The sequence below is a fragment of the Phascolarctos cinereus genome, unplaced genomic scaffold (genome assembly GCF_003287225.1).
Source record: "Phascolarctos cinereus isolate Bilbo 61053 unplaced genomic scaffold, phaCin_HiC Scaffold_2;HRSCAF=192, whole genome shotgun sequence".
Lineage (NCBI taxonomy): Eukaryota > Metazoa > Chordata > Mammalia > Diprotodontia > Phascolarctidae > Phascolarctos > Phascolarctos cinereus.
Window position 1 is genome coordinate 234,496,766 of NW_027555625.1, and position 72,089 is coordinate 234,568,854.

The window sequence follows — 72,089 nt, forward strand, 5'->3', positions numbered from 1 at the left end:
AATGAGAGCTGTAATCTTTGTGGCTGATGCAAGAATTTCAATGCAGAATTAACAGGAAGTAAAGAGTTCTCATAATATTTATACCACTGCATGTAGAACATCTGCCTCTTCCTGTTAGCTCGTTGTATCATGAGACATCACAACCAGCCTCATCATTATATGATAGGATCTGGGTGGGGCAGCTGTTAGGGGTTTGGGGAGTAAGGAGCTGAGGGTAGGGGCCACTTCCTACTGGTGTGGAGCTCCTGAGATTACCACTTTTCAATCTAGCAAGCTTCTTTTACGCTGCCTTTTTCCTCATGCTTTCCTTTTTTTCACTCACCGTTACCTTTTGCTTCTGACCAGGGTATCTCTCTATCCATGGATGATCTTACATACAGTCCTTTCCAGGTTTTCTAAAGTCCATCCTCCTCTTCTCTAGTGCCACCCTCCCCACTCCCTCCATTAGTTAACTACAGGGAAATGAGTAGGGGGAAAGCCTCTCTTCTTCATTGAACAAATGGTGATATTCAAATGTAATAGAATATTATTGCATCCTAAGAAACGAGAACTGTGTCTTACTTTGAGAAACTTGAGACTTTTATGGAGTGAAGCAGAGTGAACAATTTACATGAGGACCACAATAACATAAAGGGAAATGATCTTGAAAGACTTCAGAGCCCTGGTCCATGCAGTGACTAATCATGACTTCAGAAGACCAGTGGGGCATGTTTCCCATCTCTTAGCAGACAGGTGGTGGCCCAGAGGTACAGGAGGATGGACTAAATGTTACAGACACAACCAATGTACTGACTTGTTTTGCTTAACTATACTTACTGGTTATAAGGCAGGGCTCGTGCTGGGGGGAAGAGATGGAATTCACAGGATTGCAGAATTAGAGCTGGGACCTTACCAAGTCCACCTTCCTCATTTTATGCACAAAGAAACCTGAGGAAGAGATTTGTTCAAGGTCCATCAATCAACCTATGTTGTGAAGTGCCTACCATGTGCCAGGGAGCATGCTGATTGATAACGTTGCAAAGGTAGTGAGTGGCAGGTAAAGAATTTAGACCCAAGCCATCTCTCTCTACATCTAACGCTTACTCCTCGACGTTATTGTTGTTCAGTCGTGTCTGACTCTTTGTGTCCTCATTTAAAGTTTTTTTCTTGGCAAAAACACTGGAGTGGTTTGCCATTTCCCTCTCCAGCACATTTTACAGGTGAGGAAACTGAGGCAAACAGGGTGAAGTGACTTGCCCAGGGTCACATTGCTAGTGCCCGAAGCCAGATTTGAACTCACAAAGATGAGTCTTCCTGACTCTGGGTCCATCGCTCTATCCACCTAGACGCCCATTCTCTAGGTTACTCAGGACCAGTTCATTCAATGGGTCCCTTTATGGGAGACTCTAGTCCCCTTCCCTTCTCGTCTGTCTCTCCCAGTTATGGTTCAGCTTGTCAATATCCTTCCTAAAAGGGGCCCAGAACTGAACAAACTATTCCAAATTAGGACAGCAAACAGCAGGTCTAGCACCAAATATTCCACAGACTTTTATGAAGTGCCTACCACGTGTAAGGCACTGTGCTACATTCTGGGAAGCCAACAACAAAACCAAACCACTTTTTTCCAGTTCTCAAGGTGTTTATGTTCTACGGGAGGATGGGGGGCAGGGAAGGTACAACAGATATGCAAATGTTCTCTTTTATAGGCTGGCACTGAATTAGTAGTGATAGTGAAGCAAAAAAAAAAGGAATGTCAATGAAATATTTAAATATACACAGAGGAGAGCAGAAAGAAGTTCAAAAGGGGACACAGAGAAGCAGGACGGTTTTGTTCCTGTTAAATTTAATAGCTATAAAAAAAAAGCTGTATATAACAGAATTCCAGGATTGAATACAATCTTCCTTTCTGTTCTTCGTATTTTGAAACATTCATGTTTGTTGATGACTAAGTTCACAAAAAAAAGATTTTTTAAAAAAAGGGCATAGTCTAATACCTTATTCAGTTCTAATGTTTATTTACATTTAAAATTTTTGTTTTCAAGGAAGTGAACTATATTAAATTTGGCATTACCAACTTAAATTAACTCATACAAAGTCTTTTGAATCAATTTAACATTTATATTTGATAAAATTAAAAAAAAACCCCTAAAGTATCAAAAAGTCTCCTTCCTTTTCTTAACTATAACCTTTCCCCTTGCCCCCATTTTCATTTAGACTCTGTAGGGAAAGACAGCTGCGGATAAGTTTAACGTTGATTCTTTGCACACAAGCACTCAAGTATATTTTCTTAGAGGAGCCGAGGCAGGTCAAGGTAGAGTGGGATGAAGCACGACTAGAAAAGGCAGCTGAGATGCTGCTGTGGGGTGGTGGGATAGGCACACATGAATATTCCCCATCTTATCCCTTCCTTCTCTCTGTAGATATCACCCTGGGGTGAGACAAAATTTCAGAGGCTTAAGGCCGAGTCTTTTATACAAGAAGGTCTAAAGTTGGGTTAAAAAGTAAGGAGGGGGGGTAAAGTGGAGGGGGATGTCCCAAGTAAAAGCTGGGGTAAGGTAAAATGCAAAGAAAGTCCCAAAGGGTATTGTCAGGGTAAGAAGACCATTAGTTGGATTAAGTGTATATATAACCTTTCGTGTGTCAGGGTCATATGTAAATCAGAAATGTATATAAACCAGGATTAGTAGGTCATGGACTGGCTAGATTTTAGAAAATGAGCTCTGGAAGAAAAATAAACAAACAATAGTTTGCTTCTTTTGAATGTGAATTTTGTGTTAAAAAGCCACATGAGACAGGAGGGAAAACAGTTTCTTCCCTGTACCTGGAACTTTATTGGAGTGCTGACCAATTCCAGACAGTGCTGGAAACAAGTCTGGCAACCAGGTAATGAAGGCATAAGGTACCTATATCATGGTAAGGAAAGACAAGAAAAGAAGCCAAAAATACTTGCATGTACTGTTGCTTGGAACACTTTAATTATTTTTCTTCCTCTGATCAGTAGCATCTTGGAAACATTGAGCATATAGTGGATATGATATGGCATTTCAGAAATGATCTGCTCTTAAGGTTTTGACAATGTGAAAAAATTATCATATATGACAGTATAAAATTATAATTTATTTTTCAAGAAGCCAACCTGGAAGTTTTTAAATCACCATGAGAAAACTTCACAGAATTCTACTGATGTGTTTTAAACAGGTGAAAGAGATTCTTTTGAAGGGAAGACATTTTTTTTAGAAAAGTTAATCCGGTATGGAATCTGCAGGGCAGAGCAAAGCTGAGTGGGCCCCACCCTGAATGATGGAATAAGTCTGTTTAGGTAGTTCTTGGTGGGAAGAAGAGGAAAAGATAGGAGGGGCAGTGGTGGATACAGTGATATTTTGGCCTCCGTCACTGACCACAGTCACTTCTGTTGCCCCCTCCTGAATCAAAGCGTTGAGGCCTTCCAAGTCGGAACAGCTAATGCCCGCGCTGGTGATGAAAGTCTGGTTGGCTGGGCCTTCGTGATTACTGCCCGACGGGGCAGGGATGAGAGTCTGGTGCAAAGCAGCCCCTTCGGTCTGATCGTGAGCGGTCAGCAGAACTGCCGACTGGCCCATTGGCCCGGCCTCGTTCTGACACACTGGCTGAGACGGGGCGATGAGGCTGACCTGGCGCAGAATCTGCAGGCGGTTATTGGCCGGGAGGTCTTCCTGACCTTGGCCCACTAGGGCCGGAGGTACGATGTTCACCGACGTTGCTTGGACGATGGCATTTGTCTGTGGTACTTGGTGGCCCACGATGATCTTGACCCTTCCTTCGCTGAACTGGGGGATCTGGCTTGGCTGGAGGGGTACCTGGAGGGGACTGACCGTGAGAGGTGTGCCCACCTGGCGGCCGGGCTCCATCTGAAGCTGCAGAACAGCCAGGTCAGCATTTTTATTGCCACTGTACTCACTGTGTTGTTTCCGGTGGCTCCGGAGAGAATCTTCCCGCACGAAGGAGGCTTCGCAAGCATCACACTGAAAAGCCTTCTTGGCGTCGAGCCTGGCCACTTGGCGGGAGCTGCCGGCTTTGGGCCGGTCGCTGCTGGCGCCGCCTCCGGCGCCCCCTCCCTCCCCACCTCCCTTTTTCTCCAGGCTCTGTTTCTTGCTCTTGACCTTGTCGCCGTGCACCTTCTTCACGTGTGTGGTCAGGTTGCTGCGCTGCTTGGTGTCGAAGCTGCAGAAGTCGCACTTGAAGGGCCGCTCCTCGCAGTGGATCCGCTCGTGGACCTTGAGCGCGGCTTTGTGCGCGCACGAGTAGCTGCACTCGGGGCACTTGACGGGCTGCTCGGGCTGGTGGCTCCGGGAGTGGTGGCGGAGGCTGGTCTTGTCGCTGCACTGGAAGTTGCACTCGGCGCACTTGAAGGTGTTCTCCGTGTTGTGCTTGATGCGGATGTGTGACTTGAGGTTTCCTTTCATGGCGCAGCGGACTTCGCAGAACTCACACTTGTAAGGCTTCTCCCCCGAGTGCACGCGCAGGTGTCTTTTTAGGTCCGAGTTGATTTTGAACTTGGCGCTGCACATCTGGCACTGGAAGGGAGCATCTCCTGTCAAGGGAAGGGGCGTGGCGGTTAGAAGAGGTGTAGACAAGTGTGCCCAGGTTAGAAAATCACTTCTGAGTCGCTCGAGTTGCTCCTGCTACAGCTGCAGCGCAGAGGGGGAAGGAGGGAATCTGCTTTTTCTTCCCCAAACTTAAGCTATCATCCTTTAGTTTGGCATTGCAACACAGAAGGGAAATGGGGCATTAAAAGGGGTATCTAGTTTTCCCAAATCAAAATATAATTTGCGAACGTACTCAGTGCATTCTTCCTCTTTAATAAGCACACAACCGTGCATATGGTTAATTTGCCCACTTTGCCAGTTAATGTTTCATAGTTGTATAATTTTGCACAATTTGTTGATTGAGTTACATATTATACTGATTTTGCTACATGTTTTTGTATCATGCTGTGCTAATCAGAGTATACTTTAAGAATGTTTGAAATGCCTAGCTAGTATTTTATGCAGATTTTTTTATTAATAAAGATGCATTGTTTACTGCTCTGATTTATTTATTGTACAATCCCAGCTGCATGCTCTGCTAGTGGAGTTATATAAAACCCAGCTATTTAGTTTCTTTAAAAAACCTATTTTACTGAAAGATGTCTTGACAGAGGAAAATGGTCCAGCAAACACTGATTTCAAATTCCAAATTCATTTGCTTGTGGCCTGGATAAATTCTTTCAGTTGCCTGTTTTAAGAAAAAAGCTACAGAAAATGGGGAAAGGATCTTCCTAATTTTTTCTAAACACCCAAAACATGCCATCAAATATAATGCTACTTTTATTAGGCTGCAAGATATTTTATATAATACTAAAAATAAAAGACGGAATAAGGATGGGGCAGGGCCTGTGATATCACTGGCATGGGGATCTCCCACATGAGGAACCACCCCCTGTTAATGCAGATCTGCACCTTCTCTGCAACTTAGTCTTAAGGAATTGCTTAAAAGCACTGAGAAGTTAGGTGATTTGTCCAGCCAGTATGGATCAGAGGAAGCTCTTGAACTCTGGTCTTCCTGGCTCCAAAGTCAGCTCTCTAGAATCACTAAAACCACTAAGAGCTAAACTACAGGGCTTTAAGGTTTGCATAGCATTTTGCTATGCTAGAAAGGGCAGTTAGGTGGCACAGTGGATAGAGTGCTGGGCCTGGAGTCAGGAAGACCTGAATTCAAATGCAATCTCAGACACATACTAGCTGTGTGATCCTGGACAAGTCACTTACTCCTGTTTGCCTCAGTTTCCTCATCTGTAAAATGAACTGGAGAAGGAAATGGCAAACTACTCCAGTATCTTTGCTAAGAAAACCCCAAATGAGGTCACAATTGAGACACAGCTGAAATGACTGAATAACAAAATTGTTATGCTGTATATACTCTACTATCTCATTTCTTTCTTACAACAAATGAGAGAAAGGGGAAGCAGGTGTTATTATTATCCCCATTTTACATCTGGGAAAACTGAGGCTGAGAAGTTAAGTGACATGCCCAGAACCACATAGCTAATAAGTGTCTGAAACAGGATTTGACCTTGTCTTCCTGACTTCAAATCTATTTTGCTATCCATTGTACCATGGAGCTGCTTCTACTGCCTAGCACAACACAGGTAAGTGTTATAGATGTAATGGTTTTATGAAGAACATGGAGAAATAAACTTTAAACATGAATAATCACCAAAGAAAAATACATACTGAAACCCTGAACTATAATCTCTGAGGTTCCCCTCTTATATGGCTTAATGCTATGATCTTATTTGGTCTTTTACTTGCTTTCTTGAAGATCCAAGCGGGGGGGAGGGGGGAGCAGGGGGGGAGAGGGGTGTGTGTGTGTGTAAACACACATAGAGAGACAAACAGAGAGAAAAACAGAGAGAGAGAGAGAGAGAGAGAGAGAGAGAGAGAGAGAGAGAGAGAGAGAGAGAGAGAGAGAGAGAGAACGCATTGAATCCTTTTTGTGGTAACTTACTATTAGGGATGTTGCAGAGCAGAAGTGTCACAACACCCAGCCCACAACACTCCCTGGTGTAGAAATATTTGACCATATAAATAAAAATACAATTAAAAAATAGATAATGCTGCAATGTGGTTTTCTAAGTCACTGTAGCCCGCAAGGATTCTTGCATGTGACACAGTGGACCCATTCCTATATGAATTTACACCGAAGTTGTAGAGGGCTTGAGCCAGGCAGGGTGTTGCAATGGATGACCTTTGCGGTACTACTGAACTTGAAGAATCTGCTTCTCTGTAAAAAAAATTTAGCCTGAGAAGGCTAAGTCCCAGGAAATTTAGACCTCTCATAGCTAAGCTGTAGAGCCTAAACTCTTTTTGAATAAAGGAAGAATTAAAGTTTAAATAAATCTCTTCTTTTGCCAGGGATTTATTTTTTTAATCAGTAAGAAATAAATCCTTCAGAGCGCAGGCAAACCAATATAAAGGGAACTTAGAGGTAATTCTCAAGTTCAGGTTTCCAACTAAGAGGAAGTCCTCATTAAGACTTCCCCTTGAAATTCATAATGAATCAAGATGGCAGAGGAAAAAAAATTAAATAATTTCATAGGTCAAAAGCTCAAGAGGGATAGCTAGAAAATGACATCATTTCCATTTCCTAGGCTAATTTTAAAATATCCCTATTCCATATGGCAAATTCTGTCTGATAATGCAGAATAATACAATAATAACAACTCACATTTCTAAAGCAGTTTTACGTTTGCAAAGTACTCTCCTTACAGAAACGCTAGGAGGTAGGGAGTATAAGTATTGTTCATATTTTACAGATGAAGAAATTAAGACAGGACACATGGAAAGAATTCAATACTCAAGGCCAGAAGAAACCTGGATTCTAATCTCGCCTCTGACATGTGACATCTGTGTGACTTTAGACAAGTCTCTTTATAAGCCTCAGTTTCTTCATCTGTAAAATGAGAATAATGCCAATTATGCCTAATAATAATGGAGCTGTTTGAGAATCAAATGAGGTAATGTGTGATAAATGCTTTGTAAACCTTAAAGCACCATAGGAAATTTGGTTATTATTATTACTAGTTGTGAATGGGACACATAACTACAGTCAGAAAAAAGATGAAAAGCTTGGTCCACTGGTTATTATTATTATAATTAACTTAATTGAAATTAAAAATAATAACTAGGACTTAGATACCACTTTAGAGTTTACAAAACACTTTATAGTTATTTTATCTTCACAACAACCCTGAGAGGTAGATGCTATTATTATTCCCATTTTATAGATGAGGAAAATGATGCAGAGAGAGGTTTAAGTGATTTGTTTAGGGTCACTCAGCTAGAAAGTATTTGAGGCTGGATTTGAACTCAAGTCATCATTGTTAGCTAGCATTTATGTAGTGCTTTAAGATTTGCAAAGTGTTTTACAAATATCACCTCATTTTATCCTCACAACAACCCTGGGAGGCAGGTGCTATTATACAAATAAGGAAACTAAGGCAAAAAGAGGTTAAGTGACTTGCCCAAGGTCACACAGCTAGTAAGCATCTGAGGCTGGATCTGAACTCAGGTCTTTCTCTCCAGGTTGAGGGCTCTATCCAATGTACCACCTAATCTGGTGATTTCTGTACTATTCTGTGCTGCCTTTTCACATACCCCATTTATCTAACCATACCAGTGATTTCTGCTTTTCTAACAGAGGTAAGAGAAGAATCAGAAAGACATTAATCCTTCTGCACCAGCTATACTAGGCCTCAGATTTCCAAAATACAAGTAAGGTATGTTGTATCTAGAGAGACAGTCTGAGAAGAGGTTTTCTGGCCAGGCCCCTCCTTACCAGTGTGGGATCGGAGGTGCACGGTCAGCTGGCTGGAGTTCCTGCTGGCATATGGGCAGATCTGGCATTTGAAAGGACGCTCGTTGGAGTGTATTCGCTGGTGTTTGTTCAGGCTGCTGCTGTCAGCTGCAGCATAGTCACAGCTCTTACACTTGTACGGCTTCACACCCGTGTGTGACCGCATGTGCATCTTCAGTTTATCTTTCCGGCTGAAGCACTTGCTACAGACCTCACACTTGTGGGGCTTGTCTCCTTCAAACAAAACAGACATCATTGGGTGGTCATGATTGGAAAAGAAGAAAAAGGTCATGGGCAGGGAGTCAGGTTGGGATGAGCTATTTTAAAGGGTGATGGCACATTTAATTTGTTTTGCGCCACTTCTGGGGTGAAGAATGAGCCCATGCAACCTGTGGATTCCCGAGTAGCAGCTAAGCACCCTGGGAATCTGCCCAGACTACTTTGTAGAGAGATACAAAATAAGGCATTTGTTGCCTCCTAGACATACATGAGTTTAAACATATGATGGCAAGTCTTAGACTAAAGACATTACACAGTTTACCAAACCTCACAGCAATTTTGCTTATAGAAATCTAGTTCATAAAGTTTATCTACTCTATTTCGGCTAATAATTCATAACAATGATCAACTGTTTGCATGCATTCATTCCTTTCTTCTGCAAACGTGTAAAATGCTGGCTGCACCTAAAGCTGAGGCAGATACAAAGATATATAAGACAGTCTCTGCTGTAGAGGAATCTATAATCTCATTCTAGAAGCATACCTGACTTCTTGAAAAAAGTGACCAATTTCAGATTTTTATAACTTTTAAAGGTGTGATTCATCTTATAATACAGCTTATATAAAAGCTGCAAAAGGAGTCACAAAGTTACACATTAAAACACGCTCTGGGAATACATGGAATAAAAAGAGAAGATCATGGACACTTACCTGTGTGGGTTCTTAAATGACGTTCCATATCTTTCATACCATATGCTGTCTTGAACTGGCAACCTAAAAATACCAACAACTTTTAAAAATTCTCCTAAGTTTTAGAACCAATCAGAACAGGGACATGAATTAAGGGCCTGAATTAAGGTAGTAGCTGTGTGAACAGAGAGAAGACTTTGGATTTGAGAGACACCGTGGATAAAGAAATGGGAAGAATTGGCAACTAACTGGATAGAAGAGGTGGACAAGGGTGAGGAGTCGAGGACAGCCACACAAAGTTACAAACCTGCGATACTGGAAGGATGGTAGCACCTTTGGCAGTCTGAAAGAAGAGTAGATTTTTTTGGGAAAGATAATGAGTTCACATGGAGTTTGAGATGTTTTTAGCCTATCCAGTTTGAAATGTCCAATAAGCAATTGGTGATGAGGTACTGAGATGTGGGAGTCATTTGCAGAGAAATGATGATTAAGTCTATAAGAGATGATGAATTATAGAGAGAGAGTAGAGAAAGAAGAGAAGAGGGCCTGGGACAAAACCTTGGGGAACACCAATGCTAAGAACTTTAGAAAGGGGCAAAACAAAGTGCTAAGTGAGGTCTGAGGAGAGAGATCCTTACTGATGGAGGTGGGAATCAGAGAAGGCTTTATGGAGGTGGCATCTTCATTGGGCTACAAAGGATGGGAAGGAATACAACAGATAAAGCAAGGAGGGATGGGGAAAGAGCCTGAGCAAAGGCACAGGGACAGTAAAGTACAGACTACTCAGGGAAAGAGATCGGTAGGGACAAATTCAGGAGATATTACAAAGGTAAAATAAATAGGACTCAGTAACTGAAAAGATAGGGGGCATGAAGGAAGAGGCAAACATAACCTAAAATTTCAAACACAGAAGTCAAAGATGCATGTGGGAGATAGAAATGGCCAAGTCAGAAGGAGGAAGGGATTTAAGACAATGTGGGTTTGGACACATCAAGTTTGATTGAGGATTCAGAATGGATTCATGGAGTCAGGCAGTTCCGGGCATTCAGGCAGCTGCAAATCTCAGGAGATCAGACCTGGGGACGTAGATCTGAGAGTCATTTGTACTGAAGTGCGAAGGAAGTGAATGCACTTACTAAAGCAGAGAGTGTGAAAAGAAGAGAAGCGAGACAAAGGCAGTACTTTGAGGGGCAGGTAAAAGGACAAGGAACCAAAGGAGACAGAGAAGGAGTAGTGAGAAAGGAAGGAGGAAAACCAAGTGAAGGAGATATCCAGAAGGAGCCGAGTCAGAGGTGTCAGATGTGGTAGAGAAGTCCAAGAGGATGAGGACTGAACAAAGGACACTGACTGAGCAGCTAGGAGTTAGGTGGTGACTTTAGGAGAGGTGGGGTGGGGGAAGCAAAATTGCAAGTGATTGAAGACTGGGTGTATGAGGAAGAAGGTATCACTTGATAACTAGATAACTTGATCACTAGATGATTTTTTTCAATAATCTCAGGAGTATAGAAGAGAAAGATAAGGTGTCATAGCAGGATAGGCTGGAAGGATTGAGAAAGCTTTTTTTTTTCTTTTTTAAAGGACCTAGAGGTTAGAGCAGGCTTGAAAGCAGACAGCAGGAAGCTAAAGGAGAGGGAAAGGCCAAAAATGCACATGAGAGACTATGACAGCTGGAGATATGGACGAATGAGATCAAGGGTAAAGGAAAGGAGATGAATTTTAGTGAAGAATAGGGATGTCTCTTCTTTTGTGAATAGAGGAAAGGAGACTGGGAAGTTTTGAGTAACAGAGTCAGTAAGCTTAATCTCTGTGAAATAGGAGGTTAAGTCATTTGTATTAAGTGTAGTGGTATGGTTTGAGACTTAAGAGTCTCAATGCCTCCTCTTCTCCCCACCCTCTCAGCTGAGAACCTTGCCTCATATTTTACTAGATAATTGAGACCAATAAAAAAATGGAGACCATTCACTGAGAGCTCCCTCTTCTCTCATCTTACATAATCCAGATGCCTTCTACCATCATCTCTTCCTTCACCCTTTCCTCATATATACACAAATGATCCCATTCTATCCATCTTCTCCAAGAGACTGCCTCCTCTATCACGCTCACTTTCTAACTTATCTTTGATCTCTCCCTGTGGATTGGCTGCTTTTCCACTACCTACAAATATGTATATATCTCCTCCATCCTCAAAACCCCTTCACTTCATCTTTCCACATCTGTCCTACCTTTTGTGGCTGAACACATTGAGAAGGTTGTCTTTAACGGGAATCTCTACCTCTCTTTCCACTCTGTTCTTAACTCTCTACAATTAAGCTTCCTACCTCATCATTCAACTTAAACTGCTCTCCAAAATTACTAATGATTTCTTAATTTCCAAATCCAATAGTGCTTTCGCAGTCCTCATTCTTCTTAACCTCTTTGCAGCCTATGACCCTCTTTATCACCCTCTCCTCCCTGATACTCTCTTCTCTCCAGGTTTTCATGACTCTTTTCTCTCCTGGTTTTCCTCCCCAGTCTTGCCATTTCTTAATTTCCTTTACTGGATTTGCATCCAGGTCATGTCCACTAATATGAGTGCCCTACAAGGCTTGCTTTGTCCTCGGCTATCTTCTCTTCTCTCTCTATACATTTTCACTTGGTGACCTCATTAGTGCTTATGGTTTCGATTGCCACCTCTACACTGATAACTCTCAAATCTACCTTATCTAGCCTTAACCTCTCTGCTGACCTCCAGTCTCTTATCCCTAACTGCATATCAGATATCTCAAACTGAATGTCCTACAGACATCTTAAACTCAAAATGTCCCAAATTGAGCTAATGACCTTTCCCCCAAACATTCCCCGCTTCCAAACTTTCCTGGAGGGATCACCATCCCCTCAGTTCCCTAGGATCACAATGGGGGTGTTATTCTTGACTCCTCACTCTTTTTTTGGGGGGGGCAGTTGGGGTTAAGTGACTTGCCCAAGGTCACACTGCTAGTGAGTGTTATGTAGCTGAGGCCGCATTTGAACTCGGGTCCTCCTGACTCCAGGGCCAGTGTTCGATCCACTATGCCACCTAGCTGCCCCCAGACTCCTCACTCTTTCTTACCCCCCATAACTAGTCTGTTGCCAAGGCCTGTTGATTTTGCCTTTGTAATGTTTCTCACATATGTCCTCTTCTCTCCTCTGACCCTGCCACCACTCTGGTGCAGGTCTTCATCACTTCATGCCTGGACTGGTCGACCACCTCAAGTTTCATCTGCCTCCAGCCCACCCTCCACTTAGCTGTCAAAATGATCTTTCTTAAGCACAAGTCTGGCCATGTCACCCTCCTACTCAATAAACTTCAGTAGCTCCTTATTAATTACCTCCAGGATCAAATATACAATCCTGTTTGGTTTTCAAAGTCCTTGATAACCTCCCCCTGAATTCCCTCTGTATTTCCAGTCTTCTTCTATCTTCTATCTCTTTCCTAACTCTTCAATCCAGTGACACTGGCCTCCTTGCCAACTGGACCCTTTAACAAGATACTCCATCTCCCAACTCTGGGCATTTTCACTGGCTGCCCCCCATTGATGGAATGCTCTTCTCATCTGTCTCTTGGCTTTGCTGGCTTCTTTTAAGTCCCAGCTAAAATCTCACCAACTACAGGAAGCCTTTCCTGATCCCTCTTAATGCTAGTGCCTTTTCTCTGTTGATTATTTCCCATTTACCTTGTATATAACTTGTTTGTACTTAGTTATTTGAATGCCGTCTCTCCCATTAGATTGTGAGCTCCTTCAGGGCAGGGACTGTCTTTTAACTTTCTTTATATCCCCAGTGCCTGGCGTGTAGTAGGTCCTTAATGTTTACTGGCTGATTAACTACAAGTTTATTGACTAACTGACTAAAAGACTAGTCACTATAGGGAGTGAGAAGAATTTGGTAAGAGTAGAGTCAGAGAACTGGTGAATAGTAGTGAGGACTCAGCTAGCATCATGCACCAAATGTGTCCAGTACATTTCTCCCAACTGCAAATGCTCTTCTCCTATCCTAATTAATTTGTATTTAACTACTCTGTATTTATTTTCTTTACAATTTATTCCATATATACTTATAAAGGTACTTATCTCCCCAGTTAGAATGTAAGCTCCTTGAGGGCAGAGATTGTTTCATTCTTTGTATTTGTATATACAACCCTCAGCTCAATGCCTGGCACATTCTACGTGTTAATAAATGAATGCTAATAGATAGTAAGATCATTTTAATTTTGCAACTTTTTCCAGTGATGCTCAGAAACCCAGGAAAACCAAAAAAGAAATAAGACTGTGGATGTGGTGACATAATGAAAAACATATATGCATATGTAAATGTTGTGTGTATATATACATACACCCTCATATGTGTATTTATACATACATATATATATACATACATATATATACATATATATACATATATATACATATGTGTATATATATACATATGTATATGTATGTATGTATATATATATATGTATGTATATATATGTATGTATATATATGTATGTATATATATATACATACATATATATATACATACGTATATATATACACATATATATACATATATATATGTATATATATGTATATATATGTATGTATATATATATATGTATGTATATATATATGTATGTATATATATATGTATGTATAAATACACATATGAGGGTGTATGTATATGTATATATATATATATATACATACATATATATATATATATGTATGTATAAATACACATATGAGGGTGTATGTATATGTATATATTATACCGAGAATGAGGGAATTTGTTTTGCTTGACTCTGAGTATTTATTACAAGGAATTTTCTCTCTCTCTTTTTTTAATGGGGTGGGGGAGGGTGAGAGAGAGAAAACAAATTTCTGTTCATCTAAAACCCCCCCAACAATTTAACAACATGGGGGAAGGTGCTCCACATGTGGAATGTTGGCTACACTTTCAGATGAGGTCACTGTAGTCTTAGCTTTGCTTACTTGTTTTATGTTGTTATAAGAGACCTCTTGGGGATAATCTGTGTTTGTAATATAAATATAAAACACATCAATAAAACTTTTAAAACCATGAAAAAGAGAAGAGGCTCCAGGGTAGTAGCTAATGAAGCACTGAGGTGTTTGATTGCAGGGTCGAGGCTGGATATGGAGGCCAGAGAGGCCAGAGCTGGAGGGATGCTCAGGAAGAACAGTGACCCACCAAGAGTCTCAGGGCCACCCCATGGATCAAGGGGAGTTTTTGTGTGAGTGACACAGAGGGGGCAGTGAAGTGATAGAGGTTGTAACTGGAGGGCAGGAATTTCAAGTTTCAGATCTTGGTGCAATTCTCAAGGAGTAAAATCTAAGTTGTGACCATGTCAGTATGGCTGAACTGAGCCAGTCTCAACTGAAGACTTGTATGGTCAGTTTGGGGTGCAGATTTGTAGCTCCTAAGGATAATGGCAGGGGTGTGTGTGGAGAGGAAGACCATGGCCTGTTGAGGTCACCTGGGAAGCTTGGGAGATGAGTGATTTCAGGCTCTGTAAGTAACAGTAACAAGGATAGAGAGAGAATGGTATACTGCATTATAGAGACTTCAGAAGGAAGCTGACAGAGATCCCGTGGCCCTGGCAAGTCACATACCAGGCTTAAAAACACTGTAGGACTCTTGAACTAAGTAAGCATCCAGTAGTGGTTGACAACAGAATGCTGGTTGTGCTGGTGAAGCTGGTACAGATTGGATGCCTTTAACAGGTAGCCCTGACTATCTGACATCTGACTCTGCAGAGTAAGAGAACAGGAAGCCAGAATTCCCCATTTTAACCCTGACTGTGTTGCTCTTGTACACAAGAAATAAAACACAATAATGTTTACCTGGATAGCAACAGTTAAGTTTCTTCTGTGCCGGTGAGGCTGTAGACTTTCGAGACCGTGACTTGGGAGGGACTGAGATAACTGTGGCTGTCTGGGTATCGCTGCTGTCTGAGGGCAGGTAGGTTTGGTAACCATGTTCAAAAACAAATTCTGGAGCTGAAACTAAAGATACGAAAAGGGTTACTGTCATATGAACATTTTTATAATCCTTAATGTAATCATACAGCATGGTTAACATTAAGCTGAACTATTCAAAAAATGTGAAAAATGATTTACAGTCCAACTAGTCTAATGAAAACATGTGAATATTTATTCCCATGCTAAAAAACACAACACTTCTCCAAAGAAGTTCTCTGGCTGTGTAAGAATTGTGCCATATTGAACACTGACAGGAATTAAAGCATCATTGTCAGTATCTCAGAAATATTTTTTTCTTTGTACCTAGATTTACATTGATGAGATCTGACTTTCAATAAAAAAGGTTAACAAAAAAATTACATACTTTTTCATTGCATAAGTTACTCAGTGTTAGGGGCTATCATATCACATTCTCCCATCTAGAGTTCAGATTGAGTATCGTTCTTTGTATGCTTAGATAAAGGCCATGTCCTTGGAATTATTTTGCCAGTTGTGGTGATGAATTTCCAGTGAGTCGTCCACACTCTCTGGGCTTGTGCCTATTGTCAGTAAAGGCATGCAGAAATCTAGGTTGGGATCTATGGACCACAGGTATAGCAACTACTCTGTTTTTCCGGACAGTGGTGTCTGTGTCTATGGCTATAGCTAAGCATCTGATAGGAGACAGAACTTATTACCCTGGCATCATGAGTACAGCATGCATTAATTTTTTCATTCATTCACATAAACAATGGGGAAGAAATCAATATAACGACATGGTGACTGACCTCAACGAGCTTAAAATCTAAAAAGGGGAAGGGATGACACAGAAACATACAAATATAAATTAGTATATGTTAAGTGCATAAGAGGAATGCAAAATGCTAGAACATCAGATGAAGAGTGGACCATAAAATCATATAATTTCCCTCTCATTTTACTGACATGGAAATTTGAGGCCCAGAGAGTCTAGATGACTGTCTGAGGTTACACACATCATAAACGGCAGAGCTGGAATGTGAATCCAAGTTTTTGGACTCTAGATCCAATTCTCCTTCCATGATTACTCAAGAAAGGCTTCACATAGGAGCTGGAGTTCACTGGTACTGAAGCTAAACCTGGATGGAATCTAGGAATTTTAGGAGTCAGAGGTGGGGAACCTGCAGCCTCGAGGCCAAGTGTGGCCCTTTAACTGAATCCAAACTCCACAGAACAAATCCTTTTATTAAGAGGATTTATGTATGTATACACACACACACACACGTATCTACACATATAAACACACACATATGTGTGTGTATACACATGTATACACACATATGTATACATACTTATATTAAAGGGATCCACAGTTTATGAAGTGCTGGACTAGATCATAATATAGTTAGATGGATTTGGAACTGGTTGAACGGAGAGCCCCAGAGACTAGTTAATTAACGGTCTGATGTCAACCTAGAAGGTCTCCAGTGATCTTTGCTTGGCCCTGTACTGTTGAACATTTTTTACCAATGACCTAGAAAAAGGCATGGACAGCATCCTTACCAAATTTGCAGATGACACAAAGCTAGTGGGGAGAGAGAACAGTCTGGATGACAGAATCAGTATCTAAAAATATCCTGACAGGCTGGAGAATAGGGCTGAATCTAAAAAGATGAACTCTAATAAGGATAAATGTTAAAGTCTTACATCCTGATTTGAGAAATTAACTAGAAATATAGCATCACGTGGCAGAAACTCAATTAGGCAGAAATTTGTGGGAATAGGATCTCAGGGCTTTAACAGAACAAAAGGACAATGAGTCAACAGTATGATATGGCAGTCATAAAAGCTAATATGATCTTGGACTGCATTATGAGAAGCACAGCTGCCAGGAATGAGAAGTTGATAATCTCAATTTATGTTGCCCCAGTCAGGCCACATGTGGAGCACTGTTCAGTTCTGGGCACTACATTTCAAGAAAGACTTTGATGAATTGGAACGTCCATAGGAGGGCAACCAAACTTGCAAAGGGCCTCAAATGTATTCCATCTGAGGACTGGTTGAAAGAACTGGGGACATTTAGCCTAGAGAAGAGATTTGGTGAGGACATTAGAGCTTTGCCACTTTCTAGCTATATGACCCTGGACAAGTCACTTAACTTTTCTGGGACTTGGTTTCTTTATCTGTACAAAGAGGGGGTTGGATTACAGGGTCTCTCAAGTCCCTTCCAGCTCTTAATCAATGACCCAATGTATTTGTAGGGTTGTTTTATGTAAAGGGATTAGACTCAGTTCTATTTGGTCCAAGAGGGAAGAAGTAGGAATAATAAGTAGAAATCAGAAAGAGGCACACTTTGGCTTGATATCAGGAAAAATTTCCTAACAATTGTTGTTCAGTTGTTTTTCATTTGTGTCCGATTCTTTGTGACCCTATTTTTTTGGGGGGGAGGTTTCTAGGGATACTGAAGTGGTTTGCCATTTCCTTCCCCAGCTCATTTTTTCTTTTTTTTTACAGATGAGAAAACTGAGGCAAACGGGTCACTTGCCCAGGGTTATACAGCTAGTGTCTGAGGCCAGATTTGAACTCAGGAAGATGAGTCTTTTTGACTCCAGATCCAGTACTTTATCCACTGTGCTACCTACTTTCCCCTTCCTACCAACTGGACCCATCCAAAAGTAGAATGAACTGTCTTGGGGATGCTGTATGGGGATTCTCTTCATTGGAACAAAGGCTAGAGGACTACTTGTCAGGTGGATGGTAGTAAAGGATTCTGTTTTGGGAATGAATTGGCCTAAGTGGCTGCTGAGGTCCTTCCCCAATACCGGAATTCTGTAATCCTCTGAAGGGAGAAGACAAAGAAGGAGGCTATTATAACAGGCCGAATTAGAGATGGTGGTGGGGGGGGGGGGGGCTCCGACCTAGGACAGTGACAGGAGAGAGAAGGGGACAGATGTAAGGTCTGCTGAGAAAGCGTGATCCCCAAGGTTTGGCAACTGATCTGATAGGGCAGGAGGGGGAAGGGGAGAATGGGACTCTGAGGTTGTGAATCTGGGTGACGCAGGATGGTGGAATGTTTAAGAGACACAGGGAAACACGGAGGAGGGAAGATATGGTGAATCTGAGACACGGATGGAAATTCAATAAATATTTGGGCTGAAGACAAAGATTTTGGAAAACTGTAGCCATGGAGAAAGATGAGATTACCAGGAAAGAATATAAAAAGAAGGGGGGGAAATAAGCATTTATTAAATGTCTGCTATGTGCAATGTGCTAAATGTTTTACAAATGTTTTATTTTTCCCTTTCAACAACCCTGTGAGATAGGTGCATTTATTATCCTCATTTTACAGGTGAAACTAAGGCAAACAGGTTTGCCCAGTTCAAATACCACTTCTATGCTGTGGAGCATTGATTTGGAGCGAGAGGTTTGAACTCAGGTTTTCCTGTCTCCAGGCCCAGGTCTCTAGCCCTGATCCACCTAGCTGCCTAGTGAGAGATGAGAAGAGAGCCTAGGACGGAGCGTCAGGGGACATCCCAACTTGGGATGATTTTCCTGAAAGCAGGCTGAGGTGTCTTCAGGCAGGTACTAGAAGAACCAGGAGAAGGGTGTTGCTGAAGTCAGAGAAGTAGAGAATATGCAAGAGGGGAAGGTGGTCAATAGGATCAAAAGCTGTAGAGAGGTCAGATGGCATGAAGACTGAGAGAAAGCCTTTACATTTAGCAGTTAAGTGATTACTGATAATTTTGAATAGAGCAATTTTAGTAAAGTGCTGGCAGAAGTCAAGTCAAGTCAGCAAGCATTTATTAAGTGCCTACTATATGCCAGGCACTGGGTTAAGCCCTGAGGATACAAAGAAAGGCAAAAGACAGTCCCTGGTCTCAAGGAGCTCACAATCTAAGGGGGGGATAACATGCAAACAACTATGTACAAACAAAATATATACAGGATAAATTGGAACTAATCCTAGGGGGAAAGCACTAAGACTAAGGAGGATTGGGAAAAGCTTTTTGCAGAAGACGGGTCTTTAGCTGAGACTTTAGGGAAGCCAGGAGGCAGAGATGAGGGGGGAGAGAGTTTGAGCCATGGGGGATAGCCAGAAAAAGCGCCTAGAGTTGAGAGAGAGTATCTTCTGCAAGGAATGGCAAGGAGGTCAGCGTCACTGTCATAGAGTACATGGAAGGTAGCAAGGTATAAGAGAAATAAAAAGGTAAGATGAGGCCAGGTTATAAAGGGCTTTAAAAACCAAACAGGATTTTATATTTGATCCCAGTGCTAACAGGGCAGCTCAGTGGCGCAGGGGATTGAATGCTTTGTCAGGAGTCAAGAAGACTCATTTTCCTGAGTTCAGATATGGCCTTAGACACTTCCTAGCTGTGTGACTCTGGGCAAGTCACTTAACCCTGTTTGCCTCAGTTTCCTCATCTGTAAAATGAGCTGGAGAAGGAAATGGTGAACCACCAGTGTCTCTGCCAAGAAAATCCCAATTTGGGGCATGAAGAGGCGGACATGACTGAAAAAACAACTGAACAAGTGCTAAGAGGAAGGCATTAGAGTTTATTGAATAGGAGGGTAAGGTGGCCATATTTATGCTTTAGAAGATCAGACTGACATTTGAACGTAGGATGGACTGGGCTGGGAAAAAATTTGAGTCAGGGAGACCAAGCAGAAGGCTACTATAGTAGCCTAGGTGTGAGGTCAAGAGGGTCTGCACCACAGTGGTAGCAGTATGAGAGGAGAGAAAGAGAAATGTTATCAAGGTAGAATTGATAGCACTTAGAAGCTGATTGGATATGGACGGTGAGAGAGAGTGAGAAGTCAAGGATGACATCTAGGTTTCAAGCCTAGAGGATTAGGAGAATGGTTAAGTTTGAAGTTTGGAAGGGGGAGAGTTCTTGGGGAAAGATAATGAGTTCAGTTTTGAGTTTTTGATGTTGAGCTTATAATGTCTATGGGATATCCAGTTTGAGATGTCCTATAGACTGTTGGAGATGTGGGACTGGAAGTCAGCAGAGAGGTTGGGACTAGACAAATATATCTAAGAATCATCTGCTTAAAGATGAGAATGGAATCTATGGGAATTGGTGAGATCACCAAGCGAAATAGTACAGAGGAAAAAGATGAGGGACCAGCACACAGCCTTGGGGACACCATGGAGAGCATGCACGATCTAGATGAAGATCTAACAAAGGAGACTGAGAAGGAACGGTCAGACAGGTAGGAAGAGAACCAGGAAAGAGCAGTCACAAAAACCTAGTGAGAAGACAGTATCCAGGAGAAGAGGGTGACTGACAGCGTGAAAGGCTGCAGAGAGGTCAAGAAGGAGGAAGACTGAGAAAAGGCCATGAGATCGGGCAAGGAAAAGATCACTGGTAACTTGGGAGAGAAAAGTTAAAAAATGAGATCAGAAGCCAGATTGCAGAAGATTTAGAATAGAGGAAGGGGAGTTGAGGCACTGATTTTAAATAGCTTTCTCAAGAAATTTATTCATGAAAGGGAGGAGAGACATAGGACAGTAGTTAGTAGAGACGGACAGACCAAATGGGTTTTTTTTGCGAATGGGGAGACATAGGCATATATACATGCAGTAGGGAAACAGCCATGAGAGAGAGACTGAGGATCAGTGAGAGGGAAAGGACAATGTCCTGGAGAAGATGAGATGGAATGGGATCTCCTGTGAATGTAGAGGGATTAATCTTGGTAAGGAGTAAGGCTATATCATCATGTGAGACAGCATGAGGGAGGAGATAGTAGCAGAAGGTATCTGAATGATGTAAGATCAGGATGAAGGGAGAAGAGGGAGCTCCTGGTGGATGGCCTCAATTTTTTCAGTGAGGTTCTCAGCTGAGAGGGGAGGAGAAAGGGGATCTGTGGGAGGTTTGAGGGAGGATGAAAAAGTTTAGAAGAGCTGTTGTGGAGAGTGGGTAATGAACTGATTAAGGAGATATAAAGAATTTCTTTAACACAGTGAGGACTGAGTTGAGATTATATAATACAAATTTGTAGTGGATCAATCAGTATGGTTTCATGATTTTCTCCACCTTTGATCAGCAGCATGTGAATGTAGGAGTGAAAGCAGTGGATGGTGAAATAATCCAGGGCAAGAACAGCAACAGAATAAGAGAACAAGTCCTTAAGAAGACAGAATACAGTTCAACTGGTTCACCAAATCATCAAGATATGGAAAGGAGGTGATTGTGCAGTGCAGGGGTGTTGGCCTAGGAAAGAACTGATGGTGGAGTAATGAGAGATCATGGTAAGGATGAAAAACAGGGTTCAAGATGTAACACAGAGGAAGAGGTGGAATGATAACAGATTAGAAGACAAGAATTTCAGACTTCATAAACAGCAGTAGGACACTTGAGGGTGAAGGCAAAATCAAGGTTATTACCATCTTTGTGTGTAGCTGAGGTGGGTAGAGGAGCAGCTCATAAGAAATGAACAAACTGAGGAATTCAGTTAGGACTTTTGAGGGAATACACACATATATATGTATATGTATATATATATATATATATACACATGTATGTATACACACATATACATACATGCACATATATACACACACATATATGTATAGATGTATGTATGGATATGTGTATTGAAGTCCCTCAATATGAGGGCAGGAGTTGGTGAGGAGATAAAAACTATGAGCCCTACACTGAACTCATTGAGGGAGGAAGGAGAGTATCCTGGAGATCTGTAGACAACAGCCACTGGAATCTCAATTATATAATAAATATGGATTAAATGAACCTCAAAGAAGGGGAGACTGCTTAGTGATGGTGGTAGGGGAGAGTCTGGAAGTGGCAATGGGGTGCAAGAAGTGTTCCAGCTCCCCCACCATGACCAATGAGAGTACAACCAGTGACGGAGAGGGAGCTGGGTGTCAGGGATTATAAGAAGATGAAGAAAACAAAAAAAGAAAAGTTTAAGATGAAAACTAATTTGTTGCCTACACAGTAGGTATTCTAGAGAACACAATGGAAGGGATGGTTGTCTTTAGAGATGGGAGGGGTGTGTGTGTGTATGTGTGTGTGGGACTGGGTTGATGGGAATGACATTAAGGGAGCAGTCAGTGAGAGATGGATAATGAGGTTTGGACAATGGGAACTGGGAGTTCAGAATCACTGGGATGTGGAGGGGTCACCTAGAAGTGGAGCTCTCTCAGGGTGTCAGCTAGAATGTATGGGGAAAGAGAGGAGGAGAGGAGGAGAAAACATGTGCGCACAGGGCAAGATTTCCAGAGGCTGAAAAGTGAGTGGTAGATAATGAAACAAAAGCAGTGAGAGTAGGTGATGTTTTCTGGGAGTTTGGCTGTGAAATAAAGATGTGATGCAGGATAAGATGTTGAAGAGATGGCAGGGTAAGTCAAGTTTGTTTTTTCCTTAAGGATGGAGGGAAACTTGGGCATGTTTGTAGGTAGTAAGATAGAAATAAGGAGATTAAGAGTGAACTAAGAATCAAAGAGAGTATGATTTATTGAAAGGACAAGCTCCTGGAGGAGCTTGGAAAGGAATAAGATCTCAAGGAGTGGCTTTGGAAAGAAGGGCTACTTCTTCCTGAAGACTGGAGCAAAGGAGAAGACAATGGGAGATAAAACAGAGAGGTTTTGAGGTGTGGAGGAGGGAAGAAGAGGGAACTCAAGGGACTACCTAGACTTTCTTACTAAAGTAGGTGACAAAGTCAGGGGCTGTAAGGGAGGAGGTGCTCTTATAGATCAGTGGTGTCAAACTCAAACAGAAATGGGGGGGGCACTAAACCGTACATAAGGAAACCTGTGGGCTGCATACTGACCTAGTTTTAAAATGTAGTATTATCTGTTTTATTGTATTTTTACTTATTTTGTTAAATATTTTCCAATTATATTTTAATCTGATTTTGGGAAGTGCTGCTGGCCATATGGCCTGCAGTTTTTGATATCACTGGTGTAGGGAACTTGAGGAGGTTTGGAATAGCTGCTATGGGGAGTATGGGAGAGAATCAATCAAGGAAGAATGAAAGGATTGCTAGGAAGCATTGAGGACCCAGCTGAGATTAAATTACATAAATCTGAATATCAAAATAATATTAAAATATTAAATAACAATAGCCAGCCAATACAGCTGTATGGCTTCTTTCTGTGGCATTTGGAAGCATTTAGCAGCATGGGGGTAGAGTAGTAAAGGCAGGTGGTGGGGGTAACTCAGGGTAGTGGAAAGGAAGGAAATAAACATTTATTAAGTACTTATTATGCACCAAGAACTGCGCTAAAAGCTTTACAAATATTATCTAATTTATCCTCACAATAATCCTGTGTCGTTCTTGTTGTTCAGTCATGTCTGACTCTTGGTGACTCTATTTGGGGTTTTCTTGGCAAAGATACTGCAGTAGTATGCCATTTCATTCTCCAGCTCATCTGACAGATGGGGAACCTGAGGCAGACAGGGTTAAGTGATCTGCCCAGGGTCACATGTCTGAGGCCAGATTTGAACTTAAGTCTTCCTGACTCCAGGCCCAGAGCTCTATCTACTTCACCACCTGGCTGCCTTAGCAGTTTGGGAACTTTTAAGTAGAGGTTTTGGAAATGGGGGCTAGGGATGTAGGACAGAGAAGAGGATGTAGCTGAACTGGTCAACTATAGTGCTGAGACAATGAAGCAATGAAAGTAGAGTTTCAAACTGGGGTGGAAGGGCAATGTGTTATCAAGAGTGTAAAGCCTAGGTTTAGAAGGAATGAGACTGAGGCAGAGGCAGAGACAAAATAAGAGGTTATGATCAGGGAAAGGAATTTCAGAGTTCAGTATCATAGAAGCAGCAGTTACTGGGGTTAATGAGATCTAAAGTATGGCTAGCCCTGTGCCTAACAGAGGTGTAGCAAAGATATAGGACATGCAAGTTAAGAAAGTTGATGAATTAAAATATGACAATGGTAGGAGTATATTGAAGGAGTGGAGAGGAAAGTACTGAAATCCTTGAGAAAACAGGGGGAGTGAACCAGGGGCAATTTCACACACACACACACACACACACACACACACACACACACACACACACACACACAGGATCTGGGTGACATAGGCAGATGGAGTAAACCTCAAAGGAGGAAAGATAGATGAGGGTCAACAGCAGTCACTGGGTCTGGAAATGGTGGTGATGAGTGAAGAAAATGACTACTCTTTCATCTAGCTTAGCATGGCATGGGAGAAGAAATATCCAGTACTGGAGAGTGATGGAATAAGGAAGAAGAAATAAAAAAGAAAGATCCAGAGTAGGAGTTAAAATGCTTCTCCCTCCTTATTAGACATTTCAAATGGGACATCCCAGACATATCTCAACCTCAACATGTCAAAAACAGAATTCATCTTTCCCTGAAAACCCTCCCATCTATTGAACTTGCCTATTTATGTTGAAGGCACAAACATCTTTTCAGCCTTTCAGATTCATAATCTTTATCTTCTGATTTTGTCTCATCCCCATCTATTTCAGTCCTGCTTTTCTTTCCCTGGTCCTTTTCTTCGTGTTTCCCTTCCTTCTAGAACCTATTCCCTCTTGTTAACAAATTCCTCTTCATCTTAGAACTCTTTCTCTTATTCTTTTCATCTTTTTATGCTCAAAGAAACCTGACTTTTTATAGAGGAAATACTGAATAAGTTGCCAATTTTTTTCTGTTTTTTTACCTCCTCAACAATTCTAGAATCTGATCCCTTCTCTCTACTCACATTGCTCACTTGGACTATTGCAACAATGGCCTGGTTGGTCTTTCTGTCTCAAGACTTCCCACTCCAATTCAACCTTCTTCACACAACAGCCAAAGTGATTATTTTTAAGTGTAGCTCTGATCCTATTCACTAAACTCCAGTGGTTCCCTATTGTCTCTAGGATAAACTATAAACTCTGTTTAGCTTCTAAAGCCCTTCACAATTTGACCCTAACTTCTCCTTCCTGCATCATTCATTATACAGTAACCCCTTTTCTCTGCTCTAAAATTTAACCAAACTGGCCTTTTTTCTGTTCTTCACAAATAGCACTCCATCTCTCATCTCATGGCCATCCTCATTGCCTAGACTATATTCCCTCTTTACCTCCACCCCACAAAATCTCTCACATCCTTGAAGTTACAGCTCAAGCACCATTTTTTACAGGAAGCCTTTCCTGATCCTCCCAAATGCCCTCCCTCCTTAACAATCTTTCATTTAACTGTATCACATATATTTTGTATTTATTCTTTTTTTATTTATCCTGTACATACTTATATACATACACATATCTCCCCTGGTAGAATATAACATCTTTAAGAGTAGGGATTATTTCACTTTTTTGCATTCGTATCCCCAGCATCTAGCACACTGCTGAGTAAACTGTAGACACTTAATAAATGCTTATTGATAGACGGATTTTACCTTGCTGTTCAAAGTTCCCCAGTTCGGCACAATACCATTCTTTCCAACATTTCAGCCTTATCTCATATTACAAATACATTCTGTTCCCCAAATGGATTTCTATCTCTTTGTCTTTGCTTATGCTGTTCTCTTCTTATGCCTCATATCTCGGCCTTTTACCACCCCATTCCTCAAACCCCTATCTATTCTCAAGTGCTGCCTTTTCCAGGAAACCTATCCTGGTTATGAATGATCTCCCTTGAATCTCACAAAGCACTTTGTTTTGCATCTCTCTAATGTACTTGTCATGGTTAATTGTGTATTGCAGATAATTATCAGTGTATGGGTTTTAGTTCTTTGCAGACTGAGAGTGCCATAGGGGCAGAGACTGCTGTCTAAACTTTGTATCTCTCCTAGTATCTAGCCCCATGCTCTTAACATAGTTAACCATTTATTAACTGTTCACTGAATGAATGGGAAGAGGGTCGAGTCAGTAACCACATTAGAAACTAATGATTTTCTTCCTTATGTTAAAGTATAACCCCCAAGATTCCTTATCCAGAACCTTCTTGTATTGTACACAAATGATTGAGTTCCCTGACGATGACTTCAATCCAGGGGCTTTCTCCTCAAAGAGAACAGTATTGCACTAAGAGAAAAGAATCAGGAAAACTGGGTTCTGGTCCCATGTCTGCCATTAACTAACTTCCTGTGTCACCTTTGGCAAGATATCTGCCTTCTTTGAATCTCAATTTCCTCATCTATACAGAAAGGTCTGGTTTAGACAGAAGAGCGATGAAAGCCTCTCTCCACTTCAGGATTTTGTGACTAGCCTCCTTTTAAGTCGGTGGTAAAAGCCTGGGATACGCCAAGAGCTGGCATTTAGTCACAAGGGTCATGCCATCTATGGCTCCATTTTTATTTTCCAAGTGATTAAAGCTATACATACCTGTGATGGTCTGGGTCTCTGAAGTGATTGTTCTTGTGGTGGTCTGAGTCTGGGGAGCTGGCACCGTTTCCTCTGACACAAACTGAACTGTGCTGGGAGCACCGGGGGTAGTGCTGGTCAATTGACAACCACTTTGCTTATGGGCTACAAAGGCATCCAGGTTATTAAACTGCTGCTTGCAAATGCCACAGATGTGAATATCTGGAGTTAGCTCCACTAAGACAGTAGTGCCACCAGGAACTACATAAAAGGAAAAGAGAAAAATTCACAGGTGAATTAAAAACATTTTCAAAACACAAACTGAATGGACTTTTATTTTTGGACTAATGATAAAGGTCCTATACAGGGGCGATAGGTTTAGAGCCAGAAGGGACCTCTGAGTTCACCTAGTGCAGCCTCTTCATTTTACAGATGAGAAAACTGAAGTTCAGAGAAATGAAGTGATCAGTCCAGGGTCAAATAGGTAATAAGTGCCAGAACTAGAATCTGAACCCAGGTCCTCTAACTCCAAATTAAATGCTCTTTCTGATGAATTTTTTTTAAAAGGCAAATTCTTATGACTACCACTAAAAGCCTACTTGATGGTTTAACCTGGCATGGAGGTAACTTTAGATTGTCCAAGGTTCTGCCAGTGGAGGGCAAACTCTGGGAGGTCCTGCCAAAATGTAAAGACTCCAAGAACAGCTAGACAACAGACCACCTGAGGATCAGGTTAGCTAGGTGCAGAAACATGTCAGGAAAAGCCTGGCCACAGAAATTTATGAAAACAGTTATTAAGTTATACAGAGACTTCTATCTGTCTGGGTTGAGGAACAACACTGATTTTTTGAGACTGATGAATTTCTTGTGAGTTTTTAAATAACAAGCCTGATTAAATTTACATTTACAAAGCAAGTTTTTTTTTTAAAGGAGTGAAGCCTTCAATATATGCTAAAATAATTGAATAATTTCTTTTTCCCTCTGTCTCTTAAAGAACAGGAGTCCTGTGTATATTTACTTTTAGTAAAGTAAAGCCCAAAGTTATTCTCAGTATTTTATCACTGATATTGCTGTTATAATATTATCAATAATACTTTAAATTTAGATAGCCTTTTTGCCCTTAAGGATCTCTAAATCCTTCATAAGTATAATTTCTTTGTAGCTATTCCTCCTACCCACATTTAGCAGCTAGGTTAACTGAGGAAATGAGAAATGAAGTGATTAAACATTTTTTCATTGATGGATGAAGGCCTCACTTTCTAATTAGGTTAAACCTTGAAAGAGGCAGATGATGTAACTTATAGTATTAAAAAAATTTTTTTCCTGACACTGTTTCTAATCCAAGGGACAGTAGGGGTTAAAAAGAGATGATGTTAAAAAGAAAGTCGTTTTCCCCACCAAACCCCAAATCACCCAAGGGTAAACTGCATAATTTGCAGGAACCCTCTTGCATCTTAAGCTAACCTTGATTTCTTATTAATGGGGCCATGCAAATGCGTTTAACCCAACTGTTAATGCTGAAATCATATTCCCGAACAAAGCACGATTTGGTGTGAGTGTGGCAGAACTTTTCTAGCTTTATCTTTGCAGGGATTTTCTATTGCTTCCCCCCTTCTAGCCTCTCTCTCCAGACATAAGTGTCCCTCAACTCCTGGCCACTAGCCCCATGGGGGAGAGGACCACTAACCAAGGGTGGGGTAGACTCAAACTTTTTCCCAAGCTACTGTCCCCTGACTCCTTCGGAGGGCCCTCTAGATTCTGCAAAGACGTTGGAGCGTGGTGGGAGCCAGAACCCCTCGCGGTGCTGATGCTGTAACTGTCCCTGGATGCAGCCGCAGCCCACCCCGCCTCCCCCAGCTCGAGCGTAGCTGCAGCGCTGCCCGGAAAAAAGCAAGCGAGCAGCGTCCCAGGCTCCCACGCCCTCCTCTGCTCGGCAGGCGCGCGCTCTTTCCCAGCCAGGTTCCCGGGCTGGGGCTCGCGCCGGCAGGTTGTTGCTACCCAGGTTTCGGGGCTCCCGACTCGGCCCACTTCTCCCTCAGTGTGTTCCAGCCCGGACCCCGGAGCGCGCCGTGCGGCATAACTTACACTGGACTGAGCCGGGGAAGCCCTCGCCCCCGCCGCTCGCGTTCATGGCCTGGGGTTGGAGTCTCGCTGGGGCTGCAAAGGCCGGGGTGCATAGGGCTGATGGGGCGTGGGGGTGGTGGTGGTGGTGGGGTGAGAGCGCGTGTTTATTTACATTATGCAGTGACTTTTCCTCTTCCCTCCCTCCTCCTCCTCCCCCCTTCCTCTCCTAACTCTGCGATTCGAGAGGACGGATGTAAAGAAAGCCACACTTCCGCTGCCTAGAGGGCGCTTTAAGGCGGGCATCCACCTGCTCCGACCTCTGCATGCTCCCTTCTATGCACAGGCTGCTGCAAACCACTGAGGGCCGTCAGTTGGCCCTGCTTTGCCGGGGCTATTGCTCCTGCTCCCCGTTAAGAGGACAGTGGCCTCAGCAGCCACCCAAGACACGCGAATCGCGTCTAGGCGCGTTGCTCCTAGAACTCACCCCTCCCCCTTTCTCTGCAGCTGTTACCAGTCGGCTGCAGGGCGTTCTCTCTGTGTTATTGCGCGTGCGCTCTTGGCCCTTCAGGGAAAGCAGAACGGACGTCTCCCCCTGCTGGTCAATTGCAGAAGGCAGTGGGCGGGTCGGCTCTTAGACCTTAGAGCAGAAGTTGTTATTGGGAGTGTAGGAGCCGCTTTGTTAGAGGATATATTTACAAAGGGGAGAATCACAGATTCCTGGAAACATTTTAACTTAGAGCTGTGAAGACCCAGGAGCAGGAGCTTATTTTTTTAACTGTATTTTTAACTCAAATTTTTTAGAGTTCTGAAATCTTCCTTCACTCTTTGAGAAGCCAAGCAATATAACGTTAATTATACATGTGAAAGCATGCAAAACATATTTTTATATTAGCAAGAATTTTTATTCTGGAGCTCTTTTTTTTTAAGGCAGTCGGGCTTAAGTGACTTGCTCAGGGTCACACCGCTATTAAGTGTCTTAGGCTGGGTTTGCACTCAGGACCCACTGACTCCAGGGCCAATGCTGTATCCACTGCCACCTCGTAGTCCCCGGTCCATGTATTTTTTAAAATAATATTTTAATGTAATATTAATTTTTAAATATTTGATAATTATTTCAATAGAATTGACTCTCTTTGTAATCTTATGTATTTTATAGGCAGCTGGTTATAGCACAGTGGATAGAGCGCTAGATCTGGAGTCTGGAATATCTGAACTCAAATCCTGCCTTAGGCACTTAATAACTGTGTGATCCTGGGCACCTAGCTTAACCCTTTTCAACTTGTTTACTTCTCTGTAAGAAGGAAGCAGTAATAGTAGCACCTACCAAGTAGGGTTGTTATGAGGATAAAAGGATATATTTTGTGTAATAAATCCTTTTGGCAATCTGGTGAAACCTACCTACCTGAGTAATGTTTTTAAGCATATAAAATAAAAGATTTGGGATTACAAAGGAAATCAATTATATTTATATATAGTTCTCAAAATATTGGGAGAAAAGTTCATAGGTCCCAAGATTGAGAACCCCTGTCGATGTTATTTATTGTAAGGCTCAGAATGTGGTCACATGTAAAGTTTTTTTAAAATTAATATAAATTTATTTATTTTAGTTTTTAACATTTACTTCCACAAGATTTTGAGTTCCAAATTTTGTATTTCTCTAATTATTAGTAATTTGGAGTTGCCCCCCCTCCCATTTGTTAATAAGATTGCTTCCTTTTAAACCTACCCCCTTTTATTCTTTGGTCACATGTATTGGCATATGTATCATGCTTATAATTTTTTTTAGTTTCTTATATCTCTCAGAACTCACTTTTATCAGAGAAATTTACTGCAAGGATTTTTTTTTCATCAGTTGCCAGTTTCTCATCTAATTTTAATTGCACTGGTTGTGTTTGTGCAAAAAAAAAAACCCTTTAAATTTTATGTGATTGAAATTTTCCATTTTATATTATGTAATCCTCTCCATCCTTTGATTAAGAACTTTCCCCTTATGCATAAATCTCTCTTTGCTCCTCTAATTTGTTTATGATGTCATCCTTTTTGTCTAAATCACGTATATGTTTGGAGCTTATTTTGATGTACAGTGTGGAAAGTTGGTATATGCTGATTTTTGTAAGGGCTGTTTTCCAGTTTTCCCCTGTAGTTTTTGTCAAATAGGGAGTTCTTTCACCAGGTTACAATGTTCATTTGTAAGTTGTCTTATCAATTGATCAAGCTCTATTTTTCTTTCTTTTAAAAAAAATTATCCAATTTAATTTTATTTTCAGATTTTCTCCTGCCTCTTACCTTTTCCCCATCCACTGAGAAGGCAAAAAACACAAAACTCATTACAAATATGAAGTCATGCGAAACAAATTTCCTCATGTTCTGAAAAAAAAGAAAGAGGAAAAGTATTATTCAGTCTTAGCTTTCTATTTTCCAACTAGTACCAAATAATTTTTTAATGATTGCTGTGTTATAGTTTAATTTGAGATTTAGTAATACTAGGCCCCCTTCCTTCCTACTTTTAAAATTTATTTTCCTTGAGATTCTTAAACTTTTATTATTTCACATGAATTTTGCTATTATTTTTCTAGTTCTATCATGTAATCTTTCATTGTTTAATTGTGGAACTGAATAAGTAAATTAACTTAGATAATACTGTTCTTTTTATTATATTGGCTTTGCCTATCCACAATGAATTAATATTTCTCCAATTATTTACTTCTTTATTTTTGTAAATGGTGTTTTTATAGTTGCATTCATATAGCTCCCAAGTTTGTTTTGTGTGGTAGAGTTCCAAGTATTTATAGATTTTCATAGTTATTTTCAATGGGGTTTTTCTTTTCATCTGTTTTTGCTGAGATAAGATACAGAAATTCTGGTGATTTATTTGGATTCATTTTATGTCCTACAACTTTGCTTACTGTATAGTTTCAATTATTTTCTTAGTTGAATCTTTAAATTTCCTTAGAGAAACTATTATATAGTCTGCAAAAGTGATGTTTTTTTGTCTTTTTTTTTTTTTTGCTAGAGCTAGCATTTCTACAACTATATTATATAGTAGTAATGATAATAGACATCTTTGCTTTAACCTTAATCTTATTGGAAAGGCCTCCAACATTTCTCCATTAAATATAATGTTTGCTCTTGGTTATAGATAAAGAAAAATCCATTTATTTCCTAACTCTCTGATTCTTTTTTCTTTTTTCTTTTTTTTTGGTTGGGCAATAGGGGTTAAGTGAATTACCCAGGGTTACACAGCTAGTAAGTGTTATGTGTCTGAGGCTGGATTTGAACTCAGGTCCTCTTGAATCCAGAGCCGATGCTCTTATCCACTGTGCCACCTAGCTGCCTCCTCTTTTTATTTTTTTTTTAACTGAACCAAGTATTACATTTTATCAAAAGCCTTTTCAACATTTGTTGACATAATAGTGTGGTTTTCATGATTTTTGTTGTTGATATGATCCATTGTGTTTATAGTTTCCTAATATTAACCAAACCTACATTTCAGGTATAAACTTGATCTGGTCATTGTATACAATCACATAAATATGTTGTTGGAGTCTTGGCTAATATTTTTACGTCAATGTTCATTAAATATATTAGTTGTTAGTTTTCTTTCTCTGCTTTGTCTCTCCCTGATTTAGGCGACAAGATTATATTTGTATCATGGAAAAGTTTAGAAGGGTCTCTTATTTTCTTATTTTTGCAAAGACTTTTTGAGATATGACTATTAATTCTTCTCGAATGTTTAATAGCATTCACTTGAAAATCCATCTGGTCCTGTATTTTTTTCTTTTGAGTGCTTATTTATATCTTGTTCAATTTTTTTTCTGAGATTGGATTACTTAAATAATCTATTTCTTCTTAAGTTAAGCTGAGTATTCTATATATTTTTTGCAAGTATTAATGCTTTATCAGCTTTGTTGGCATATAATTGAGCAAAATAGCTTCCTTTATTTCATCTTCTGTTATTTTTGATATAAACAATTTGGTTTCCTATTTTTAAAAAATCAGACTAAATAACTAGTGTTTATATATTTTGTTATTAAAAAAACCCAGATCCTATTTGTATTTATAGATTCAACATTGTTATTGTTGTTTTGCTTTCAGTTTTGTTAATCTCTTTAGTTTTCAGAATTTCTACTTTGATGTTTAATTGAGGGTTTTCAATTTTTTGCTTTTCTAGTTTTTTAGTTGACAGACTCATTTACTGATTTCTTCTTTCTTTTGTTGGTGAAAGCATTTAAAGATGTAAATTTTAATATAAGGACTGCTTTAGATCAATTCCATAAGTTTTAAAAAAAAATCTTATTTTTTCAATCAACAAAAATCCATCTTTTCCTCTTCCCTTCCCAACCTTCTCACCCCATTGAGAATGAAAGAAAACAAAACTTATTATAAACACCTTTAATCCAAACAAATATCCACATTGCCCAAGTTCAAAAGAATTTGTGTATGATTAGAATGTATATTGTTTGTCCTTTTTTCTTTTTAAAATGATTGTTCATTTGTATTTACTTTTTAATGTTTCTTCTAACTCTTGTGTTTGAACTTCAGAGTTTCTATGTTGGTTTTGTTTTTTCCATAGAGAATAGTTGGAAGGGCTTTATCTTATTAAAGATCCATTTTTACTTTATTCTATTTTATTTTTTACCCAGTAGGATTATACTCAGTTTTGCTTTGTAAGTTATTCACAACAAGTTCTACCATTTCCATAACGCTGTTGCTGACCCTTTGCCTCTGGGCACCCAGTTTCTAGAATAAGCTTTTAATTTTTTAATATATCATTTCTTTGTTAAGGAAACTAGAGGTCTTGAAGCAAATACAGGATGACCATTTGCTAGGTATGTTGTAGAGGGGGTTCCTCCTCTGGTGTGAATTGGGTTAGATGTCCTCTAAGGCCCCTTCCAAGTCTTGAGATTCTGTTATTTTTCTCAGGGATCTGCTGGATGAAATCTCAGTCCAGTCCTTTGTAATTTGGAGCTGTTTGTGCATCAACTGACAGCTTCCCACCCTAGTACTAGAAGCAAGGGATAAAGAAAAGGGGGTTGCATTTGGAGTCAGAGAAACTAGTTTAAAAATCTTCCTTCTGCTACCTGTGTGTGATCTTGGGCAATTTGTGCCATCTCTGGGCTTCAGTTTCCTCATCTGCAACAGTTAAAGGGATTTTAATTTTATTTAGCAACTAAAAGGAAGTTGAACTATAACCAGATATGTGCTAGGAAAACTCATCTGAGATCTAGGTTGTTTTATAATTGTGCAAGGAGAGGAATGATTATTTTGTATCCATAATAGTTACATATGAATTGTTTTACTTTTACTCTGGAGAACATTGCCATTTAAGCAGTTAAAATAAATAAGGCAACAGAAAACAGAGAAAAAAACAGACTTTTATTTAGATCAGGGTATAAAACATAGTTTAACTTTTTTTGTGTCATGGACTCCTTTGGTAGTCGGGTGAGCTCTATGCATCCATTCTCAAAATAGTATTTTTAAATGCATGAAATAAAACACATGGGATTACAAAAGAAACCAATTATATTGAAATACAGTTATCAAAATATAAAAACAAATTAAGAAGTGATTTAGATGAATAAAATCCAAAGGCGGTCCAACACTTCAAACCTTTTTTTAATCCCCACACTATAATGTAAGCTTTTTGAGAGCAGAGATTGTTTTACACATTTTGTCTTTGTATTCCCAGTGAACACACAGTGCCTTGGAAACCATATGTCTTTCTTTGTAAAATGGCAGCTTATTGAGTGCAGGAATTGTTTCGTTCTTTGTACTTCTATCTGAAGTACTTAGCACTTAGTACTTATGCACAGTGCTGGTCATTTAATTATACCTGTTGATTGTTAATTGATGGCTTATTTGATAAATACTTCTTTAATTGGATTCTCTTGGCCATGAATTGAGCTGTAACTTTAAGCAAGTCATTGAATCTCATTGCATCTCATGTATTATGTTAGTTTCCTCAAATATACTGGAACCAAGAAGCAGGCACTGGGGAAAACTTGGGTTCTAGTCTCCTGCATGGAATATACATATTGTATCATTATAATTCAACAAACATTAAGCATTTACTATATTCAAGGCATGTGGCTAATTGGTAGACATATAATGATTTTAAAAAACTGACTTAAAAGAGCTTTCATTGACCTGAGGGCAGGTATGATAGGGAGGAGGGTTACAATAGAGACATAACTAAATACAAAGTAATTTTAGGAGGGGGAGAGTGCCTGTAACTAGAGGGATCAGGAAAAGCTTCATGGAGGAGGTGGAGCCTAAGATGAGCTTTGAAAAAAGCTTGAAATTCTAACGGGTGGAAGTGAGGAGCCGTGCGTCCAGGCATGGAGGATAGTGTTTGCAAAGGAAGGCAATGATATGGGAGATGGCATGCTGAGTTTGGGTAATAGTAGGTCTCTTTGGCTGAAACAAAGCATTTTTGAGGGTAATGTGTGATAAGTAGTGTGAAATAAATCTGGAAAGGTATGCAGGAGCTGGACTTTACTTATTTATTTATCTATCTATCCATTCATTTGTTCATTCATTCATTCATTCATTTACTTATTCTTTATTTATTAATTTATTAACTTATTTATTCAGTTATTTGTTTGTTCATTTATCCACTCATTTATTTATTTATTTACCTGCTCACTCACTCATTTATTCATTCATTCATTCATTTACTTATTTATTTTATTCATTTATTCATTCATTTATCTATCCATTCATTCATTCACTTATTTATTCATTCATTCAATAATTTATTTATTTATCTATCTATTCATTCATTCATTCATTTCTTTATGTATTCATTCATTTATTCACTCATTCATTCATTTATTTATTTAGATTTATCAACAATCACTTCCATAAGCTTTTGAGTTTTAAATTTTTTCCCCCTCCCTCCCCATCTCCCTCTCCAAGACAGCACACAATCTGATATAGACTATACATATACATTTCTATTAAACATATTTTCACATTAGTGATGTTATAAGTAAGAATTAGAGCCAGTAGGAAGAACTACCAGAGAGAGGAAACAAAACACAACAGGAAAAAAATAGCAAATAGTATGCTTCGACCTGTATTCAAACTACATAGTTCTTTCTTTGGATATGGATAGTATTTTCCATCATGAAGCCTTTGAAGATATCTTAGATCCTTGCATTGCTGAGAAGGGTTAAGTCTATTAATATTAGTCATCGCGCAAGGTGGCTGTTACTGTGTACAATGTTCTCCTGGTTCTGCTCACTTCACTCAGCATCAGACCATACAAGTCTTTCCAGGTTTTTCTGAAGTCTGCCTGCTTATCATTTCTTATAGCACAATAGTATTCCATGACATTCATATACCACAACTTGTTCAGCCATTCCCCAGTTGATGGGCATCCTCTCATTTCCAACTCTTGGCCACCACAAAAGAACTGCTGTAGATATTTTTGTACATGTGGGTCCTTTTCCCGTTTGTATGATCTCTCTGGGTTATAACCCTAGAAGTGCTGTTGCTTGGTCAAAGGGTACACACATTTTTATAGCCCTTCGGGCATAGTCAGGAGCCTGATTTTAGAAAGACTTATAATGCCAGGCTGGGTAGTTTCAGTTGTATACTATAGACATCTCAGTTAAAGGGAACATCAGTGTGTAATAAAGCCTGTATGAGAACCACTAAAAATTGCAAAGTATGGGAAAAATAGGGTTAGATCTGTGCTTTAAAACACTAAGTTGGCAGTTATATGGAAGAGATCAGAGATGATACAAGAAGAGGGACCAGTTAGGGAGCTACTAAATAATCTAGGTAAGAGTTGATGAAATCCGTAAGTAATGTAGTGGCCGTGGGGCTGGAGGTAAAGGGGTAGATATGAGAATCCTGTGGATGTAGGATCAATAAGCTTTGGCAATTGATTGAACTTGGGGAATTAAGTAAAGGAGTCAAGGATGACTCCAAGGATGGGCTGCCTTGGAATGAGGAAGATTCATTAGAGGTCTTCAGATAGAGACTAGATAAATGACCACTTACTGATTATGTATGTGGTAGAAGAGCATTTCAGGTATAAATCGGGCTGGATGGCCTGTGAGGTCCCTTCCAACTTGAAAATTCTGTGATTACAAACTTGAGTGATGAGAACAAAGACAGGGATGATTCTCATGCCTATCTGCTACAAATAATTATTCTTTTGTTTTGTTTTGTAATATGGACAAGAACTTTTCTTGAAATTTTTTCTCTTTGAGTTCTGTAGCAAGGCAAGAATGGAAGGAATCGGGAAGTATATGTATTTTAGAGAAGAAATGACACTGGTAGGGTAAAATTGCTTCCCAAGAATGCTGTGGTTGAAAGATTTATGGCAGAAAATAATCAAGCAGAGGATGTTAGGAGAGTAGGGATGGTTGGGAATAGAAGCATGGAAGAAGAAAAAGAAAAAAAGGAACATGAAATTAGGAGAGAGAAGAGTTTTAGAGTTATGTTGCCAATGTGGAAACAAAAAAGTCTCACTAAGAATGGTGCTGTGGAACTGTGATCAAAGGTAGCAGCAGCAGACAGTAGCTATGGTCATTATGAAACACACATCGATTGAGAGGAATGGATGACCTCTATGAGAAGGCCAAAGCAAGAAATAGGTTGAGTGGTTGGCAGACAGGATGCAATACCTATACTCGCCACAGGATTAGCCATCACAGTATACTCATGCTGTTAGTAGTGGCTCTAGACTTTATAGATGACATGAGTTTTCTGGAACTGAATACTAACCATTTTGGCAGGAAGATGTTTAGGACTACCGCTAGTAGTTGATCACTCATCCCTATTGCGTTCTTTTAGGTGAGGGGTGGGGAGGGATGCTAATCTCTTCTATGAATTGTACATGCTTTAAGATGACTTTGCTTTGGATATTGCTGTCTTTTTTTAAACTGTTATATATAGTATTTTATTTTTTTAAATTCAGGCACAGGGTTACAATACATCAGCAACAGTAAGAACGATAAACTTTAAAAAGAGTCAAAGACTGAGTCATAAGAAGTGGGTGGGGGAGAAAGGAATTTACTAGTACTGTAGGAGACACGAAAACCAGATTCTCTCATCTGTCTGTATCTGCTTCAGAGGGGGTCAGTTCTGAATTCTGAACCTTTATCCAGGGCATGGAATGAAGCATAGTAAGAGGAAATCAGGGAATTTATATGAAGCTCAGAGGGGTACAGTTTTAGAAAAACAACAAAGGGCAGCCAAAATCATAATATCCAACCAAATCTCAGGGGCTGGGATTCTCCTTGGATCAGCAACATTGTTTCTTTTTATGGAACTGAAGCATGGAATTTTAATATGTTCCATCTGGCACATTTTAGCTCTTAGGAAACATTCTTGTAGGTAAAGTTTTTGTGCTAAAGAATTAATTCTTTCATCGCTTCCCTAGCTTCTTATACTTTGCTTCTATTTTTTCCTGATATGTATCCAACTTGTAGGCTACCTACTCAAGAGCTGCTATGTGATCCTCAGTTAAAGTGATCTGATCCAGATAAGGCTAAAGTGCTGTATCCATCTGGTTTGAATCTTTTATATTTCTACTAATGTTTACTACAATATCTTTCACTTTGAGATACTTCAGGCTGGTCAGTTTGTTCATATTTTCCAGAAGTTTGTAATGTTTACTGGTGACTGTCAGCTCACTGATCCAGTAGGTGGACTTTTTGGTGATTGTGTCCTGGGACAGCTGCATCAGTGGGCTCTGGGGCCTCCTATCATCTCTACTACTACCACTGGTATCCTCTAGGTTGGATAAAGGATAGAGAGGGGGAAAGGAAAGGAAGAGGGGGGAGGGGAGGGAAGAGAGGAAGGAGAGGGAGAAGGAAAGAGAGGGAGAAGGGTGAAGGAAAGGGAGGAGGAGGAGGAAGGTAAAGAAGAGGAAAGAAGGAAGGAAATGGAGAGAGTGAGAGCAAGAGAGCGAGAGAGAGAGCGAGAGAGAGAGAGAGAGAGAGAGAGAGAGAGAGAGAGAGAGAGAGAGAGAGAGAGAGAAGGAAAGGGGAGGAGAAAGGAAAAGAAAAGGGAGGAGTGGAAGGGGAAAGAGAGAAGAGGGAGAAAAAGAGAAGGGCAAAGAGACCCAAAGGTGGTAGGGAAAGAAGCCTGTGATTGTCTTAAATATCCTATGCTTAAAAACTCTGGAAACCTTAAGTAGTTTATGGAAATGCCTAGCCCAAGAGTCAAGTTAAAATCAGCTAGATTTTGATGATGATGACTGTTTTTTCCAGTGAGAGATTCTGGGTAGGAACAGATGAAAATAGATGAAATACTGAGAATCTCTTAGCTAGAATCTAGTTGAAATGCGAAGAGTGCAGAGGTTTTAGAGCCTCTCTTGACATTTGGGTTACATATTATCCATCACAGTAATCACTCAAATTTGTATAGCACTTGAAAAAATGTCAGTTTTACTTCATTTTCAGCCAAATTCTCCCTACCCTACGTATAGAGAAAGCAAAAGAAAGAGAACCCCTGTTAAAAACATGTATAGTTAAGCAAAACAAATTCCTCCATTAGCCATATGCTCTTCACCTTCTTCTAATGCCTCAGTCTGTAATCTGAGTGCATCACTTCTCTGTCTTGGAGGGGACTAGCATGTTTCATCATGAATCCTCTGGAATTGTGACTGGTCCTTGTATTGATCAGAGTTTCTAAGTCTTTCAGAGTTGTTTGTATTTACAGTATCATTGTCATTGTGTGAATTTGTTCTCCTGGCTCTGCTCACTTCATTCCACATCAGTTCATATAAGTCTTCCCAGTTCTTCTGAAATCATCACCTTCATCATTTCATAGCGCACTATGAATATCAGTATTTGCTTATATTAATTTCCCATGACTTGTTCAGTCACTCCCCAATTGAGGGACATCCCTTCAATTTTCAGTTCTTTGCCACCATAAATATTTTTACACATATGAGTCCTTTTCCTTTTTCTTTCTTCTCTTTGGGGTATTGACCTAGTAGCTATGTTACTGAGTCAAAGGGCATGTACAGTTTACTAGCTTTTAGGCATATGTCTAAACCCATATACAAAACATCTTCCTTGAAATCCTTTGTGGTGGGTATTGCAGCTCTTTTTACCTACATTTTTTCAGATGAGGACATAGGTTCAGAGAAGTTAAATGTCTAAGGATCAGGGCATTTAGGGCTGGAAGAGTTGTTAGAGAACCTCTAGAATCCAATCCTCTAATTTTGTAGCTAAAGAAACGAAGACCTAGAAAGATGAAATGACTTGCCCATGGCCACACATACACAGTCAATATGGGTCAGAACCATCGTCTGAATGTATGTCTCCTTTCTCTATGTCCCAAAGTTCTTTTTGCCACACCATGAATTACTGTAATATTTATTATCATTATCACCAGTGAGTAGCTTATTGGATAATATATAATACTAGGGATAGGCCTAGGGAAAATTATAGCCTAAGCAATGTTTGCATTTGACACAGCCAGCATTTCACAGAGCTGGTTGTGAGGGTGTGTGCTTAAACTGGCAGAGGAGGGGCTACAGAGAGAGGTGTGTGTTAATGGAGATGTATGACAACAATACAGCCCACATCCTTCTCTGATATTATATTAGAGCCAAGGTGGCATTCTATTTTCCATCTTCCACCTGCTCTGAGACCACAGAGGGAATTAGAGTGCTAGTTCCTGATATGAAAATGTTGGCATGGAAATGTCCTTAAATAACTTGCTAATATAATAAAGGACTCAAAGAAAGCCCCAGACTTGAATTAAAGCAGGCTTTTATTGAACCTGGATCATTTATATGGTTTTTGAAGGGTATTCAAGTCCCAGAGCTCATATTAATGGAACAGAATGCTACAGAAAGGGTGAGAAATGAAGATCCTGTTGGGTCAGCATATATGTCTAGCCATAGCACATAAAAGGAGTTTATAAAAGTCTAGTAATAGGAAATAAAATTTGTGTTAATGAGGCTATCTTTGGGGTGTGTCAGAGGTAGAGCAAGGTTATGTGGCAACAGTAACCAACTTAAAATTTTCCACACCACAGAGGAAGACTCATGGTTGAGACATCATAATGAACATCTTTTTTTTTTCTTTACTTTTTACCAGAGGTTTTCACTGTTCATGTAGTTTTCTTTTTGGCAGATAAAAGCAATGTGGTTTTTTTCAACACAACTTATTCTGACTCAGTCTGACTGGCCATGTTCTTTAGTCACATATCCAAGACCACTTGCTTAAGAGGAATAAAACCCCCCAACAAATCCAGTTATCTTTAGCCTATGAAGCTGACTGACGGGTAGAGGAAGAAAGGGAAAGGGGAACATTAAGTGAATGACAAAGGACTCCAGGAGGACATGACCAACTGGTCAAATCAATAGTCGCTATATTCCTTCTTGCCTTTCCTTGTGTTCTAGATGACCTTCTGAGGAACTGCTCAAGGAGCCAGGCGGAGAGCCAAGTTATGGTTTGGTTTGTTGAAATAATAGAGAAGTCAACATTATACTTTTTATTATGGCAAAATAAAACTTGTAGGATTCCTACATGCCAGATTCATTAACTTTCTTAAAGAAGCTTTTAATGGAAAGGAAGAAATAGTTGATCAAATAACATTTTGTATCTTCATATGCATATGGGAAGAATGTGTGGTAGTGTCAGTTTGGTGAACTCCCTCCACACCCCATCTATGCCTTAGATAAGTTCTTGGGAATTGCTGGTAGACTCAGAGGCATGCAGGAAGGCTCAGAGGATTGTTAAATCTCCAGTATGAACTTTCCACTTTAAAAATCATTAAACCCTACAAATCAGGGCTTGATTTATTGTTTTGTTGATAGTCTAGACTTAAGAAAGTGATGGTGAAAATGTTAATAAGGCAGATCAAATGTAAAAGTGTGTTGAGTGCATAGATTGAAGAAATATTTGTCACAATTTACCAGCACACCTCTGCTTAGAATAAAGAGATTAATTCTTTTGCCCAGGGTCACACAGTCAGTAAGTGTCAGAAGCAGGGTTTGAACCTGTTTTTTTCCTCCCTGACTCCAGGTCCAGCTTTATTATTCCATGGAAAGAGCACTGACTTTGGTGTCAGAGGACCTGGGTTTGAATCCTGCCTGTGATGCTTACTACCTATGCCCTTGGGCAAATCACTTAACCTCCCTGGTTCTTACTCAGTTTCCTCATCTGTGAAATGACATGGTTGAACCAGAGGCCTCCTGCGCTCCTTCTAGCTCTCTATCTGTGATCTCTCCATTGTGTAGTACTGCCTCTACATTGCTTTCACGACATATTTAAATGTGTTAGTTTAAACTTGTTGGCAGAAGTGTGGTCTGAAAGCAAAGAGGTTTTCAAATCTGATTTTACTCATTATAGGTCACCTCTTTCAGCACCACATTCAATAAATTTGCCTTTTCTCCCTTGGTCCAAGGGGTCAGCAATGGCTATTTCATGAGGATCCAGAGCTGGAAGGGATTGTAAAAATGGAATCACAGAGTGTCAAACCTGGAAAGGAAATCAGAGGACACCTAGTTTAACCCACTCTTTGTACAGGTGAAGAAACTGAAACCCAGAGAGATACGGTGATTTGGCTAAGGTCATACTACTAGATACTGGCAGAATTGGAATCAGAACTGTAGTCCCGTATATCTTCCATGATACCATGTAGCGTCTCCTAGTAGAAGAGTTACAAAAACCAGATGGTTATTCACCTAGTGCAACCCCTTTATTTTGCAGAGAAGGAAACTGAGACCTAGGAGGCAAAATGATTTAAAGTCACTCAGGTTGTATAGGTAGCCCAGCTGGCATTTGAACCCATTCTGTCCATTATATCACACTACCTCTCAAGAGGCTTCCTTAATCAAATGTTTGCTTTGAAAATATGGCAAAGTAAGAGTTAAACTGTAACTCTGCTTTGAACTTTTAGGGTTTTGTGAGTATGTTCTTCAGTGACCTCAGACCTATGTCTTCAGACTTAGCAAGATTCACTTCAGATAGAGAGAGGACAGTCTTCATGGCTTATCCTAAAATTCCTACAATCAAAGAGAGAAAAACAACTGTTCTCAGGGGTTTCCTTTTGCTTCTTAAAACAAATGAGGATGAATAGGCCTGGTAAAAAGAAGAAAATGACATAAAGGAGGGAAATATTTTTGTTGTTTCTGAGTAAAGTAAAGGCCCTCATCGTAAGACTACCTCTGTCCTCTTTCCTTTGTATCTCCCTACAGAGCACTGCACTGCCTGTTTTCTCTACAAAGTGGATAGATGCCCATTGTTGAGTGTGTGGCTGATGAAAAGTTACGGAATCAAAGCATGTAGAGGAAAAAAAGCAAATAGGCCAGAAGGATAATAAAGAAAATAAAAATCTCCTGAAAGAATAGGAAGTGAAATTAACTTTGAAAGCCCTTATCTTGCACATAAAATTGTAATTTGACTTCACTAAGGAGGTTTTCAGATGGATGTGAAGGCTGCAGATCTCAATGAAGAAAGAAGATTGGAATTAGAAGCAAACATCCAATATCATAAACAAGGTAATTTCTTTAAAGCCTTAAAGACCTTGTAAAAGAAGACTTTGATTTACATCTATTGATGAATGATTCCATCCACTGTTGTTAACATACCGCGGAGGAGTTATGTTAAGATAATAGTCAATCAGTCTCTGATATATGTAATTATGATTTCCCTGGTTCAGACTTTATGAAGTCATTTGAATTCATACAATAGTGTTACTTTGACATTTAATTAGATATTTATGCAACAATAGTAAAAAAAATAATTATGTTCCACTTTGAAAATATTCAGAATCCACATCCTGGAACTCCTTACTGCCATGTGAACATCAAAGTGTGCATATGTGAAAATAATTGCTGAGGCAACACACATAATCACATTGACAACAACGAATGTGTCAAGCGAACATTTTGTCAAAATAGTAATTTGTCTGTTTCTTTGCTAATATGTATAATTATTCATTGTCAAAAAGTATTCTTAAAATATTAACAGGTAGGTTGTCAGAGCTGTGCAGTGGTTTAAGCCTCTGAACTTAGAGTTAACTTTAATCTGAATCCTCAACATTTGGGATTTTCCTATGTTGTATGTCCCTTTGCTTGGTATAAGGTAAATTGCAATTATACTCTGGACCTAAATCATACATTTTAAACCTGAGATCAGGAAGTTTGAGGGTAAACATTGATACTACTTTCTAGTGAGAGCATTCTCTTCCTACAGAGACAGTACTTTTATCTGTGCAGTGTGAGGTTTCTAGGTAGCATCTGATCCAGTGTTATATATCTTATGAGGGCTCAAAGGATGATAATTGCTAAAACAAGTTTCATGTGCTCTGAGTCTGGATTAACTGAGTTCCTGAATCAAATTTTAGATTTTCCTCTATCAAGAGTTAGGCAGATATGTAAGTAGAATATCTATCCTTTTTTTTTTCCATGAAATGACGCCTCCTAAAATACCACGTATGAAAGATACCATTTTCTTTCAGCATTTCGCCTGAGAAGAAAGTGTCCTTTTTAAAATCCTGGGATAAGGTAGTCCTATGAGAATTATAGTTTTCCCTTGACCTTCTGTGAAGAGAGTAGAAAGCATTTGGCCTGGTGGAGTCAGGCATTTATCATGGTTCTACAGTCAAAAGATGGGTTCAAATATCCAACATTTTCTAACTGTATGAGCTTGGATAAAAACCTTCTTGGCCCTCAGTTCCCTTGTCTGTAAAAAGAGAGGGTCAGACTAGATGGTCTTTGTGGTCCCTTCCAGCTGTGATAATCTTATTTATAAAGAACAGAATCAATTATGTCCAAACTAGAGCTCTGAGTTTGCTCTGGCTTGCTAATTTGTTCTATGATTTTAGGAAAGTGAATTAATTACTTGATCTGTGCCTCATTTTTTTTTTTTATTTACCTAGTGGGGATAAAAATACCTATGTTACCTCTCTTATTAGGTGGTTATAAAGACCAAATGTAAATGAAGTAATAGAGGAAGTTCTTAGAAAAGCACAAATTGCTATTTAATGATGAGTTTGCATTAATATAGCCATTGTGATCATTATATTTCACTTACTTGTACTAAAAATTTGTTGGCTTAAATGAATCCATCCCATTTAATTTTGTACACAGAATTAAACATTTCCGTTTTCCCTCTGCTAACTTCCTGCAGATATTTTGAATTGTATTTTGTTCATATATCCAGTGTTCCCCTCCTTTGGGGATGCCCTGAAAAATTATCCCTGGTTCAAGGCACACTTGGATCATTCCCTACTCAGAAACACAGCTCATGAACTACTACTGATGTTTCTTTTGCCAGACCAGAGAACACACTAGTTCAAAGCAAAAGACATTTAATTAAACAGCATAGCAAATAAATGAGAAGGAAAATTTCCTCCCATACATTCAAGGGTACTCTCTCCCACATATTTCTGCAATACCGGTAGGTGAGGGAGTATACATAGTAAATTAGAGTGAGGCGGTGCTTATTAGTCTTTCCCCACATCTTATTAGTGAATGGTTTAAAATGAGTGTTTTTCATGGTGTCACTTGCTACAATAAAAAACATAAGACAGGGGCATCTAAGTTGTGCGGTGGATAGAGCACTGGCCCTGGAGTCAGGAGGACCTGAGTGCAGGTCCGTCCTCAGACACAAAATACTTACTAGCTGTGTGACTCTGGTCAAGTCACTTAACCCCAATTGCCTCACCAAAACAAATAAGTAAGTAAGTAAGCAAGTAAATAAATAATAAATAAATAAATAAATAAATAAATAAATAAATAAATAAATAAATAAAGGAATAAAAGCCAAGACAATTTCTGCTCCCTACCCCCCCAAAAAAAGACCTGATTTAGCTGAAGATAAGCTTATTGGGATGAAGTTTGAAAGTGTAGTCAGTTAGTCTCTGTTCTCAAATGGGCAGAAACGTAGCTGCTGAAAAATGGACCCCAGAATGCTTCCAAGTTTGGACATATTTCTTTAGGCCTGCTGGAGGGTCTCTAACTCCACTGCTGATTTCTGTCAATGCTTGCATTGACAATTTGGACGCAGCTCCTCAAAGTCTGAAGCAGTTCAAAGGTGGGACTTGGTTCTTCCTTTATACATAGAAAGGATTCTCATTTCCTCATGTTCATTTCTTTAGCCCCCCTCCCCTTTTTTATTGTGAACTTAATGATTCTAACAAACATTTCCATAAACAACAAAGAATAGGAGAGAGGCATGTATTAGAAACTGACGTCTGATGTGTCTAGCTAAGAGATCAATTTACAATATACAGTTTTAAGCTCTAGATCCACACTAAGACTTTAGGGACACTTTATATATTAAATATAATAAGGTAATAAGAAAACAGAGCTATTTGTGTTTCCAACTATACTTTTTATGTTTTTCTTCTATACCCATTATAATTTTTTTTATTGACCCTCTTTTTGTGTATGGCTATATCACTACTCATTAGCCTCCCACCCCCCCACCCCATCTCACATCCCTGAACCTTTCCTTGTAACAAATATGTATAGTTGAGAAAAATAATATATACTTGCATAATCCTGATCTTATAGGACAAAATGATTATATTGGCCACATTGGTCATTTCTGAGGATGCATATTTCATTGGGCATCTCCAGTTCTTTGCTTTTCTGTCAAGAGGTAGGAAGTATGTTTCATTATCAGGCTTTTGAAGCCATTATTGTTCACTACTTTGATCAGAGTTCTGAGATGTTTCAAATTGTCTTTTCTTCATAAAAGGACTATAGAAGTCATGTAAATTGTTTTCCAGGTCTTGCTCATTTGACTCTGCATTGGTAAGTGCAAGTCTTACTTTGTTTCCCTTACTCCATCAATATTCATCATTTCTTATGGTTCAATTCTAATCAGTTTCCCCTGCTTCCAAGTCCTTTATTAGGGCTTCAAGGTCAAGAATCATTAGGTCACTTTTACCACAAGCCAGAGTTAAAAAAACCTGCTGCATTTACACATACATACATATATTCATATCATAGTATAAATTTTTTTCTGACTAATAATATACATAATAAAGTTTATTTGTATGCAAGGGCTGCATACAACTTACTGGTATAACAAAGAGCAGGGGAGTTATCTACTTTTTGTAAATATTGCTAAGCAAGAGGAGTTATCAATTTGCTTTCCTTGTGCTTGGGATTTAGATTAGTTTAACAGAAAGTAAAGAAAGATTGTTTTAACAAAAGGAACCAGGCAAACATAGGAATTTTTTTTTCCCTTGATACAGACGAGAGTGGAGAGGGGCCTGATTCACTCTTGCATTGCTCAGTAAACATAGGGAAAAGAAAAAGGTACCTTTTAATAAAAGTAAAATTACATATTTATTATATTTTTAAGTATATATGAATATAAGCACAAATATAAACGTACAAATGCATGTATGTATAAACACCATTCCTGAGTCATAAAATTATATATATGTATATACACACAGACACACACGTATACAATATGCATATGTATACCTAACACAGATTTATACATACTCACATGCATATGTATAGGTACACACATATATGCATGTGTATATATGTATCATGGAAATGCAATTTTTGTACTTATATTTATAAATATATACAGATGTATGTATAATATATTTACATATATCCACATATATGCATATATTTCAGTAGCACAGTGGATAGAGTGCTAGACCTGGAATCAGGAAGACCTGAGTTCAAATACAGCCTCAGATGCTTACTAGCTTTATGACTCTGGCCAACTTGCTTAACCTTGGTCTGCCTGTTTCGTCATCTATAAAATGGGGATAATTATAGCCCCTAATTCCCAAGGTTGTTGTAAGGTTAAAATGTGAAATTTTTAAGTGCTTTGTAAACCGCAAAATGCTATGTAAATGCTATTATACAAATACATACACATACAAATATCTGTTTTTATGGATATTTGGGTTTTTAATGATGATGATATTCCATTATTTTCCAGTGAAAATGACCCCTCTCTCTTTCTCTCTCTCTGTTTTTTTTTTTTTTTGCATATCAGTCAGGATTAAGTGACTTGCCCAGGGTCACGCAGCTGGTGAGTATCATGTGTCTGAGGCCAGATTTGAACTCAGGTCCTCCTGACTCCAGAGCCAGTGCTCTATCCGCTGTACCACCTAACTGTCCCTTGACCTCTCTTTTTTAGGGATTGTTCGGAAAGGGGGAGGGGATATTGATAAACACCTCCTTGACTAATTATCTTAGGGAGCAAGAAGACTATCAGCAATCATTTCATTAGGTGATTACTTGAGCAGATGAAAATTTAGCAAGAAAAAGAGAAAAGAAAGCAAGCGACAACACTTACCTTTTACTACTGCTTTTAAGGAACCTCAGTGAGTTCAGAAAGTGAGGGTCTCTGCCCATTATAGATTTAGAGTAGAAGAAACCTTGTCTAACTACCTCATTTTACAGGTGAGGAAACTGAGAATCAGAAAAGTTAAGTAATATGTTCAAGGTCAATTCAATTCAAGTCAATAAACATTTATTAAATACCTACTATGTGTTAGCCACTGTGCTAAGTGATAGTGATATGAATAAGAGAAAGAAACGGGTCTCTGCCCTCAAGGAGCTTACCAGTCTGAAGGGAGAAGACCATGCACAAAAGGAAGCTGGAAAGGGGAGGTAGGGAGGATGCCGGGGATACCCCTGGGGAAGGGTGTGGATCTTGTTCGTGGAGTTCACACTAAGCAGAGTAGCAGATGGAAAAGTCACACAGGTAATGATTAAGTGGAAGAGTCGGTCTTTGAATTCTGGTACAACCCCAGCATTTTTTTCATTGTGTCATGTTGGGGTCATTTTGAGAGCACATAGATAGCTTGGAAACTAGAAGACAAATGGTTTAACTGGGGAAGTATTTTTTTGGAGGAGGAGATTGTTGTTTTAGGATTTATTTTTACTTCCTTGCATTCATATCTAAACCTCTCTCCAGGGATAAGAATTTAGAATCTCATAGAACAAATCATGTAAAACTTATTTTAATGTTTTATATGTAGGAGTGCCCTATATATATAGATATATATATATAGATATATATATATATCTATATATATCTATATATATCTATATATATAGATATATATCTACATCTATATATATCTATATATATATAGATATATAGATGTAGATATATATCTATATATCTATATCTATATATATATATGTAATGAATAGGCAGACAAGTTTAAAAAAGCAAACAGACTTAGAAAAGTCCAACCAAAATGAGTAGACACAGATGGCCAGGGAACAGGCTTGGAAAGGGTGCACATATAGCTAGGATAACTGATGCTCTTAGAGAGTCCTTGGTGGAACCTTTCTCTGCTTTTACTACTAGCTTCCTCACATTGCTGCTGAGGTCATCTGCTATTGGGTGATGCCATTGAGTTGAGAGCTTCTCTCTCAACAGGGGTCATCTGCTCTGTCTCTGCTGAATTGTTCTCTGCTCATTCTCTATTCCTGCCAAGTACTGCTACTTTGTTGAATTGCAGTGTCTCTGCAGTCTTTTCATATTAGGAGGAAGAGGAGTCTCAGTTCTTTTAAATCATAACCCCAGGAGCAATCTTAGCCCAGAAGGAGCAGATGCAATGCAGTGCCCTCCCCTTCACTGTGCCAGGCCTCCTGCCCACCTGCTCAGATGCCATCTGGAAGTCCCAGCAGGAGGAGGTACTATGGGAAACCCTTCTCCCCCAACCTTCCTGCCATTTCTTTATTCTCTTTTTGTTCTGTTGACTGGACGTTGAGTCCCTTCCCAAGGAGGGAGCCCAAAGTCTCCACTCTATTCCAGCTCAAGCAAACTCCCTCCTTGCCAGGAGTGATGGGCTTCTCCATTCCCATGTGTTTTAGGGTTTCTCTACCCAACTTTTTTCAATATATATATTCCTTCGTTTCTGATCAATTGTGATCATAGCTCAGATTTAATTTAGTGTAAAATTCAGTTGTGCAGCTAGGTAAATGGATTCCACCCTAGAGATTTTTCTAGTACTCATCTTAAAAATTCAGATTGATCAATAAATATGAGTTTAAAACCTACTTCTTTTGATTTTATTTTTTGTTTAACGAGGATTTTTTTTTCTTTCCCACTCCCCTTCTTCCACCCACTGAAGGGATAAAATCTTTTGCAATAAATATGCATAATGAATTAAGTAAAATGATTTCCCTTATTGTCCCTGCCCAAAGATGCAAGTCTCATTCTGCATATTTTTTATTTTTTTATTATTTAAAAAAATTATTATTTATTTTTAACATATGTTTTTAAAACTTTGGGTTACAAATTTTCTCCCTCCCTCCCTCCCCACCCACCTTCATTGAAAAGGCAAGCATCTTGATACAGGTTGTAGATGTGTAGTCATGCAAAACACTTCCATAGTAGTCCTGTTGTGAACCCTAAGTATATTTCCCTTCATCCTATCCTACCCTCCATTTATTTTATTCACTCTTTTGACCCTGTCCCTTCTCAAAAGTGTTTACTTTTGATTATTCCCTTCCCCAATCTGCCCTCCACTCTATCAACCCCCCTGCTCTCTTGTCCCCTTCCCCCCTTATTTTCCTGTAGGGTAAGATAGATTTCCATACCCCATTGTGTATGTTATTCCCTCCTTAAACCAAATCCTATGAGAATAAGATTCACTCATTCCCTCTCACCTTACCCCATTTCCCCTCCACTATAAAAGCCTTTTCTTGTCTGTTTCATGTGAGATAATTTACCCTATTCTACTTCTCCCTTTCTCCTTCTCCCAGTATAATCCTCTCTTACCCCTTAATTTTATTTTCCAGATATCACCCCTTCATCTTCAACTCACCCTGTGCCCTCTATCTATGTATACATACATATAATTTTTTTCCTTCTTACTACCCTAATACTGACAGTTCAACCTTAATAAGTCTCTTATGATTTCTCTTTCCTGTTTACCTCTTCCATGTTTCACTTGAGTCTTGTATTTGAAAGTCAAATTTTATACTCAGCTCTGGTCTTTTCCTCAGGAATGCTTGAAAGTCCCCTATTTCATTGAATGACCATTTTTTACCCTGAAGGATTATACTTAGTTTTGCTGGGTAGGTGATTCTTGGTTGTAATCCTGTCTCCTTTGCCCTGTGGAATACTATATTCCATGCCCTGTGGTCCCTTAATGTAGAAGCTGCTAAATCTTGTGTTATCCTGATTGTGTTTCCACCATACTTGAATTGTTTCTTTCTGGCTGCTTGTAATATTTTTTCCTTGACCTGGGAACTCTGGAATTTGGCTACAATATTCCTAGGAGTTTTCCTTTGGGGATCTCTTTCAGGAGGTGATCAGTGGATTCTTTCAATTTGTATTTTGCCCTCTGGTTCTAAAATATCAGGGTAGTTTTCCTTGATAATTTCTTGAAGGGTGATGTCTAGGCTCTTTTTTCGATCATGGCTTTGAGATAGTCCAATAATTTCTAAGTTCTCTCTCCTGGATCTATTTTCCAGGTCAGTTGTTTTTCCAGTGAGGTATTTCACATTCTCTTCTATTTTTTCATTCTTTTGGATTAGTGTTACAGTGCCTTTATTTCTCAAATTGTCACTGGCTTCCAATTTCTCCATTCTAATTTTTAAGGAAATATTTTCTTCAGTAAGCTTTTGGACTTTCTTTTCCATTTGGCCAATTTTGCTTTTTAGGGCATTCCTCTCCTCATTGGCTTTTTGGACCTCTTTTGCCATTTGGGTTAGGCTATTTTTTAAGGTGTTATTTTCTTCAGTATTTTTTTGTGTCTCCTTTAGCATAACTCTCAGTTTTTCCACTGCTTCTCTTACTTGCTTCTCAGAATCCTTTTTGAGCTCTTCCATGGCCTGGGACCAATTCATATTTTTCTTGGAGGCTTTGGATTGTAGGAGTTTTGGCTTTGTTGTCTTCAGGTTGTATGTTTTGATCTTCTTTGTCACCAAAGTAAGATAATATAGTCTGATTCTTTTTGTGCTGCTTGCTCATGATCCTGGCCAGTTACTTGAGTTATAAACTCTTTGTTAAGGTAGGGGTCTGTTTCCAGTGTGGAGAATGTACTGTTCCAAGCTTCAGGGGTTTTGTGCAGCTGTTTTCAGAGATGCTTCTAGTGACCTGTTAATTTTCATTTCTTCCTAGGTGCTATGATCAAGGGTGAGGTGTTTACTCCTTTGCTGTCCTGTGCTCTGGTCTATGAGTGACCACAAGCACTCTTTTCTCTCTTGGAACTGTGAGGGTTTCCTCTGTACAGCCACTACAAGCTCCACCATGCCAGTGCTCCTCCCCATCCCAGGAGTGCTGCCCAGAACTGTGATCCAGACCCAAGCACGGGCAAAGCAAGAGAATCCTGCATCAGCAGAGAGATCCCTACAATCCCCGTCTGATCAGCCACTAGATTCCCCCTCAGTCTGTGGGCCAGAAGCTCAGGAGGCAGCCGATGCCCCTGGGCCAGGCTGGGGAACTGGAGCTGAGATTCCACGCTCCTCTCTCACCACCGCAGAAGCAGACTTTTCCCATTGACCTTCTAAGTTCTCTTTGGCATTCGTGGGTTGAAAAGTCTGGAAACTGCCACAGCTGCCTGTGATTCAGTCCTCTGAGGCCTGCTCCAGGTTTGCTGAGGCCTGCACGCCCACGCTGAACTGCACTCCTCTGCCTGCTGCTTGCGATATACCTTTCTGATCAACCATCCAGCTTGTCTTTGGCTGGAAATTTGTTTCACTCTGTCTTTTTGTGGGTTCTGCTGCTTTAGAGTTTGTTTAGAGCCATTTTTATAGGCATTTGGAGGGGTTTGGGGGAGAGCTCAAGCAAATCACTGCTTTTACTCTGCCATCTTGGCTCCACCCCTCATTCTGCATATTTAATCTACCACCTCTCTATCAGGGGGTGATTTTACCAGAGTCAATTTCATATTGACCCAGGAAACAGATTAAAATGAAAAACAAAGTGGGCACTATTTCTTTTTCATTTTTTTTCAAAAGAGGAGAAAAGATACTACTTTAGATCTTTTACAAACATTAATTTAATTTTTGGTATTTTAAATGTAAGATCTTTGTCCAACAACCAGCAAATTGATATATGTTAGAGAATTTGGACCACATTCATATGGTGTTTTCATTCTGAGTGAATCCAATGGAAGGTGGAGTTTAATGGAAGAATGGCTTGCAAATTTTTCTTGGGGAAGCAAATAAAGGAGTTGGTCAGTTTGGTTTCATCTTGCTGGCAAGGAAAACAAGAAAAACATCATTTCATGGAATGTCTGGTCATCTCACCTTGCTGTCCTCATGGTGGATGCAGGCAGAGATATTGCCATGAAGTTAGCTGTCCCCTATATACTAAAGAGGGTGTAGAAATTTTAGATAGAACTTGACAAGCCCCTTGAAACTGAGTCAGTATATACCTCAATACTTTGGAACATCAGTGTGAAGGTGGGCACAGGACAGACCAGTAAAAGATGTGTTGCAAAATGTGATTTAGGAGTAAGAAATGAAACAAGGCCAAGGCTTATAGATTATTCAGAAACTTCACACTTGTACGTTAGGAAAATGCTTTCTTTGTAAAGAGAAATAGAGCTCCAGGATATGAACACTAAGCAATTGTCACAAAAATAAATAGGCTGTTTCTTAACAGAAAAGACTTATTACTCATGTGGGAATTATTTCAGCATCAACTATCTATGTGGCCATATCATTGATTAGTTAGAGGAAAGGCCAAAATTAATATCAAATTAGAAGACAGAATAAAGATGAGAAGACACTGTGCAGTTACAACTTGAAACCAACTTATTTAAATGAGCTATTAATAATGAAAAATAGATAAAAATAAAGGCATTGATTGGTAATTTATATCTTTTTAAAATAATATTTTATTTCCCCCAATTATATGTGAAAATAATTTTTAACATTTTACAAAAAGTTTTGAGTTCCAAATTCTATCCCTCCCTCCTTTCTTTTTTTCTTCCTTTTCTTTTTTGTGAGGCAATTGAAGGTTAAGTGACTTGCCCCGGGTCACACAGCTAGTAAGTATCAAGTGTCTGAGGCTGAATTTGAACTCAGTTCTCCTCTTGACTCCAGAGCTGGTGCTCTATCCACTGCACCACTTAGCTGCCCTCTCCCTTCCTCCCTCCTTTCTGTCCTTCCTGCCTGAGACTGTAAACAATCTGATGTAGGTTATACATATGCATATAAAACATTCCCATAGTAATCATTTTGTGCAAGAACTCTAACAAGAAAGAACGAAAGAAAGTGAAAAAACCCCAGTAAGCATTAGCCTGTATTTAGACAACATCAGTTCTTTCTCTGAGACAGCATTTTTTCATAAGTCCTTTGGTATTGTCTTGGATCATTGTATTGCTGAGAACAATTCATTATACAATATTTCTGTTACTGTTATAATATTCTCCTGGTTCTGCTCACCACGCTTTGTATCAGTTCATGCAAATTTTTCTAGGTTTTTCTGAAATCATCCCGCTTGTCATTTCTTACAGCACAAAAATATTCTATTATAATCATAGACTACAACTTGTTCAGCCATTCCGCAGTTGATAAGCATTCCTTCAATTTCCAATTCTTAGCCACCACCAAAAAGGACTGCTTTTATAAACATTTTTGTACAAATAGGTTCTTTTCTCTTTTTAAAAAATCTCTTTGGGATACACACCTAGCAGTGGTAATGCTGGATCAAAGAGTATGCACAGTTTTATATCCCTTTGGGCATAGTTCCAAATTTCTCTGCAGAATGGTTGGATCTGTTTACAACTCCATCAATAATGCCTTAGTGTCCTAGTTTTCCCACATCCCCTCCAACGTTTATTATTTTTCTTTTTTGTCATATTAGCCAATCTGATAGGTGTAAGGTGATACCTCAGAGTTGTTTTAATTTGAATTTCTCTAATCAATAGTGATTTAGAGCATTTTTCATATGACTATAAATAGCTTTGATTTCTTTATCTGAAAACTGCCTGTTTATATCCTTTGAACATTTGTCAATTGGGGAATGACTTGTATTCTTATAAATTTGATTTAGTACTCTATATATATGAGAAATGAAATCTTTACGAGATATACTTGCTATAAAATTTCCCCTAGTTTTCTCCTTTCCTTCTAATTTTGGTTGCATTGGTTTTGTTTGTGCAAAACCTTTTAAATTTTATATAATCAAAATTATCCATTTTACATTTTGTAATGTTCTCTGTATCTTGTTTGGTTCTAAATTCTTACCTTAACCATAGATCTGACAGGTAAACTATTCCGTGTTCTCCAAATTTGCTTATGGTATCATCTTTCAAGTGTAAATCATGTACCCATTTTGACCTTATCTTGATATGTGGTGTGAGATGTTGGGCTATACCTAGTTTTTGCAATACTGTTTTCCTGTTTTCCTAGCAGTTTTTGTCAAGTAATGAATTTTTGTCCTTAAAGCTTAGATCTTTGGGTTTATCAAACACTATGGTCATTTACTATAGTGTATTCTGTACCTAATCTATTCTACTGATTCACTACTCTATTTCTTATCCAGTAACAGATTTTTTTTTTTTGTAATTATCTCTTTATAATACAGTTTGAGATCTGGTATGGCTAGGCTGCCTTCCTTAACATTTTTTTCATTGATTCCTTTGATATTCTGACCTTTTGTTCTTCCAGATGAATTTGGTTATTTTTCTAGTTCTATAAAATAATTTTTGATAGTTTGATTGCTATGGCATTGAATAAGTAGATTAATTTAGGCAGAATTGTCACTTTTATTATATTGGCTTGGCCTACCAGTGAGCAATTAACATTTTTCCAGTTGTTTAGATCTGATTTTATTAGTGTGAAGTGTTTTGTAATTGTGTTTATATAGTTCCCAGGTTTGTCATGGCAGGTAGACTCCCATGTATTTAATATTGTCTATAGTTATTTTAAATGAAATTTCTTGCTGCTGGATTTTGATGGTAATATATAGAAATGCTGATAATTTTTGTGGGTTTATTCTGTACCCTGAAACTTTGCTAAAGTTGTTAATTATTTCAACTAGTTTTTTAGTTGATTCTCTAAGTATACCATCATATCATCTGCAAAGAGTGATAGTTTTGTCTCCTCATTGCCTAGTCTTATTATTTCAATTTCTTTTCTTCTATATTGCTCTAGCTAACATTTCTAGTACAATATTGAATAATAGTGATGATAATGGGTATCTTTGCTTCACCCCTGATTTTATTGGGAAGGTTTCTAGCTTATCCCCATTACAGATAATGCTTGCTGATAGTTTTAGATAAATATTACTTATCATTTTCAAGTAAGTTTCATTTATTCCTATGCTGTCTTGTATTTTTAATAGGAATGGATGTTGAATTTTGTCAAAGGCTTTTCTGCATCTATTGAGATAATCATATAATTTCTGTTGGTTTTGTTATTGATATGGTCAATTATGCTGATAGTTTTCTTAATATTGAAGCATTCCTGTATTCCTGGCAAAAATCCTACCTAGTCAGAGTGTATGATCATTTTAGTAATTGGCCATAATCTCCTTGATAGTATTTTGTTCAAAATTTTTGCATCAATATTCATTAGAGAAATTAGTCTATGCTTTTCTTTTTCTATTTTCACTCTTCTTGGCGTAGGTATCAACACCATATATGTATTGTAAAAGGAATCTGGTAGGACTCCTTCTTTTTTGATTTTTCTAAATAGTTTATATAATATTAATTGTTCTTTAAATGTTTGGCAGAATTCACTTGTGAATCCAACTGGCCTTGGGGATTTTTTCTTAGGAAGTTCACTGATGGCTTGTTTAATGTCTTTTTCTAAAATTGGGTTACTTAAGCATTCTTTTTACTCTTCTGTTAATCTGGGAAATTTATATTTTTGCAAATATTTACCCGTTTCATTTAGTTGTTAGACTTATTGGCATGTAATTGGGCAAAATAGCTCCTAGTAATTGTTTTTATTTCCTGTTCATTGGTGACAAATTCACCCCTTTTATTTTTGATACTGTAATTTGTTTTTTTTTCTTTTTAAAATCAAATTAACCAATGATTTATCTATTTTATTGGTTTTTTAAAAATAAAACCAGCTTCTAGTTTTATTAGTTCAGTGGTTTTCTCGCTTTTAATTTTATTAATCTCTCCTTTGATTTTCATGATTTCCAATTTAGTGTTTAATTGAGGATTTTTAATTTGTTATTTTTCTAAATTTTTTAGTTTCATGCCTAATTCATTCATCTGCTCTTTCTTTATTTTATTGAGGTAAGCTTTTAGAGATATAAATTTTTCCATAAGTATTACTTTGGCTGCAATCCTATAAATTTTAGTATGTTATCTTATTGTTGTCATGTTCTTTAATGAAGTTATTGTTTCTGTGGTTTCTTCTTTGGCCCATTTATTCTTTAGGATTAGATTATTTAGTTTTCAATTAATTTTTAATCTTTTCATTACCCTTTATTGAATGTGATTTTTATTGCATTATTATCTGAAAAGAGTACATTAAATATTTCTGCTTTTCTGTATTTGATTGTGAGGGTTTTATACCCTTAATACTTGGTCAGTTTTTGTGTAGATGCTATGTACTGCTGAGAAAAAAGGATATTTCTTTCCATTCCCATTCAGTTTTCTCCAGAGATCTATAATATTTTACTTTTCTAGAATTCTATTCACCTCCTTAATGTCTTTGTTGTTTATTTTTTGTTTAGATTTATGTAGTTCTGAGAGGGGAAAGTTGAGGTCCCTACTAATATGGTTTTATTGTCTATCTCTTCCTGTAACTCATTTAACTTCTCCTTTAAAAATTTAGATGCTATATCATTTGGTGCATATATGTTTAGTATTGCTATTTCTATGGTACCCTTTTAGCAAGATATAATTTCCTTCCTTATGTCTTTTAATTATATTGCTTTTTGCTTTGTCTGAGACCATGATTGCTATCCCTGTCCCACCCCCGTTTTTTTACTTCAGCTGAAGTAATTATGCTTCATGACAGATTCTATATATAATGGATTTTAGCTATAACAGATTCTGCTCCAGCCCCTTACCTTTACTCTGTGTCTGTCTCTGTGCTTCAGATGTGTTTCTTGTAAGGAACATATTGTAGGATATTGCTTTTTTTTTTTTTTGGTTAGGCAATGGGGTTAAGTGACTTGCCCAGGGTCACACAGCTATGAAGTGTTATGTGTCTGAGGCCAGATTTGAACTCAGGTCCTCCTGAATCCAGGGCCACTGCTCTATCAGTAGATAGAGTTAGGCAGCACCACCTAGCTGCCCCAGGTTATTGCTTTTTAATCTATTCTGTTATCTGCTTCTGTTTTATGGGTGAGTTCATCCCATTTATATTTACACTTATGATAACTAACTGTGTTTTTCCCATGTTTATCCTTTTCTCTCTCTTACCTTTCACCCTGTTCCTCTTCACAAGTGTATTACTTCTGATCACCACCTCCCCCAATTTGGTCTCCCTTCTATCAGTCTCTCCCTTCCCCCCACTATCCCTTTTTACTTCCCTATAGGGTAAGATAGATTTCTATATCCAACTGAGTTTGTATGTTATTTCCTCTTTGAGCTAATTCTGATGAGAGTAAGCTTCAAGCATTGCCCACTACCCCTACCCCCTATTTCCTTCTCCACTGAAATATCTCTTTCATGTCTCTTTTATATGAAATAATTTACCCCATTCTATACCCCTCTTCCCTTTTGTCCCAGTGCATTCTTCTTTCTCACTCATTAATTTTGTTTTTGTTTTTTGCATATCACCCCATCATAGTCGTTTCATACCTGCAACCTCAGTCTCTGTATATACCTTCTAATCATCCTTATAGTGATAAAGTTCTTAAGTGTTACAAATATTATTGTGTCATGTAGGAATAAAAACAGTTTAACCTTATTGAATCTCTTATATTTTCTTTTTTCTTGTTTCTTTCTTTTTTAACCCTTTCATGTTTCCCTTGAGTCTTGTATTTGAAGATTAAATGTTTTATTCAGTTCTGGTCTTTTAATTAGGAATGCTTGAAAGTCCTCTGTTTCGTTAAATATCCATTTATCCCTCACCCGTCCAGAAAGATTTGTTGGGTAGGTGATTCTTGGTTGCAATCCTCACTACTTTGCCTTCTGAAATATCATATTCCAAGCCCTTTGGTTCTTTAATGTAGAAGCTGCTAATTTCTGTGTAATCCTGACTGTGGCTCCACCATACTTGAATTGTTTCTTTCTGGCTGCTTGTAGTATTTTCTCCTTGACCTTTGATCTCTGGAATTTGGCTATGATATTCCTGGGAGTTTTCATTTTGGGATCTCTTTCAAATGGTGATTGGCAAATTCTTTCAATTTCTATTTTGCCCTTTGATTCTGTGATATCAGAGCAGTTTTCCTTGACAGTTTCTTGAAATATGTTGTCTAGGTTACTTTTTTGGTTATGGCTTTCAGACAGTCCAGTGATTCTTAAATTGTCTTTGCTGGATCTATTTTCCAGGTAAGTTCTTTTTCAAATGAGAAATCTCATATTTTCTTCTTCTTTTTTTCTTTTTTGGTTTTGTTTTATTATTTCTTGATGTCTCTTAGTTTCCACTTGCCCAATCATAACTTTTTAAGGTATTGTTTTCTTCAATGAGCTTTTTCTTTCTTTATTTCCCTTTTTTTTTCTTTTTGGTGAGGCAGTCGGGGTTAAGTAACTTGCCCAGAGTCACACAGCTAGTAGGTGTCAAGTGTCTGAGGCCGGATTTGAACTCAGGTCCTCCAAGGCTGGAGCTCTATCTACTGCACCATCTAGCTGCCTCCTTCAGTGAGCTTTTGCACCTTTTTTTCCATTTGGCCAATTCTGTTTTAAGAAGTTATTTATTTTCTTCAATGAATTTTTGCATATCTTTTTCCATTTTTTGTTTCTTTTACCAAGATGTTGACTCTTTTTTTCATGATTCTTTTGCATTACTCTCATTTCTTTTCCCAGTTTTTTTCTTCTACTTCTCTCATTTGCTTTAAAACATCCTTTTAAAGCTCTTGTAGGAGTTCTTTTTTGGGCCTCAAATCAATTTACTTTTTCTTTGAGGCTTCACATGTAAACATTTTGACACTGTTGTTCTCTTCTAAGTTTGTGCCTTGATCCTTTCTGTCCGCATAGTAACTTTCTATTGTTAAGTTCTTTTTTTTATGTTCATTTTCCCCTATTTTGTGACTTTGTACTTTTGTGTAAGAGTTGGGCTCTGCTTCTATACTGTCCCAAATTTCTTGTGCTAGGGCTTGGGACCTAGTGGCTGGCTCGGACTGAATGTGGGGGCCTCCCTGCTGGGTTATACTGGGGATGAGGTCTCTCTGTTGGCTTGTACTGGGCTGAGGTCTCACTGCTGGTCAGCCCTGTGGGTAGAGTCTTGCTGTTGGCCCGCTGTAGTGGCAGGCCTCACTGCTGGTTTTCTGTGGAGGCAGGGCTTCACTTCTGGCTGGCCCCAGAGGCAGGGTCTCATTGCTGGCCCTGGGGTAGGGCCTTGCTACAGGTCAGCAATGGGAATAGGGCCTCTGGGCCTCACTGGTGGCCTTTATTGTGTGCCAGGCCTCCCTGTGCTGCTTGTTTGCAAAGGCTTCTGGCTTATCTCCAGTGCTGCTTGCTTGCATAGGGGCGGGGCTTTGCTGGTGGATTGTCCTGGGGCTTGGAGCCTCACTACAGGTCCCATGGGGTGTGGCCTGCTGTTTCTGCTTGTGTAATGGGTTCCCCTCCCATCCCAGTGAGAAAAATCTTTCCTGTGCTGCTGGTAAATTGCTTTCCCACTCCCAAATTGGTTCTAAGGAAATTTTCAAGGTTGTTTGGAGGGGAGTTTGGGAGAGCTCCAGGGAGTTCCTTCCTTCCTCTGCCATCTTGGCACCAGAAGTTCTAGTAATCTCAATTTCTTTTTCTTTCTTTCTTTCTTTCTTTCTTTCTTTCTTTCTTTCTTTCTTTCTTTCTTTCTTTCTTTCTTTCTTTCTTTCTTTCTTTCTTTCTTTTGCAAGGAAATTAGGGTTAAGTGACTTGCCTAGGGTCATATAGCTAGTTAGTTATCATGTGTCTGATGCTGGATTTGAACTCAGGTCCTCTTGACTCCAGGGCTGGTGCTGTATCCACTGTGCCCCTGTAATCTCAATTTCTTAGAGAAGTTTAACCTGTGTAAAACAATTATCACAACAAGGAGGTCTAAAGCCCAGATACTGCTTTAAGTCAACAAAAACTTGATCTCCTTGCCAAAAAGAAACATGGTAGACAAGAATTATGGGATGAACCCACACAGAATAAGTCCCAAAGTAGACTTCAGAGCATGCATAGATATTTTTCATTGGTTTCAGTCTACTATCTATGAAATGAAGAAGTGTCTTTTTGATGACAAAAATGGTTTTTTAGAGCCATATTGAGGAAAAGACGAGGATGGAAGAAAAGATAGTATGGTATCTTAGGGTGGATGGGATAATGATAACTGATGACAGAAAAAAGAGAGCTATTCAACCCTCATTTTGCTTCTGTTTTCTCTGCTGAGGAGAAAGATCTTCGCACTGAGAAGGACAGAATAAAAATGACTAAGTAAATAATAGGGAGTTGGGATCCGAGATAAGTAGGGAAGATAGTAAAAGAATACCTATCTGTTGTTGGTTAATTTACGTCACCAGTTCCAGATGAACTACATCCTAGGGTAAGGAAAAAACTGCATCACCACTGAGCCACCATTTGTTTGTTTGTCATTTGCATATTTTACTTATTGTACAACTGAGCAAGCGAATATAAGAAAGTACAGATGTTTTTACACCCATTCTACAGGTGAGGAAATGTAAGTGATTTTTAAAAGATGAAGGAGAATACTAAAACTGTCAAAAGACTAGAGATGGGCAAATGTTTTCCACATATGTTAGAAAAAGGAAGACAATGAGGTTTTCAGATGATAAGATAATGAGCCTGACTATTATTCTTGAAAAAATTCTAGAAGATATCAAAGGGATGATTAATAAATATTTGGAAAAGGAAATAGTGATCATAAATACTGCCAGTGGCTTCAAAAAATTGTAAGTAATGCTAGACTATTCCCCCTTCTTTTAAACAAATTTACTAACCTAGTAGATCTAGGTAACCAATGAATCAACAAAAATTTATTAGGTGCTGGAGACAGAAGTACAAAAAAAAATTAAGTAATCCCTACTCACAATGAGCTTACTTTCCAATGGGGGAAGACAATAAAAACACTTTAAAATACATTCAGCATATGTACCAGATCTTAAATTGTATTATAAAGCAGCAATCATTAAAACTACTTGTTATTGGATAAGAAATAGAGTGGTGGATCAGTGGAATAGGTTAGGTATGCAAGACACAGCAGTGAATGACTATACTAATCTACTATTTGATAAATCCGAAGACTCCAGTTTCTGGGATAAGAAAGAATTATTTAACAAAAACTGCTAGGAAAAACTAGAAAAATGTATGGCAGAAACTGAGCATAGATCAACATCTTACACCCTCTACCAAGATAAAGTCAAAATCGGTTCAGATTTAGACATAAAGATACTATAAGCAAACTAGAAGAGCAAGGAATAGTTTACCTTTCAGATCTATGGAGAAGGGAGGAATTTATGATCAAATAAGAGATAGAGAACATTATGAAATGCAAAATGGATAATTTTGATTACATTAAATTGAAAAGTTTTTGCACAAACATGATTAGGAGGGAAGCAGAAAACTGGGAAAGAATTTTTATAACCAGTGTCTCTGATAAGGGCCTCATTTCTAAAATATATAGAGAACTAAGTCAAATTTATAAGAGTACAAGTCATTTCCCAATTGATAAATGGTCAAAGGATATGAACAGACAGTTTTCAGAGGAAGAAGCCAAAGCTATGTATAGTCATATGAAAAAATGCTCTAAATCACTATTGATTAGAGAAATGCAAATCAAAATGACTCAGAGGTACCACATTACACCTATCAAATTGGCTAACATGACAGAACAGGAAAATGATAAATGCTGGAGAAGATGTGGGAAAATTGGAACATTAATGCATTGTTGGTGCAGTTGTGAAATGATCAACCATTTTGGAGAGCAGTTTGGAACTATGCCCAAAGGGCTATAAGATTGTGCATACCCTTTGACCCAGCAATAGCACTTCTAGGGCTATATCCCAAAGAGATCATAAAAATGGGAAAAAGACCCACATGTACAAAAATATTTATGGCAGCTCTTTTTCTGGTGGCCAAGCATTGGAAATTGAGAGGATGCCCATCAACTGGGGAATGGCTGAACAAGTTGTGGTATATGAATGTAATGGAATGCTGTTGTGCTATAAGAAATGATGAGCAAGCACACTTCAGAAAAACCTGGAAAGACTTGTATGGACTGGTGCTCAATGAAGTGAGCAGAAATAGGAGAATATTGTGCACAGTAACAGCCACATTGTGCAGTGACTGACTTTTTTAGGCAATTGGGGTTAAGTGACTTGCCCAGAGTCACACAGCTAGTAAAGTTTCAAGTGTTTGGTCTGAAGCTGGATTTGAACTCAGGTCCTCTTGACTCCAGGGCTGGTGCTCTATCCACTGTGCCACCTAGCTGCCCCAATGACTGGCTTTGATAGACTTGACTCTTCTCAGCAATGCAAGAATCTAAGACAACTTCAAAAGACTTGATTGAAATTGCTGTCTACATCTAGAGAAAGAACTATGGAGCCTGAATGCAGATGGAAGCATACTATTTGCTGTCCTTTTCCTTTGTTGTTTTGTTTTATTGCTTTATTCTCATGGTTCCTCCCATTAGTTCTAATTGTTCTTTGCATCATGACTAATGGGAAAATATGCCTAATATGAATGTATAAGAAGAGCCTATATCAGATTGCATGCCACCATCTTGGTAAGGGGAGAGGAGTGGGAGGGGGAGAAAATTTAAAACTCAAAATCTTATGGAAGTGAATGTTGAAAACTAAAAATAAATAAATTATAAAAAATAACCCCCCAAATATATTTGATATAGAGCTAATGTTAATAAATACAAATATATACAAATAAATTAAAAAAGGAATTTGAGAAGGAGGGCACTGGAAGAGGAGGAATTAGGAAAATCTTCATGCAGAAGGTGGTGCTTGACTTCATTTTAAAGGCAGAGAAGGACTCAAGAAGGCAGAGATGAAGAGGGAGTATAATCTAGGAATCAGGGATGGCCAATTCAAAGATATGGAATGAGAAGTATAATGTCATGTGTGAGGAAGAGTGAGAAGGCTAGTTTGACTGGATCACAGAATGTGAGAAAGGAAGGGATGTTCTATGAGGCTGGAAAGATAGGTGGGGTTTAATTTTAAAAGCTAAAGAGAAGAGTTTGTATTTTATCCTCGAGGCCATAGGAAGCAATAGGAAGAGGCGAGTGTGAAGCTACTGGAGTTGGTTGAGTAGAGAAGTCACATGATCAGATCTGCACTTAAGGAAAATTAATTTGGTAGCAATTTGTAGGATGGAATTGAGTAGTGAGAGACTCAAGGCAAACAGACCAATTAGGCGGCTGCTGCAATAGTCAGGGCAAGAGTTAATGAGGTCCTAAACTAAGGCAGTAGCTGTGCTGTTGAGAGAAGGACTTGGATACAGGAGTTGTGAAGGTAGAAATAATGAGATTTGGCAACTGATTGCCTGTATGAGATGAGGAAGAGAGGAGAATCTAGGAAAATGCTAAGAAAATGTGATTGGGAAACTAGAAGAATGGTGGTACCTTCTACAGAAATAAAACATTTAGAAAAAGGAAGGATTTAGGGGGAAAGATAATGAGTTTAATTTTAGATATGATGAGTTTAAGATGTCTCGAGGCATATAATTTCAAATGTCAACTAGTCCAATGGTGATATGAACCTGAAAGCTCAGAGGAGATACTGGGACTGAGTATATAGATATGGAAGTCATCTGTATAAAAATGTTAATTAAAGCAATGAGATAACCAAGAAAGAGTAGAGAGGGAGAAGAGAAGAGGACTTAGGAAAGATCCTTAGGGAATGCCCACAATTACATGGCATGATATGGATGATGGGACAACAAAGGAGGCTGAGGAGGACTGGGGAGACTAGGAGGAGGTAAATCAGGAGACAGTAGTGTCATGAAAACCCAAAGAGTATCCAGGAACAGAGAGTGGTCAAAAGTGCCCAATACAGCAGCTAGATCAAGAAGGAATGGGACCTTTTAATTTTGATTAAGTGTTAAGTATATTACAAAGGGCTGAGGAGTGAAAGAGAGAAGGGGAGTGGGTGTAGACAACTTTTTCAAGGAGTTTGAAAAAGGGAGGAGAGATATAGGATGATGACTTGAGGGAATGGTAGGATCTAGTTGTTATTTTTAAGGATTGTGGACATTTGGGCACTTTTGAAAGCAGTAGGGAAGGAACTGGTTAATAGGGAATGATATAAATATCTTACCTAGATTTTTGTTTAAAGTAATTTTAAAATATAATTTTTTTTTATCATCGGCATTCCCCAGTCTATCCCTCCATCTTTAGCTCTTAGAGATCTGTGTCTTGAAATTAAGAATAAAAAGGAAGAAAAGAATCAGTTCAGAAAAAAAATTCAATATTTAAAAAAAAGCCTGACATATGCAATGTTTCATACCAATAGTTTCCTATCTCTGTAAAGAAAAGTATAGAGGTATTTACCTAGATTTAATTTTTTTTATCTTTCATTTTATTTTTAATCAATATGCTTTTGCTTTTATACTCTCATTCAGCCCCAACTTAAAAGGAAAAAAAGCCTGTGTAACAAGTATACACAATAAAACCTCCAGAATTTCTATATTTTCCATGTCCAAAAATGTGTATCTCACTCTACATCCTGAATCTATCACTTCTTTGACAGGGGGTGGGTAGCATAGTTTGTCATCTGTCCTCTGGAATTATCATTGGCCTTTGCATTTGCCAGAGTTTGTAATTCTATTAAAATTTTGTGTTTGAAATAGTGTTGTTATTTTATAAATTTTTCTCCTTGATTTGCACACTTTATGACATCAATTCATGTAAGATTTCCCAGGTTTCTCTAAAATCATCCCTTTTTCCATTTTTAATGGCACAATAGTATTCCATTATGTGAATATACCATAATTTATTCAGCCATTCACCAATTGATGGATATCTCTTTGTTTCTAGTACTTTATTATTACCAAAAGTGTTACTAGAATTATTTTTGTATGTAGCGCACTTTTTCCTTTTTCATGTATTTGGGGTAGAGTCCTTACTGGGTCCAGGGCAGAATTTAGTGACTTTTTGGGCAGAGTTCCAAATGGCTTTCCAGAATGGTTGTACCCATTCACAGCTCCACTCACAAGACATTAATGTTTCTCTTTTACCTCAGCCCCTCTAACATTTGTCCTTTTCCTTTTTTGTCACCTTTGTTGGTTTGATGGATATAATGTGGAAGACCAGAGCTGCTATCATTTGCATTTTCTAATTATTGGGAATTTGGAGAATTTTTTCCCCATGTTTATTCACAGCCTGTGCATATAATTATTCACATATTAGATATTTTGAACCAGATGGCCCATAGGCATCTCAAACTTAACATACCCAAAGCAAACCTAATTTTATTTTCTCCAAACCCTACCTTATTTCTAATTCTGTCCAAAGTACCATCATCCTTTCAGTCATCCAAGTTCACAACCTTGTCTTTTCTTTCTCCACAACATCTCTTATGTGTCTCTACTCCACTCTCACAGGCACCAATCTAGTTCAGGCCCTTATCATTTCTTACCTGGACTCTTGTAGTCACCCTTTGGATTAAATGTAAATTTCTCTGTTTGGAATTTAAAGCTCTTTACCACCTGACTTCTTCTGATCTTTGTAATTGTTGTACATATTACTTACCTCCATGCACTCTGTGGTCCAGCCATACTCGATTATTTGCTGATCCTTGCACATAACCTTCTATCCTATCTCTCTGCACCTTTATCCTAACTGTTCCTCATGCCTAAAGTGCTCTTCCTTGTCATGCAGATGCATTCCTCTTTTCACCATTTGCTGCTACCTTATTGCTCGGAAGTGAGGTGCGTGCTGTATATTGTGTTAATTTGGATATAGTCTTTCAACTAGATAGAAATAAATTCAAACGTCATCATTTTATGAAAATAGAGGATGTAACTTTTTTTTTTGAATGCTTAGGGCATGGTAACTGATAATTCTAAAGATCTTCTCCACATTTTGTTCCATATTTCTCTAATGCACTCATTATGAAATAGTATGTTAGCTTCTGATGATTATGGGAACTCAGAATCAGTCAGCCAATAAGTCAAATAACATTTATTAAGCACCTACTGTGTGCCTAGACACTGTGCTAGCACAGACTGCCTTATAATCCAGTGCCAACATTGTGATATTGAGGAAAATAAGGCCCAGAAAGGTTAAGTGATTTCCTCAAGGTCACAATCAGTGTCAGAGGGGGTATGTATTTTATAGTTATCTGTGTTTATGCCTTATCCTCACTAGACTATACACTCAAAGAGACATGCACCTTGTCTTACCTAAACTTAATCTACTGAATTGTAGGTGCAATGCTCTGTCTGTAGTCAATGATTAATGTAAATTCATTTTTGTAGAATTACTAAATTAAAAATACTGGCTATTGCCTTAAAAATCTGTGTTACAAACTCCCTACTGCTCATCACTGCTTGTTTTTTTCTCACCTTGTATATGCATATTAATTCCTTCCTCAGTTATTCTACCATAACCTGAACAACCTTTAAAACAAATCACTGATTCTGAATGTTGGATATGTCATAATTAACTGGTTATATTGATGATGAATATGTCATATCTGAAAATAAACTAGTTATCTTCTGAAATTTATTTCCCCACACATTATATAAATAAACTGGCAAAGGGGAAACACTGCATGGATAAACGTGATAAAAACAATATATGATGAATTTCAAATCACAGGGCTCAGGTCTAATATTTAGTCATTTTTATTATTTTGTTGGGTCGAAAATGTAAAACAAGACGAGCAGAGAGGCTGTTAATACTCCATGGGGTTTTGCCTCTTTTCTGATTGGGGGTAGAAGTAATTCTTGTCTAGAAGCTCTTGAATGCTTTACAAGTAATAGAAACCAAGTGGGAAAAGCATGTTCCATATTTTAATGTTGACATTCTCATAGAAAAAAAAATTAAAGATTCAGAATACTTGGCTGTGATTCAGTACCTAAAGACTTTCTGGTGTTTTTCAGAATTCCCTGGAGCCTCATAAATGCTTATGTGCTAGAGGTACCCATTGTAGCCGGTCACTTATGCCAGTTTATCAAACTAACGAGCCACTGAGTGATGCTATTCCCAGGTTCAACTCCATGAGGGAGGGAAAGTGGAAAACAAAACTGAAATTTAGACAGAATAGTATTCCTAGGGGCTAGGACAACTACAATTTATTAACTCATACACACTAAAGCTTACCAAGAATAATATTCTTCTTTGAGGTTTTTTCCTACGAATCTTAGGATGTTTCATGAAATCCAAATATATAGATAATGCCACATAGTTTTAGTACTAGGTGATATCTATTGGTTTAGACTTGAAAAACAGCAGTAGCTGGTCCCTTCCCCTATTGCAACATATACAGTCTGACGGCAGAATGAATGGGAAGTGCTGTTCTGTGGTAGGGGCCTGTGTTCTTATGTTTGTGTTTATTAAAGGGGAAGGTCAAGCTTTTAAAATCCACTTAATAGACTCTTTTTTATTTTTTTTCACTGAATAATATTGATGGCTAAGATTTGGGGGAGGTGGAAAAGGGGGATCTTTAGCTCTGTATGTAATTTGTAGCATTAATGTAATGGTTTCATTAATGGGCTAGATACCACATCAGTAAAGAAGTGAGAAAAGAAAATGGAGCCTGGATACACATTGCTTAAGGACTCATGTTACATCTTATTTGATTTGCCATTTAAGTTGTATAGAATTTAGCAACGTAGTATCACAGCAAAGCAGGCTGAACTATATTAACTACCTAATAATATAGATAGAGCAAATGAAAGTGTCAATTTATGTTTGCCCTGTGCTGGTCGAAATTACATCAGTGTTTTAAGATGTTTTGGTTTTTTTTTTTTGTTTTGTTTTGGGTGTAGTAAATCCCTTTAAAAGAAAAAAGAATATTGTTTTTCAGTTGGATCTGTGATGAATTTTTTGGCTTTGTAAAGTGTTTTGTAAAATGGTAATAGGGTGTAGTGAAAAGAGCTTTGGCTTCTAAATTAGAAGCCCTCAGTTTAAATCCTGGCTTGACAAAACTTACTCTCTCTGATTTTGAGCAGAAGTCCCTTCCCCATTTGGGCCTAAATTTCTTTAGTTGTGAAATGAGGGGATTGGGACTCTTAGGTCTCTTTCAGTTCTAAAATCCTATGATTTTAACATGACAATGATTATATTTGACTTTTACAATATTCCTAATTAGCAGTTTAAATCCTGATGAAAAAGAGGATCTTCATGGAATTTTGATTACCATTTTTGCTTTAAAAGTATTAGACTTTAAATATATTATTAGATCTGGAAGTTTAGAAAAATTTTCATTAAAATTATTTTTTTAAATTCCTTTTGAAAAGAGTAGTCTGACACTACCATAAGACTTTGTCTATTTGTTTTTTTAACATTTGCATTCAAAAGAATGGGTTTTTTTTTTGACCCCATCATATTTCTTTTAAGGAAAGCAAGGTTGTATGTAATGTGTTCATGGATGGCTTGTACTCCCACATTCTCTAATGTGCGCTTTATCTTATACCAATTGGACTATGTTATAGAATGGTCTAGGTTTCAACAGGAATGTTTTGTTAAGTTATGAGAATGAAATAAACGTGTGCTTTTGACTCTTAAGGCTGCAATTAATTGTCTTTTGAGCCTAAATAAGAACGCTGCCTTGCACAACTTAGTAGCCATGCCTCCAACTTATTCTGGCTCAGTCACCTGGCTTTTTCACCTTTCTTTGCTACCTAATATTCTAAGAAGAGTTTTATGCTAGAAGTAACCTCCTAGCTAAAGCAGAATACTAATGCATTTTCTTCCTGTTCTTAGACAGGCTGGATCCTTTTGGGGGTAGGAAGGTTTTAGATCCTGTAGAAATATGAATTCTAAAGCCTCTGTTTGAAATTAGTCACATTTTTTTTCAATACTGGAAGCCGAGAGAGTAGAAAAGCTCTTTTGGGAAATAATGTTGCTCTCCCAATGAAATATGCACGATACTGCTTGTGGAAGGATAAAAAACAAGAAGTCAGCAGATTAATGTTAGTATTTTTAAAAAGTCTCTTTTCCTTTTTAATATTGACCACTACTGTAATTATTTATTCTTGATGCAAAACATTCAGTGAGCAAATTTTCGATATTAGTCTGCAGCTATAGCTGGTTCATTTAGAAGTCATAATGGTTGTAGCTGAATCTATTTTAATTAGGCTATTTTGAATAGTCCAGAAAAGACTAATGTGCCCTCATATGACAACCCTTAGATCACTATAGTGGCAAGACAAGTAGAAAGATGTGAAGATATTTGATAAGAATTAACAACTTAGAAATAAAGTTAATATTGTGTTTTCCCAAGGCATCCCTAGGTGCCCTGCTGCTTCACTCTCTTTCCCTCCTTCCTCTTCCCCAAACCCTTCCCCTGATTGTAGTTCCATTAAACATTTTTTTTAAGTTTTAGTATTTCAGATGAAGAAATTAAAGCCATCTATAGTCATATGAAAAAATGCTCTAAATCACTATTGATTAGAGAAATGCAAATCAAAACAACTCTGAGGTACCACATCACACCTATCAGATTGGCCAACATGATAAAACAGGAAAATGATAAATATTGGAGAAGATGTGGGAAAATTGGAACACTAATGCATAGTTTGTGGAGTTGTGAACTGATCCAACCATTTTGGACAGCAATTTGGAACTATGCCCCAACAGCTATAAAAATGCATACCCTTTGACCCAGCAATAGCATTTCTAGGGCTGTATCTGAAGAGATCATAAAAATGGAGAAAAGACCCACATGTACAAAAATATTTATAGCAGCTCTCTTTGTGGCGACCAAGAATTGGAAATTGAAGGGATGCCCATCAATAGGGGAATGGCTGACCATGTTGTGGTCTATGAATGCAGTAGAATACTATTGTGCTAGAAGAAATGATGAGCAAGCAGACTTTAGAAAAGCTTGGAAAGACCTTTATGAACTGATAGTGAAATGAGCAGAGCCAGGAGAACGTTGTACACAATAACAGCCACATTGTGCAATGACTAGCTTTGATAAACTTAGCTCTTAGCAATGTAAGGCTCTAAGACATCTCCAAAAGTCTTATGATGGAAAATGCTATCCACATCCAGAGAAAGAACTATGGAGTTTGAATGCAGATTGAAGCATATTATTTGCTCTTTTTTTTTCTTGTTTTGTTTTGTTTCTTCTTTCTTGTGGTTCCTTCTTTTGGTTCTAATACTTCTTTACAACATGAGTAATGTGAAAATATGTTTAATAGGGATGTATATGTGTAGCCTATATCAGACTGCATGCCATCTTGGGGAAGGAGGAGGAGAAGGAGGGGGAGAAAATTTAAAACTCAAAAGCTTATGGAAGTGATTGTTGAAAACTAAAAATAAATAAATTAATTAAAAAATAAAGTTTTACTAATATCTTTTATTTTTTATATCATACTAGCTTCCCAATATGCCAACCCAGCTCCAACATTGAACTCTACTTTGTAACAAGGAATGTTGATGAAAACCAGTTAATGTTGATCAAGTCTGAGAATGTGTATACCACATTCCACATCTATAGCCCCTGATTCGAGAACCTGGAAAGACCTTAGATTAAAAAAGGCCAAGGTCTCTCACTGTATCCTGGGTCATCTCCAATTTTCCTGATCTATATCCGGCTACTGGACCCAGATGGCTCTGGAGGAGAAATTGAGGCTGGTGACTTTGCACAGCCCTCCCTCACTTTAAATCCAATTCATGTGCAAGTCATGGCATCACCTTTCTGATGTCATGGTACTCTTCGAGAACAAAGGACAAGCCATAACCTGAAAAATGAAAAGAGGGAAGTATATTTCATCATCTATGATCTAGGTGAGATAGGCCATAATTAGTTAATTATTTTGATGATGAATATATCATATGTGAAAATAAACTAGTTATCTTAAGTTAGTTTCTATACATGTTATATAATTGATTATTATAATCCATTGAAGTTTGGTTGCCTTTTAGTATTGTTTTTGTTTATATTATTCTAATTGTGTATATTGTTCCTTTGGGTCTGCTAACTTCCTGCTGCGCCAATTCATAAAATCTTCATGTGTGTCACTGAATTCCTCATAATCGTCATTTCTCCCAGTGAACAAGAGGTATACCTTTAAATTCATATACCACGATGGATTCAGTCATTCATGGATGCCCGTTGTTTTTAGTTAGTTTTTTTTTTTGAGGCGGGGAGCAAAATGTTTTGCTATGGATGTTTTGGTGTATATGAGGTCTTTCCTTCTGCCTTTATCCTCCTTAGGGCATCTCCAAAATGGACCAGCAATAAGTCTCACTTTAAGACTATAGACATTTAACTACAAAAAACCCCATGAAATCATTATGGAGTCACTACAAAACTATGTTCTGTTTATCCTTTTGAGTGTAGCTTTGTCTGTAAACACCATCTTTGTTTATAGTGTGTTTATTCTCCTGGGTGCCCCTCAAA

At 38.5% G+C, this 72,089-nt stretch overlaps 1 protein-coding gene across 1 annotated transcript; it reads right to left on the minus strand.

Moving 5' to 3' along the window:
* Positions 1 to 2,922: 2,922 nt before the first annotated feature.
* Positions 2,923 to 29,070, minus strand: ZFP64 (ZFP64 zinc finger protein). Its single transcript, XM_020984238.2, has 6 exons — positions 28,585 to 29,070; positions 26,521 to 26,760; positions 15,119 to 15,280; positions 9,282 to 9,344; positions 8,335 to 8,586; positions 2,923 to 4,549 (listed from the first exon to the last, which is right to left on the minus strand). The coding sequence occupies exons 1-6, from the start codon at positions 28,628 to 28,630 to the stop codon at positions 3,222 to 3,224; spliced, it is 2,091 nt and encodes a 696-aa protein (XP_020839897.1). The 5' UTR covers positions 28,631 to 29,070; the 3' UTR covers positions 2,923 to 3,221.
* Positions 29,071 to 72,089: the final 43,019 nt, after the last annotated feature.

Coding starts and splice junctions, on each gene's coding strand:
- ZFP64 (XM_020984238.2), bottom strand. CDS start 28,630: ATGAACGCGAGCGGCGGGGGCGAGGGCTTCCCCGGCTCAGTCCAGT. Junction 8,587..9,281: donor TCATTTAAGAACCCACACAG/GTAAGTGTCCAT, acceptor TTTTGTTTGAAG/GAGACAAGCCCCACAAGTGT. Junction 4,550..8,334: donor GCACCTCCGATCCCACACTG/GTAAGGAGGGGC, acceptor TTCCCTTGACAG/GAGATGCTCCCTTCCAGTGC.